The sequence below is a fragment of the Antennarius striatus genome, chromosome 3 (assembly GCF_040054535.1).
Source record: "Antennarius striatus isolate MH-2024 chromosome 3, ASM4005453v1, whole genome shotgun sequence".
In the NCBI taxonomy this organism is placed as follows: domain Eukaryota; kingdom Metazoa; phylum Chordata; class Actinopteri; order Lophiiformes; family Antennariidae; genus Antennarius; species Antennarius striatus.
In genome coordinates this window covers 23947367-24019111 of record NC_090778.1, presented here as the reverse complement: position 1 = coordinate 24019111, position 71745 = coordinate 23947367, and the positions used below count along the sequence as shown (strand labels likewise).

The 71745-nt window shown below is 41.8% G+C and overlaps 2 protein-coding genes across 2 annotated transcripts; one reads left to right on the top strand and one right to left on the bottom strand.

The window, feature by feature from the left end:
* The first annotated feature begins 33810 nt into the window (after positions 1-33810).
* Positions 33811-37966, top strand: ccnh (cyclin H). The gene is made up of 9 exons (XM_068310283.1): positions 33811-34198; positions 34288-34410; positions 34493-34566; positions 34710-34923; positions 35031-35194; positions 35372-35442; positions 35548-35653; positions 37644-37707; positions 37785-37966. The coding sequence occupies exons 1-9, from the start codon at positions 34082-34084 to the stop codon at positions 37809-37811; spliced, it is 960 nt and encodes a 319-aa protein (XP_068166384.1). The 5' UTR covers positions 33811-34081; the 3' UTR covers positions 37812-37966.
* Positions 37967-38003: 37 nt separating this feature from the next.
* Positions 38004-57802, bottom strand: LOC137592255 (ras GTPase-activating protein 1-like). Its single transcript, XM_068310281.1, has 25 exons — positions 56544-57802; positions 46849-47001; positions 45422-45557; positions 44007-44077; positions 43293-43410; positions 43173-43204; positions 42920-42972; positions 42676-42826; positions 42501-42579; positions 42261-42384; positions 42021-42177; positions 41832-41919; positions 41628-41708; positions 41378-41535; positions 41207-41283; positions 40952-41124; positions 40670-40829; positions 40383-40525; positions 40014-40129; positions 39804-39890; positions 39631-39698; positions 39458-39546; positions 39289-39366; positions 39072-39206; positions 38004-38977 (listed from the first exon to the last, which is right to left on the bottom strand). The coding sequence occupies exons 1-25, from the start codon at positions 57086-57088 to the stop codon at positions 38894-38896; spliced, it is 3156 nt and encodes a 1051-aa protein (XP_068166382.1). The 5' UTR covers positions 57089-57802; the 3' UTR covers positions 38004-38893.
* Between the last annotated feature and the right edge of the window lie 13943 nt (positions 57803-71745).

The following is a 71745-nucleotide window of genomic DNA, read 5'->3' as shown; positions in this document are numbered from 1 at the left end:
TTTGTGATTTCTCGTCAAATTAATACATAAAAAAAAAAAAAAGATTTTTTTTTTTTTTGATTGCTTCCTTTGCTCTTCTCTGTTGGAGCGAGTGCTCTTCCATCAACACACACTCACAGGTGAAACCTGCATCTTTTTTCCTTCTTCAGGGATTCTTTTGTTTTGCGTGCCTCAGGTTCAACAGACTCAATTTTCACCATTATAATATGTTAGGCTGATGATGCACGTTGCATTCAAGCAAGCAATTTAAACCTCGGGTCCTACCACAAATTGTTGTAAAGACATCCTATGTTCTTAATTAAGACAACATTACTCTGCCCTGCTTTCTAGAAATGCAAAACTGATTGGAATAAAGACGGTAAATTCAGGACATTACTCTGTGTAAAGGCGGAAATGTATTTTAAGCCTATCAGCTTGTATCTTAAATAACACAAATTCTGTCCTCATGTCTGTGCATATATTCCTCAAGGCTCAGATGAGATCATATTAATATACATTTAGCGTGGATGTCCTGATGCTTCATTTGAAAAACAGAGGGAAATAAATTTATACATTTCTCAATTGTGTTTGTGTTCCAACCAACAGCAGGTGGGACGGTGGGCAGTATTAGAAGTTAATTTCACAATAACATCCTATTTGACCATAGCTCGGGTTTGTTTGTTCATTGTAATTGTGTACACAGTGGTCTTTGTTCTGCTGGATTTGACTTGGTTAAAAGACAAATGCGTATAAATTCAAAATGTTCACCACTCCAGGTATCTAAAAGAATACCGAGTGAAAATGTGTGAATTTTCTGAGATCTTATATGAAATCTAAAATACACAACTGCTATTATGGTGTAATTGGAGGCCAAAATCAGAAACTTCAGCACTTCCGTCAGGCCTACAACCAACACACAACCCTCATTCAGAAAATTAATTTTCTGTTGGATGTTGTTTGACTGTGAAAGCGTCACATATTGACACCCTGTTGATTCAAACGACCCCCTGACCTCTCGCCGGAACCTTTCCAGAGCGCATGCCGGCTATTGAGGAGGGCAATGGGTCACCGGAGTCACTTTGAAGAGTCCCAAGGGGGGAAACTGGCCCCTGGACACTGGGGACCCCTCTCTCTCTCTCTCCCTCGCTCTCTCTCTTGCTCTCTCGGTGCAGAAACACGTGCATGCTGCAAGCTCGGGTCTCCTCCACGGCGCTGTCGGCTGGGGAGACGTACAACCGAACCTAAAAGGAGAAAACGCTGTTTGTGACTGAGACATGGAATACATATTTATGCCGTCTATGCATCAAGAGTGGATGCATTCCAGAAGATGTTTGCAAATTATTTGTGTGTGTGTGTGTGTGCGTGTGTGTGTGTGTGTGTGTGTGTGTGTGTGTGTGTGTGTGTGTGTGTGTGTGTGTGTGTGTGTGTGTGTGTGTGTGGTTGTGTTTCCCCACTTTTTCAAGTCAACTCCATATACACTCAGGAGATTATGGGGTGTGGATGGGTGGGGGTCTGAAAGCTAACTTTTTTTTTTTTCACCCTGCAATATTTTACTGAAGAATAGGAAAACTGAATTGCTATAGAAAAACATGCCACATTTTCATCATTATCAATTTTGTTTGGAATGAAAGGCTGAGAATTATATCACGTCGCCTCACTTTTAACACATTAGAAGGAGCGTATAACATAAAGATTTTTTTTTTTACAATTCTTTTGACGGTATTTATTTTATTCTTTTGTAAAAAAAAAAGAAGACTATTATCTGGTAGAGAATGCATGTTAAGATAGAAAAGGAGCTATCGTGCTTTCATCGTTCGTCTTCTACAAAGCATTGATTTAAATTATGGCATTATCTGCTGTGTGTAGAGAGAAGGAGTGGAGGAGGAAAAAAGGCCAGGAGTAGAGGCAAAGAAGGGTGAAAATGAAGAAAAGGATGTGGGGGGTGGGGGGGGAGATTATGCTTGGCCTTATCCAGTAGGGCCTGTCAGATTTATTTCCAACTTCAAGGGACTCTCTGCTGTCTCCAATCCCATCCGTCAGTCCTCTGTCTGGATCTCTGTGTGGTCAGAGACCTGGATGCAGGCTAGAGCTAAAGGACACTGGAGTAAGTGTGTGTATGTGTGTGTGCGTTGGAGAAGGGTATCTGAAACACGAGTGGTTGCCAGGGCACGCGGGTTCATGGTATTCTCCACTGTCTGGCATCCAAGGGTGCAATGGGAGCACTAGTCCTCAGTAAGTCACCAGCAGAGGTGAAAAGCACTGTCACGGAGATGAAAAGGGGGCTCCCTCCTCACCAACACCCCCACCCACACACACACACACACACACACACACACACCTTCTGATCTGTGAGAGAAAAATGAAAAAGGCAGACGATCATTGGGGGGGGGGGTGTAAAATCGCTCTCACTGTATTTCATGTCAATATGTCTCACATTTGAAATCCTTATTATAGATTGGGTGTGGAAAAAAAACGGGATGTGGTTTCATTGTTCAGGGACATGTCCCCCTCACACACACACACACACACACACACACACACACACACACACACACACACACACACACACACACACACACACACACACACACACACACACACACACACACACACACACACACACACACACACACACACACAGGCACCATACCACTCGCCCGGGTGCCTGTGCCACACCACCCACCCCTGTCGTTCTGCACTATGTAACCTAGCAACTATTTAATTAAAATAGCATCAGAAAGGATAGAGGCTTTTTTTTTTCTCCTCCCGTGCACGGATTTCCTCCAATCTCGGCGCTTTTGAGCACACCAAGAATCAAAACTGACGCTATGTGTGCCACCGTATCACCCCCACACACATACACATACATAAACACACACACACACACACACACACATTCCCCTCTTTGTTTCTGCACCTCCACCCAACATATAGCTCCACAACGCCGGCCCCTGATTGGTAGAATGTACCTAATGTCACACATCTGATGTACTGGCACTACATCTATGCTTTAACTGGCCAGAGATTTAATGTAGGACATTATTATGCCAGAGAGTTGTACAAGCAAGGCCATCACCTCTCTGTCCTTCAGAGGAGTCTATCAGGAATAATAGAATACCACCTCTTCAAGCCCTTTTACACCTCCTCCTGCTCCTCTTCCTCTCCCGCACCTCCTTTTTCTCTTTGTATATCAAATCACAGCACCCTTTGTTTTGACCTGAAAAGAGGCGCCTCTTACCATGCTCTACATATGTGCCAAGTTCGGGCAACGCGGAGCAATTAGAGGAAGTGTGAGGCAGCTCCACACGTCAGCGTACATCAGACTCACTGTCATTCAAACTGCATCCATGACTTCTCTACTCCGAGAAACAAACAATGGAGCAACACTCCAGTTCATCGCTGTCAAAACAGAAGGCTGATCTCAATTTCCTTCTCCTTTTCTCTCACTCTCTTCTTGCATTTTCTGCAGCTAATGGATACTCTGATGTGTCGAGCAGTGAAGGCATCTGTCCTTTAGTGATTTTTTTTTTTTTTTTGCAACGAAACGTTCTTTTTAGGACAGGTGCAGTAGCGGGATACACATAACTCCTTTCACTTGCCCTCAATACGAAGACCTCTGTCATTACTTAAGAGGCAGTGCAGTGAAAGTCGTAGTAAATGGCTTTAATGATCCTCCCTCCAAATGGTTACATTATAGGGCTGACCTCCACTTCAAGCACATTCATGCTTTCCACCAAAAATTACATATTTCTTCCTCTTATGTCCCTCTTTCCCTCTTTTTTCACACGCACCATTTCCATTTCTGCAGAGCCGCAAAACCACTCCAGACACCGCAATTCAAACACAGAGCAAAGAGTTTAGAAATGTAAAGGATAAAATAAGGTATGCACTTCTATCTAATACTCATGGAGAAAATCACTTAAACCCAATTTAAGACCGTGCTGACATTGGACCATTTAGTGGGACCTCAATATGAAATATCAATGGATAAAATTTCTTTTAACTTAAAGAACACGTTCAGTTTTGACAAAGCTTCTGACCAACTTGAAATCAAATGAAGGCCAAACACATTTCAAATTGTTTGTACATCTATTTGCGTTAAATTAGATTCAATTAAAAAAAAAAATTTTTTTCAAAAAAAATCTTTCCATATGTTTAGGTTTTTTTTTAGAAGAGTTTCACATCTGAAAAATCCTTCTTGCTCCTGAAAGAATGCTGCAAACCAACAAGGTGAATCTGGGTTTACACAGAGATGAAAAACAAAACAATTACGAAAATGGATTGCACTTATTGTGCTTTTTCTTCTTCAACCGACAAAGAGCTTCACAGTTATAAGTCACACACACAAACACACGCACCCGCATGCACACACATTTGACGATGGAGCTGCCACCAGAAAGGGGCTTGTCTCGCCCAGTGGGAGCAACCCTGAGACATTCAGCATGTGGCTGATCCTGAGGGGATCCGATCTTGACCCCCTGGCTGCCACATGCAATGATGATGTTTTAACCTGTGAGGACAGATGTATAATATTCCTTATGTTCAAAAATGTACATGCACAATGTGTTTCCCAGGGATTATTTCTGTAATCATCCAAATTCGGCGCTGCCTATAGGCCGTATAGCTTATGTAAATCTCAGAGAGTGTGTGTTCACACACTCATTTGCATAATGGCACATGATTTTGACAGGCAGAATGAGAGAGGGACCTCTTGACATTTTTATAATAGCACTTTACAGGGTGGACAAGGTCGGGGGGTAGGATGGGAACAAAATATAGGAACCTCCAATGTGAGTAGCACTCGTGAAGCCAGACAGTCACTGACAGCATGTTCTCTTTTTCAGAACACAGAAGCAAAGACGTTCAATATGGAAAATGATTGAAGGATGTATCTTAAACGTGAAGGATTTATATTCAGTCACTGTTAATGAAACACCACACATTTTTGCTTCATTTTTGCAGCTCTTGAACACATTTAAGGCCTCAAACCTGTTAATACGTCAAAATGTTTGTTTAAATTTTGTGAATTAAAAAAAAAAAAAAAAAAAAAAGGTAGAGTCTGTTGTGGGTGACATTCATGCAGAAGCACTAGATTATAATTTTTCAAAGATGACAATTTTTTACCTTCAGAGGGATTGTAGTAATTCTCTCACAGCCTCACAGCATTTAACCTAATTTATCCAAGCCCCCATTGTGGAAATGATATTTTTAAAAATGTGAGCATTCCTATCAGATCTCTACTTAAGGGGTTTCCTCCTGGGTGACATCAGTCAAATTGATCCTAACATGTCCCTTGTCAATACCAGTGAGATTGATAGACTCCCATATCGCAGAATAGAGCATGTAGGGCCGACACAGAGGTCTGTGGGAGAGGCCACCGGGCCACCAGCAAATTAAAAGGTCGCGGACTCTGGTGGTATTCCCTTCGCCTCGACACACGCCCCTACGTCTTGTCTGAGTGACACGTGCAACAATGCCTTTTTTCTGTCGTACCCAAACAGCTCAGACAATGCTGCTGCCTGGGGCCATATGCTGTGCCTATGGCCTACTACACGTCTACCCCCACCCCGCTCCATCCTTTCGTCCGTGGGAACGCTGGATTAAACAGAAAGGGGTCGTCTGGAGTAAGACGAGATCTCTAAGGATGACTTCTTCTTTTTTTTTTTTTTTGTCTTATAGTCTGGGACATGACAGACACCAGAGCGCTGACAAGCAGCAGTCAGTATGAGGCAGCTCATCGTGAGAAAGTAAATCAGACAGCATTGTTTCCAGAGCACAATGACTGGGACAGTGCAGGTTGCAGAACATCATTTAGGGGCTGACAAATAAATACATAATATTGGTAATAATAATTATGATTTATTGACGTTCTTGATCAGTCGTATTTCAAAATATTCACAATCGGCGCACTGTTATTTATAGCCCTGGTGGGGTTTTTACTTTATTTTCAAGGTGAAAAACGTCATTCTATAGAGCGACTCGGGTCTTAACTTCAGTTAATTCCCAACAAATTATTTCTACACGAGGTGCATCTGCAGCATTCTGCGCTCCTGATCCCCTATTTTTAAACCCAGTCGCACATCCGTCTCACTCTGCGCCTCAGATCCCAGCCGTCCTCACACGCATGCACACATTCACACATATACAGAAACCTCATTAAAATGCATAAAACCCTCACATACACACCCCTGCCGCATGCATTAATTAGCACGCTGGTAACAAGCAAGGCTCTCCATTCACACACCGAGCCTCTTTCATTAGCATGACAGTGGCTAGCAGCAGCCAGGGGCCCATAGGCTGCAAGGTTCTCTCCTTGGGGCCCCTGATTAAAGGGAGAACCCCTAGGACGCAAAGCTCTCGATCCCTTTCATCATCGCACCCGTGCGGCATCTCTCGGATGATCCCTGGACCGCAAACTGTCAAGTATACCTGTTTCTATGGCCAGAGCCCCTCTCCATCTCTTTGACTCTGTTCTCCGTCTCTCCACACTCCATCCTTCCTCAGCTCGCTCACTACTTTCTTCCACCTCAATCTAATTGTCGCCTCCTATCTCACTCCAGACCCTTATATGGGTTTCTTTTTTTCAGATATAGCTCCTTATGCATGCAAAAGGAGGGTGGGAAGGGTGGATGGTGTCGGTCTTCTCTTTGCACAGAGATGCAGATCACACAGGAGTACTATATCAGGTCAGCTCTTGGACTCACAATGGCAGCCCCAGGTGACCCAGAGAAGGGTGCTTATTCTATAAAGGTTTATCCTCATTTCTCACCCCTATAGAAACCGCCTTCCCCCCTTCTCAGCAGTGAGTGATCCAGACAGCCTTACACCTGATGTACAGGGTGGCTATCATCTCCACCCATCAGGGTCTCCCCCCCCACACCAACATTCAGCCTGGATTTCAAGGCAAAACGTCTCATTAGCTGTGGTCCTTGAAAGAAGGGCACTCAATTCCAAATTCAGTTACACATTCCCTTTGAATGGAATGAGAGGCAAAGGAGAAGAGAGAGGGAGAGGAAGGAGAGAAAGAAGGCATGGGAGATGGTCTCAGTTGAAGGCTGGGGCCTTGGACCCAGAGGGAGGGAGAGCTGAGAGGGGAATAAGGTCTGCTGAGGCAGCCATAATTTCACACCATCATTATGGGCTGGAGATTTATGCTAATGCTATTTCAAGGAAGAAGTACTTTACAAAACTGGTTTGGAGGGTCTACATTGAGTATGGCCATGGTACAGGCCGGACTTCTTTAGTGATGAACATGCATGTCAGTATCAGGCTTCCAATTTATATACATTACTTTTTACTCTAAACCACATTTGATTGGACACACATTTGTTTTGATCATTAGGCTGAGAATGCATGGATTTAAAAAAAAATTTTTTTGATTCAGCCAACCTCAACCATGTTCAAAAATACATTCCATGAAATACGGCATCTCAAACCGACCTGTGACATCAATTTTGTCAGCCTTCATGACATTGCATTTATCAAACCAGTCAAAACTCCATCATAGTTTCACACCAGCCTAGGCAAAGGTGAAAATCAGATTTGGTCCAGTTGGATGAGCTCATCCACTTCCCCCTGCAGATCTGATCTCCAGTGTCTGTCATGCTAAGCTCTACGGTTCTGTGTTAAAGATCCCTCTGAGCTGGGTGATGCATCCCTGACCCGGACCCCATGCAGCTCCAGGACAGCCTCCTAGAGCTCCAGAACGCTTCGCCTGTGAACCTTGTAATGCAGAAACAACACACACCACTGTCACTCAGTAATGATGGCTGCATCGTGGTGGCTGGATGCAGCAGGGGGCAAGTCGACTTTCTCCTAACGAGGAACCGTCTCATAGAGAGACAGGTCATAGGTGTAAGGGCCAGACAGACATCATAACGTAACACATCACACATAGAAGAAGGAAATGTCGTCGTCTGGCCCTCTAGCCAGAGAAGAACTAATAATTAGGATTAGTTGATGTTACTAAAAGCAGGCGGGGTGCTGGCCTCCTGCTGCGTTTCACGGTTAATGATCACCATGCAACAGCTGAGAGGTTGCATTCCAATAATTTGGGAACCGATTGGCGTTGACCTCTGGGCTGATCCCTCACTCTGACCTATCGATTATGACACCTATTGATCTGCCCTTTCTGCTGTGCTCAGTTGCAATTGTGGACATCAGAGGTGAGATCAGTGGTTGAGGCTGGCGCTGGAGTGCGATGGCGGAATAGCTATCATCGAGACCACCACCTGTCACTCCTTCAGCCTTCCTTGACAGCCTCATCAAAACCCTCAATAAAACCACAGGAGGTCAGGCCATGGTAATAATAAGCCAGTTGGAGGGATGAGGACACGGTCAGGGAAAGAAATCGACCATGACAGGTTTCACTGGTAAGAGGTAAAAGCATCGGCGACAATAACAAGTGTAAGAAATTCTCCCATTTTTATTAATTTGAGGGATCAGGAGCACCTTGATAGAACAGGATGATTATGTAATATTGATAATGCATGAGGTAACAGCCATAGAATCAATAGGGACGAATAGCACTTATTTTAGCTTCGAAAACTGAAAGGGTATTTTATACATTCCATCAAACTGCACTCACAAGCTGGTGTTTAGCCGTCCAATGGTGTTATGGCTTTTTACGTCACGCGGTTTAGAAAGGAAGAGAGGTCAAAGAGAGCTGAAAAAGTCTCAGATTGTGAGATCATGTATGAATCTTGTAGAGATTCCTACAACAGAAAGTATTTAGGGCCGACCTACAGAGCCTCGGTTAGAGGATTACTCCACTGGTGCAGCACGACTCAGAGATTTAGGTCTTGTTTAATGGTTGGAAAACCTGCTTAACTGTGTTTTAAGAACACAGAAAAAGGCGTCCATAATTTTATTCAATGTTTTATTCTAAGTGATATCATTTTTGGCTTCTACTGAATAAAGCTATTCACATCTCACTGTACCTAGAATTTATTTGTCAAATAAAATTTGATTGCCTGTCATGAAAACTGAATTAAGCAATGAAACAGAGTAAAAAAACAACACCCTTTTGCATCAATCCGTGACATTCAGCTTCACTACAAACACATTTTACTTTGAGTATTTCTCAGTTGTTGCACAAGTGCCAATCAAGATAATACTATACATTAAGTAGAAGATTTGATTTTCAGTTAAGGCAGCCTTCTTCGCCTCCAGACGCTAATACAAATTTGCGTGCGTACTTTCACGTAACGTCAATCCCTCACTCCTTAGGCCACGTCTCATCGCTGCAGATGGAACAGGGAACGCCGAAGCAGTCGCACGCTAATGGTGAGAGCTGGAAGTGAACTGTATTTGGAACTGTACCTGTCAGCTCCTGTCTGTTAGCGGTACAGGAGGGGGAGCACTTATGCCCTACGGCACACTGCAGGGGCTAAAACGTTCCTCCACATCTATGCAGGCAGCTAAGAGACTGGAGGAATACATGGGATTACATCCTGTGTTGTTGCCCTAGGCAGGCAGTGGGAGAGGCCCTCACACAAACCGCACACACCAACGCATGCAACATATTCGCAATGAGCTGCAACCGCATCCACGCTCATGAATACACACCCTATGCAAAATTGCCTGCTCATTATATATTCTATTTCTCTAAAACACACAAATTCACTAAGGCGGATCACGAGGAAATACCCAGACTCTGATTCCTTTTGGTCATTAATGAAAAACTTCACCTTTCTCTCTCTTTTTTCCTGAGGCAAGTCGACGGGTTACTAACTAAGACGCTTCTCAGAGGAAGCAATGAGTGTGTGATTTCAAAAGAGGCGCGTCTTTATCTGACGAGAGGCTTTTGCAAAGTTCAGATGTTTAAATATTGTTAAATCTAAATTATCAAGTGTCAAATTAGGACTAGTTCTTGTATCTGAGCACAAGGTGACATATCTCTTTCCTTTACCGTCCTGACATACTACACACACACACACCCAGAAGGATCTTTGTGATGAACAGATGAGAGTATCTTGCCTGCGATCTTCTTGGCATTGTGCGGCAGGACCCCAGGGGGGGTGTTCTTGACAGTGAGGCGTATTTACAGCACTCCACAGACAAAAACACACACTCACGTAGACACACAGCAAAGTGCGTTTTAAAATTCAAGTAAAACTCTTAAAGGTCACGTAAGGGCAAGAATTGACTCCAGCTGTTCAGAATGAAAGCGGGGAGAGAAATTTCAAGTCCGTCCTTTAAAAACAAAATTGTTTTTCATAAATTACTAATTCCAGCAAAGCGTGAGATTAAAATCTTCAGTGTATTTTAAAGTTTTTTTTTGACTGTAATATCAGGTACAGTTCGATGTTGCACATCTTTTAAATCAGTCCCCATTCAGTTTTAGGTTAGTTTACGCTTCACCTTACACCTTTTGATGTGTTCTCATCCCGACTCAAAGAGAGATATAAAAAGAAATGTCAGAAACATTTCTCTTACTCTTTCAACCTTTGTGCCCATTAGCAGGTAGTGCTTGGCGTAATTGTGATTTGAATGTAACCCCAAATCTTTTTAATGAGAGCAATGATCCATAGAGGGAGCACAGGTAAAGTGCTTTTAACGAGAGGGCCCTTATTTTACCAGCCGGAGAGGAGCAGAGAGGAGCGGAGCCACTATTTCACGTTCGGCTTCAAAGCAGCGCTTCAAATTGTGCAGATGAGACTTCATTCATTCCTCTTATCTGCTGGTGTATAGGTCCTCCAGAGTGAGAGTGCACAGAGTGAAAATGTGAGGGAATGGTGGGTGAAGATGTATGGAGCACGCGGCGCCGCGTGGAGAGACAGGAAGACTCAAATTAGCCAAATAAGAGACGGAGAAATGGAGGAAGTTGTTAGGCGTTACAGCGGCACGCTCTGGAGTTTGAGCTCTAGTTATGTCCTCCTCCAGACGGGCCTTGAAAGATACTTAATAGCGAAGGAAAGTCCACCAATTCATTTGTCAGGGACTCTGCAGCAGTACAGCACAGATTCTGTCATAACCACCTCGGCTCATGGTTCTGCTTTGAATGTTCCCCGTGCCGTGGGTTTCTAAAAGATGTTATATTTTGAGGTGAAAGGTCAAGAAGTAGGCGCTATCATCGAGGTGATGAGCGCCGCTTCCTTTGGAGTAAAGGTAAAAGTGAGAGGAAATTGAAAAAGAAATATAGAAAAGGTGTTCCTGCACTCACAACTTCAACAATATTAAATAACCTGAAGTAACCGTACGGAACTGATGCTTCAAACAAAGACGCTAAACCTGGTCTTTTACAGGTTATTGTATTGAATCAATCAGGTGCGATATTTGTTCAATATCCACAGACGCATTTAAATGAGAAAAGGGGTTAATTACAATTGCATGGTCAGTTTTATATATATATATATATATATACACATACACAGTATATAGATACCAAAGTTCGTGACTTCACCTCATCGCGGATTGTGGGTAGGCAGTCATGTGATACTGTACGCACATTTTATTGGCTGACGGCTTCCTGAAAAGCACTATGTTCCGTGAGTCTCGGACTTACGTGAGACACAAAAGTGCTTTAAACAGTCGATAATGGTGTGGGAAAAGGTAATACAGATAGAAGGTGGTTTAATATCAGCATAGGAAGGGTTAAAGACATTTAAATTAAATAATATGATAAATAGTTCGTAGCTCTATCGCGGAATTCATTAATCGCGTGTGGTTCCTGGAACGCATTAACCGCAAAGATCGAGGGCGTACTGTATTTTGTAGTTGCTAAGCAGCACGGGAAAAAAAAGAGGACCGTGAATTCAACGAGGAAAAAATAAATTAAATATGTACAGCATGTATTTACGTACTGTATGTACCTACATCTACTGAATTTATTTATGACAAAATAGGTGCAAAAATGATGTCAGCACAAACAGGAAACATGTCAACCTTTGGAAGACCAGCAGAAGAAACTTCAGATTAAACAGCTGTGACATCCCATGATGACTTTGAGTCAAAGGTGGTGCCACCTAAGGAGAAAATGACCTCTACCAATATCAGATGTGTCTTGGTGAGCTGTCAGTGATTTGTAATGCTGGAAAATATATAGTTTGTTAGACTGACCTTAAGGTGGTGCTACCTCCGACTAATTAGCTTTGTGTCACAGGTCAATAAAGCCGGATGAAGCCATAATGACTCATCTGTCATTTACGTAAGTGAAGATCTGCGATGGAGGCAGCAATCAGATTTTCTACACTACTCCCTATTCCTGGCATGAGGTGTTGTGCTAGAGTACAGTTGAGGTGAGTACACACGTCAAGTCATAAATACCGAGGTTCATGGACATGTTTGCGTTTTTTTTACATTTTGGAAAACTGTACTAAATTGGAGCAATCCAGACGCTGAGGCTCATGAAAAAATATAGAAATTTTGTCAGTAACACCCTTGCCTAAAATCTCCTGGTGTTCCATTACCTAGTGGGGGGAACTGCAGCCAACTTGAATGACACCCCCCACACACACACACACACACACACACACACACACATACACAACAAAGTATCTTGGACTAGAGAAATGCTGCTGGAAACCTTTGAGGTTGGATTGAATGAATAAAAAAAGAGAAAATGTCACCAATTCCATCATCGAAGATTTCAGATAGAGAGTCTGACAATGAAAGTACATCAAAGGGAAACGCAGACCCCCACAGTCTTCAAAAGGCACCGTGAGCAGCACATTCAGGGTTATTAAATAGTTGAATATTGACAAGGTTTTTCCTATTCCAGATGAACGGCACCTCCGCTATCTCCACGGATCCAAAGAGACCAGAGAGATGGCGAGCGCTCTTCACCTCCCAGCCATTCACTACAGCCTTAATTGACAGGCAAAGCCCCTCCACAACCCTTCTTCTCTCCCCCCCCCCCCCTCCACCCCCACCCAATCTCACCTCCTCGCTGCTAACTTTGCCCACTGGACCGAGCTGTTGCTGAGCCAGTCTGGGGAGGTTTTGTTTGCTGAACTCCAAAACGTCCTTCAGCATTTTGGCCCCATTCATCTCACCAAACAATCCCCCTAAGAATTTAACTGGTCGGCAAACACACAGCACACGGGTAATGACTGGGGCACCTTGGCTGTCTGTGCGAATATTTACCCTGTCATCAAAGGAGGGGCATTGCATATAAATCTATGCCTACGCTCCCAAGTTCAGGTTCAGGCTTTGGGAGTGCAGGAGGTGAAGAAAGAATGACAGCCTGCGAATATTCCTCAGGTCTAACAGTCTGCGGAACGTGATATCGCCTTAAACCTATGGAATATGATAGAAAATTAGTTTGCTTTGTAATGCTGCAAGGCACACAAGGGTTGTTTAAAATGTCAGATCCATGAATAAATACATTTGAAAATAAAATGACACCTTCCCACGCATCGGGGTTATTTGACGATGAGATGTGTGAAAATGGTGTAGCGAAACTTGAGCATCCAGATCTGAATTTTTTTTTTTTCTTTTTTCTTTTTTGCGCCCTCGTCGCACGATGAAATGGAAACGAAGTTTTGTGAAAAATTTGTGACCTTCTCCGCGATGGCCTATTCTGTTGTTTAACACCTGACAAACCATCCTCATTGCATTGTTCAACACCCGATCAACTTAAAACTAATACTGCCAGGAAACAATTCTGCTTTAAGGAGAGAAACAAGAAAATGGCTGCAATCAGCCACTAGATTGTAATGTTTGGGCTGCGAATTGCAAGAGTGGAGAGATTCTATCAGGCCAGTTCTTTTGGTTGATATGTTACTGGTATTACATCCAGTCCTGGATGAATACACCTTTTATTGAAACTTTTTACACACAGCACTCAGGAGCAACCACAGCCTGTTAGAGACAAATAAAGCTGCTTCAGTTTTCCGACACTTTCCCATTTTGTGTTGTTGTTTTCATCTTCCTTTTTTTCTTTTTTTTTTTACCCTTTCATTGTCAATCAGATGGTAGCTTCACACCCCCTCCAAGTGGAAATAAAATCTCTATTAATTGCAATTAATGACCAAGAAATTATTTTTGACTCAAGAGAAAAAGAGAACATGCGAATTGAAAAGGGAAAAGTACAAATGGTTTCATTTGCCATATTTTCCAGGGATAACCTGGGAAGAAAGACAGTCAATCTTTAATGCATAAAACAAAATGGCTGCCATTCGTCACCGCTGCTCCGAGAGGAGTGAAATGCCACAGATCCTCTCTGTGCACTGTACACCAGAGACCCTTTCTCCCTTTAGATACTCTGCATCTTCGCTCTCCATGGGAGCAGTGGCGGTGGAGGTGTATGTGTGTGTGTGTGTGTGTGTGTGTGTGTGTGTGTGTGTGTGTGTGTGTGTGTGTGTGTGTGTGTGTGTGGAAGTAGGAGCGAATGCCGGGGTGTAGGGCTTCTTTCCCTTACCGTCATCTCTCAAAGTCAGCCAGAGCGCAAACCTCTCACATCAACAAAGCTCAAGTCACACATTACTTTACACGTCGTTCCCACTGCAGAACCAGAATCCTGAATGCCTGTCAGGGCCCCGAAAGCACGATGAGGCTAACATGAAATAAGGATGACCTTTGTTACTAGCGGGAACGTCACTTATTTTTTCTGGCATGTAGATATAAAAAAATGGGTGATAATGGCAGGTTGATATGTTTTATTTATTCATTTTGCTGATGTCTATATATTATTCAAAAGCTCATGTGTGTTAGCTTCAAATCACACCCAAAGACTACAAGAGGGGGAAATGTAAATCTGCATCTATTTAGTGAGGAGAGTTGTCAGGACGAGGAGATTGGTGTCAATATGGGAAAATCACATGAAGTAAATAAACATATTACAAATTTATTAAATTTAAGAATGTGCATTTTAAAATTCTCAATATTTTATCCGAATTAAATTGTTTGAATCAGTTAATGATTCAATTTTTATTTTGAAGATCTCAAATGGTAATTCTATAAAAGTATTTTTCCCTTGACTTGAAATTGGTACCTGCATACAGACTAATAATTTTATTTATTGTTAAAACATATTACCTTTTTGGTTCTAATTTGAAAACTGATCTGAATTCATTTCATTAATCATTATTTGATTATTTGAAATCGAATAATGTCATCTTGATTTTTTTTTTTTAGAAATTATGATTCTTGTTCCTAATTTTGCCTCGTTGTGGTATTATTGAACTTCCTCACCAATAATTGTAATCGCTTGTTCACAAAAGTACAACAAAGAATTCATAACAAGCATGTAAAGTAATCATTTTGATATTCACAGAAACCTGCTGGAGTGTGCAGTCGAGGGCGTATCTCTCTCTCTCTCTGCCTCTCTCGCTCTCGCTCACGCACACGCACACGCACACGCACACACACACACACACTCACACACACACACACACACACACACACACACACACACACACACACACACACACACACACACACACACACAAAGCCTTTTGTACTGCCTTCCACACCGACACTCCTCCTGGGGTGAATACTGTGCTCCAAAGCCCTTTAGAGGGGCAGCAAGCCGGAAAATGACCCCATGCTGTCCCCGCTCGACTCAGCCCCGCCTGGTTACACCCGTTTCCCAGGGACCCGTTGAGGGTCCAATACCCGTAGGCCTCCCTCTCACGCCACACTCCCTCCCAGGGCCAAACGTTAACGGGGGCTCCTGGCTGTGGACAATGGGAGCCACGAAACGTGGGAAAGAAATGTCACAGGGCTCTCTGACAACCGAGGTTCGACCCCCTGACCTCCGGGGCTGGTCCCACAGGGCCACTTTATGTAAACATAGGGTGGCCAAACAAAAGGAAGCTCTATGTTAATGAGATTCATAACTCATGTGAGATGATGTTTAGGAGCCACGTTGTTGAATCTTTACTCTTGGACAGGTAGCTGCTCATTCTTTAGAGTGAACAACTTTTTTATGACTTTTTACGACTACATAGTTGTTAACAACAACTCGTCATGATCTTTGATCAATTTTTCTAGGATGTTCTTTTAATTCATAAAAATTCATTTAATAGCCCAGTAATGGTTCGAACCCTATTCTGGGCTTTAATGGACTCATTAAGTGGGTCAGGACAAAGACTGGACGAGTGCCTGATGTTTGAACTCCCCATCGCTTTGTAAACAGTCCCGGTCATTTAACCTCTGACCTCCGGGGCAGTGTCCCCTCTCATCTGTCCAGTCCATATGGAGGATGTGGGTCAAATGAGGAGATGGTCGGCGAGGGGGCGGAGGAGGTTGCAACACCGGACACAAGCTAGGTGAGTCCTGAGGGATGGCAGGGGGGCAATTTGTTTGGAAGCAGGAGGTTAACAAGGGAATGATTGTCACTACGAAAAAATAAAATAAAAATAAAAATCCTTTCATTATGTGTGATTGTTGAGTCTTGTTGTGCTTTGTTAGGCCAGAGAGATCAGTTTAGTTTAGCTATTTATATTTTCTTCTCTTTGTTTAAAATATTACAAACTGCTTAAACAGAAGAACAAAAAAATTACATTTGGCTGTTAAAAATACAAAACATTACATTTATTCTCTTTTGGTTTTTAAAACAGGGATGATTTTTTTTTTTTTTCAAATATAAAAAAAATAAAGAAAAGCAGAATAAATACGAGGAAAATGCATGAATGGATGGGTAAATACAAATATGGATCTGAAAGAGCGATTCAATGTCCCGTGTCATTGTTCTTCTTCACGGGTCACATGAATACAGCGATGGACAGCGAGACAGCTGGTACTCCTATTTACAAACAATGGGCCTAATCTGCTTGCTCAAGGCCCTCGACGTTGTTCCATTGATGACCCGTTGGGTGCAAGTGGACATGTGTGTTTCGGATCACTGTGGTCAATAGAGGTCAGCGTTCACCGCAACCTCAGTCCCAGGAGACTCCCGTTGATGGACTCCTGCTCTAGTTAGTGGACATCATTAAGGACGAGTGAAGGATTAATGACCCTTGACATGAGCATTGAAAGTTTTGAACAAAAAGCAAAACACTTGGTTAACAAGCGGCAATGATAGCAAACAGAATGCATGGCATTCACATGCGCTAATGCATCACGCCGGTTGTACATGGCCATTGTCAAAGTCAGCGGGAACCATCGTTGACCTTGATCTGCCGTGCTGTTGCAGTAAAGGCAAACACGCTGATGTTTAATGTAAAGGAAGAATAAGTCCACAGAGTAGTCAATGGATTCCCATAGTTCACCTGTCTCTGAAAGAACTGCTATAGAAAGCATTTCAGTTTGAAACGATGACGAAAATATACATGGAAATCATTAATAATGCAGAACTGTGAGTGGTGATTCATAATTAACACTAGATTGGTTCTTCACGGGGTCTTTCTTTGAGCATTTTATTTTCCAGAGTTGATCTCGAGGTTAACCGTTCTGCATGGAAATAAGGGGCCAGAGGTGCAAGCATTTCCTGACCACAAGCTACACCCTGGAATTAGCATCTTAATATCTGTTTTGAATCCTTATAAGCATTTGCGCTGCAGTTTTAATATGAATTATCGCTGAGTGGTTCGGATTCTATTGTCCGTCCAAACGGCAACCGAAGCTAGAGACTACACGCCGGGCCTCCTCCGTCTTCTGCTCCTCGTCATCTCCATCATCACCGTTACCATGGCCGCTTACGAGCCTCGAACTTACATGACTGCCCTATTTATGTGAATACGGATGAGATGCTGCATTGTCCCACGTCGCCTTGTAACCCCCTGACCATAAATCTGTCTGCATGGCCCATGATCACTTATGAACACTTTACATGAAGATCACTCCCACAAACACCGCCCTTCAGCCAGTCATGAGAGCCCAGCATCAAAGATGAAGATCGGTGTCAGGTTACGAGATTAGTGACGGTGACCGCTCACAAGTACGTGACCCCCACCTGTAAAGAGGCTCTGAAGGATGTTGAAGAGCGATGAAGAGCAATGTGGGACATTTTGCTCTGGGCAAGGTGTAATATCATGTGACATTAATGATTCTAGACAAGCACCTTTTTAGACCAAACTTTGTGGTTTTAAATAAAATAAAAACCTGACATTGCAATTTTGTTTCTAGGCAACTACTACTCAAAACATTACAGTGATACATGCTGACAATCTTTTTTGAGGCCACAGTCAAACTGAAATGGAAATCGCTAGACTAAGATACCCTTTCAACCAGCAGCTAAGGTCAAGGGTTAAATGACTTAGGTCAGAGAGTCTTGAACCTCTGTCTAGGGACCGCTCAGATCAGTGAAAGGATGTCCAACATGGGTTCTTGTGATGGGGGATTTATTAGGGGAGGGACAAGTGTCAGAGGTGTTGATTGCTTTTAGCATTGCAGAAAGTGTCAAAAAGAAAAGTGTCAATTAACTGCAATGCAAAACACAAAATCTGGATATTCTTGAGCTGAATGCTAAAAAGAAAGATTTACATAGGAAAAGGTGACAAAACTGGGGAGTCAAATTTCATTTCTGAATGTGGAACTTGGTCAGTTTTACCCTGCAATACATGGTTTTACTCAAACTCATGTTTGTCCTGTGCCTCTCTCACTCCAACACACTTGCAACACATTTGCATAAAGTAGCTGAAGAGCTCATAAAGCTGAGGTCAACAAATGGTTTGGTTTCTTGGTCTTAGATTCTGCTGTCTTAGATTTATATTTAACTTCTATGGGGGTTGCTATCTTTTAACTTTTAAAAGAGATAGAAAAAAGTTGCTGACGTTACTTTGCTTCTTAAAAATACTGGGCAAAGTGATGATTCTCTGAACAATCATGGTCTGTAGATCACCTTTAAGTGCACGCAGCTCACCACGTACTATCGTCGGTGGAAAAGGAAGAAAAGTACAGCAGATTTGAGAGAAGCTGTGCAATACAACAGATAAACAACTTTAAATGGCAAAATTTGTTGTTTGTAATTTGTCCTCCAGAACAACAATTACAATCATTTTCTAAACTGGCATCCCTGCCAGCAGGATACCGTTATTTGCTTACGTCCTTCAAAACATCACTATAACATTTTAGGCACAAAATAGCGTTGCCGGGTTGCAGAAGGATCATTGACTGGAATAAAATTACTATCCTGTAGAGGTTTGAGGACCTTTTTTTTATCGTGGCTAAGATCATCCTGAATCTGCACTGACCCTTTCATCCACCCTCAGCTTCCTCTCTATGGGCTTTGTCTGTAATAACTCTACCTGACATCCTACTTTGAGTCAAAGTTACTATAGCTGATAATGGAATTTCTCACGTAAATATCAGCAAATTTGTTTTTTTTTTGGGAGAAGTTTCTGAAGTTACTACATTTGTTTTTCTAAAGAAGGCATATAAAACATGTAATAATTATTACAGTTAAGCTCACCTCGCTTCTTCTGCATTCTCCTAACCTTGACTTCCTTGTTGGTGATTTTATGCTGTGATCAGTCCCACCCCTGGCTTTATCCAGGCAGGTACCAACTTAGTTCAGCTGGCCACGGCCACAGATTAAAGCTTGTCTACCTTTCGCCCACTTTCATCCGTGGCCAACTGTCACCCCTGCTGCCTCTTATCCTCTCCCTCCTCCTGCCTCTATTTTTTATTTAATGCAGAGAGAGTGGTGTGGATGGACAAACATCAAACCTGAGACCTTAAAAAAAAAAAACCAAGAAGAAAACAGGAAGGAAAAGACATCGAGGGGTGGGGAATGGTGAGGAATAAAGGAGGCTAGGAGAAAAAGAAAAACGCACATTGTACTTTTCAAATGGATGGGAAATGATTCGCTGGGATTTGCTGACAATTATACGGTAGGGTTTAATCAATTCGGACCATTCACAGCGTGGAGAGGGCTGATCCCCCTGTACAAAGGAACAGACCGCAGGAGGGCGGTACCTGAGAAAGCGCTGGCCTGGTGTAAGTAACATGAGGCAACACTCCCCTCCCCACACATTGCACCTCAGCATATGGCCCCTCTCTGAACTTATTAGCTGGTGGATTAAAGCCAATCGTAGAGACCCAATGGCCTGTGGCTGCCTCCATGGCACCCTTCCTCGCCCTTCCTCACCCCCAGGAATGAGGCTGACTGACAAGGGTCATTGTGTTGGGCACCTAGATCGCCACACCCCTCACTTACCCTGTCATGTGTTGCAGTTTGATGAGGTTATTTGGCAGGGTGAACAGGATCTGACCGTCCACCTTATGGCCACAAAGCACTATGCATAAAAATGACTGCCTTGCGATATATACTGTATCATAACAGCTACCTTCAAACATGTCTATGTCATAATAATTCACATGATAATTCTACCCTTTTCCCTTGATGACTATGGTAATACTACCTGAAAATTAGCAAGCGGCTTGGCGATGGAGTGGATTAAAAGCACCTGAATGTGAACACAAAGATTAGCCCTGTAGATATGAAGTCTAATTAGCATCTCATTGCAACCCGACATGCAAACTCAACGTGAGTGCAGACACGCTGAGAGAAAAAGCTCCATTGGACAGGGGTTGATTATAGGTCCATTATGCACACAGTACTTAGTGATGGGCTGAGAGTAGGAATTAAGAGCTTGATGGCTACTGCGAGGGGACCTGGGCTGAAGAACAGGGGTGTTAGCAGTCAACAGGGCCTCAGGTCTACAGGAGGCCAAGAATGGGGGAGGCTATAAAGTAGTCCATGGCTTCCCTGAGTATTCATGGTGAAAGATTTGACAACAGAGGAGCCCCTCTTTAAGACCTCATTTGATCTGGCAAGCGGCAGATGATCCTCTGCCTCTTTGTGTGTCAGACCACGGGGGTTTGTCAACCCTTCGTGGCCTGTCTTACCTGGCGTCCATCAGGACACCTCATTTAGAGAGGAGGAGGAGAGAAGCTAATGCCATCCCTGGCATACACAAATAATGAAGCTGCACCTGGCCACATGTTTTTGCACGGTTCAACTCCACGCTGAGATAGCAGGGGTGCCGGACACCTGCTCTGCTAATCTTCTCATACAAGGGGAGGACCCAAAGGCCAGAGAAGGAGCAGAGGAGCCATCTCCTAGGTTCTTTTATATGGGATTAGAGCCCCAGCAAGGGATGCGCTTCAGGAGATCATGAGGGCATTTCTAGGAAGACCAGAAAAAGAATCTGCTTTGGCCCACCTTTTCTGAGGGACCACCTGTTGTCAATGACCTTGCAGAGATCGCAGTAACAAGTTCACAATCTCAATGCCAATGTTGGAGGCCCCAAGCTGAAAAGAAGCAATTGTCTATTGTGGGCAGCCTTGCATCCGTTTTATGGTTTCCTACAAGTGAGCGCTTGTTTGTTTGTTTGCTTTCAAGAAGGAGTTCTCATTTGGCAAGAGCCAGCAGTTGATCTTTAATGAGAAAGGAAATCTTCTCCCCCTTCTCCCTGCAGGATGGTTTACTATACCTTATCTTGAACCCCCTTTGCTTGCTTTTATGCGTTGTTCATGAGTGACTGCTCCTCAGAGAAGCTGTGTCTTTGAAAACCAATGATTAATGCTGTTTGAGGATGGGGTTGATGCACCTCAGCCTCTTTACATAACAAGCAAAGGACTCTGCTTTTTCCTACACAAACAGCAATGCCACAGAAAAAGTGTCGGTTTGACAAAACACACACGGGCATCTAATAGTCCAATCTTTTTCTCCGTGATCTCCAAGATCCACCGACCTGTCCCCAATCGACACTTTTCTACTTTTTATCTCACAATTTATTACACCCTCTCACCTCCGGAATACCCTGGAGGCCCAGGTTCTCTAATCAGTAAGACTTCCTCACAGAAAACTTTGATAGAGCACGGGTAAGAAAACCTGCTTCAAGAGCAAGTACAACCAGTTTGAAACAAGTATGGCTACTGACATAAACACACAAACCACCTAAAACGCAAATAACGTACACTTGGATTGATGTCTGTCCTTTTTACTGAGAGCAAAGAAAGCTTACAAATGGTCGCCACGCTAATTACTTGCAGTGCTCAAGAGCATTGAAGAGAGGCTATTAGCTAGCCATAGGTTTAAAAACGAGGAAAGCATCAATGCAAAGGCAACTTCTAACGTTTCAGATTAGCACCATGCTGAACATTTTGATTCATTTGATTTGCATTTTCAACCATTATGGACCGAACAAGCAGATCGGGTTAGCGGAGATCCCCCCCCCCCCCCACACACACACACACACACACACACAGCGTGGCGCTATGTCTCTGTCTGAGCCCACAGAGATCATTCTAGCCATTCAAATCAGTTAAGCTCCATTTTAAATATGATAAAACACATTTTTAATTCAAAGCACCACTTCATCGACGCCAGACTTGTTGGCGCGCCAGTGTCGGAGTTGTCAGCGCCTCTGCACTGATCCACATCCACCGAGGTCAGACGGATAAGGATGCTGAGCCCGTGTGTTTGTGTGTTTGTGTCTGTGAATGTGTGTGTGGGGTGGGTGTTAGTGTATGAGATATTTTAGGCTTGGATGACAAGAGTTACTGACAACCTGGCAGTCCGTCACGCTGACATGTGTGTCTGATGGTACACACTACCCGTCATCGGCCTCTGTGACCCGGCGCTGATGCCGAGGGTGGAGTGTGTGACAACACGCCACTGTTTGTGCAGCAGAGGACTGCTGTTTGTTGAGGGTGGGTTGGTAGGGGCATGAATGTGGGTTGGAGGGTCGAAGCTGAGGACGGAGGTTGTATTGAGACTGTCAGTTTTTGCGGTTAACGTCGGGCACAGAGAGGAGGAAAAAGAAAAAAAGAAAATGCCAAATCTAGAAATGTCAATCAAATTTGACAGTTTTTGTCACTCATCATGTGCACATTGTGTTTCTTTTGGTCAATCCCAACTCGATGCAAATTCAGATGAAAAGCAGACTTGTAGACTGTGTGCTAGACACTGTGTGCTATCTATAATAAATCAGCAGGGTGAATGCAAAACAGCAGCTGTACACAGAAAGAGTATTTTATAGCTTTTCTCTCTGGGACCTCAGTGCAGACATTGTTAGGGTCTGACAACAACTAAGCTGGATTTATCAACAGACCCCTGCTCTTATCCCACTCGCTGCCTGCCAGGTCCGGTTAATGTCCATTCCTCGGAATAAAGGTTCCAGAGTATAATGTACAAAAGTGGAGAGATTGACTCTGTCAAAAGTTAAATGTTCTCCTTCTTTGTGCGCCTGAGGCCACACCTGCCTCGTACCTGACCGTGTATGAAATGGAAAAAAGAATTCAGAGGGTTTAGACTGAGCTGCAAAGGCTTTAAATGACATGACTGAAAGAAAAAACTGCTATATCTATATTTATACATAATGCCTTGTGTTTTTTACAAAAAAGTCCATAACAACCCCAACGACTTGAAGATTCAAAAAATATTTATTTGGAGAAAGGGTCTTTCTCCTTCACCGTTTCTTTGATTGTGCATTGGTGATGTGATGCCCAACATACACACAGAACAATTATGCTCTCAAAAAGAATCAAAAAAAAAAAAAAAAAAAAGACTGTGACTGCAGGTCATTGTGACTCACGCACACGCCGTGATGTGGAGTCGGGCGGTCTGATTGTCTGAGGCTAATAACAGTGGAGTGGGAGGAAGAGGTGCACAGAGCAGACGTTAAAAAGGCTATAAGGCTTGCAGTGGGCGTAGGCAGGTGTCTGAATGTGTGTGTGTGTGTGTGTGTGTGTGTGTGTGTGTGTGTGTGTGTGTGTGTGTGTGTGTGTGTGTGTGTGTGTGTGTGTGTGTGTGTGTGTGTGTGTGTGTGTGTGTGAGGGCACAATGTGAGTGTAGGCACAGTGTAGTACGGTTATGCCATTCTGATATACGTGTAGGATGTGAAGATCGTTGTGGAGCCCCAGAGCCAATCTGCCCAAGACCCTCACCGTAGCCCGAGGGCCTCCGCGGTGCTGTCCTCTACTAGTCTGCCTCTATTTTTCATTCTCCTGCTATTCAAACATTGCAGGATTGACAGAATAAAAAGGGATTTCTGTTCGTTTCCACCATGTAAATTTATTGTTTTTATACCTGGACAGCCACATTATTCTGGTAAATGATGGGACAATGTGATAACAAACATACAAGTATATAATTCTTGAAAATTAAATTTACACATAACTGTTCTTGTAAAGTTAAAGCAAGTCAACAATTATTTAAAATGTATATTATACGGACTTGTCCAAGCCATTAATGCCAGGATGTCCATGATTGAGGGCGGTACACTTTTAAATAAACGCACAATGCCCTCCATTGTTCAAAGTGTGAATTAACTGCTTTGTTGCAGTACGAGAGAGAGAGAGAGAGTGAGAGAGCAGCCTCATGACGATCACTCCGCAGCAACACTGTAATGACCGAGCAATGCATCAACAAACAGACATTACAAAATGGTTGAAAAATAGATGACACAAACACTTTGTAAATGTAATTTCTGCATTTGAACTGATGAGTGGTGCAATATAGAGAGTTGAAATCAAATAAAAAGACTGTTCCAGAAGAAGATGGGAGAGATGCAGAATCAGTGTGCGTGATGGAGCTGAGCAGCAGACAGAATAAGACGGTTTTGATCAGGAGTTTCTACGGGATAATTGTCAGGATCTGCTGTTTGGAGAATGACTGACAAAAGGAAAAATATGACAGTGGAATTTGTTGAGGAAACATGAAAATGTGTCATACATCCGTCAAACAAAGAGATGCAATATTTATGGGTTCTTGAAGAGCCTTACTCTCTTTCTCTCTTTCTTTCCACACACACACACACACACACACACACACACACACACACACACACACACTCATGGTCTACACATTTTTTCCCGTGTCGTCATGCATCTCCCTAACGTTTCCTCATAAAAGGATTAACATGCAAAAAAAGGTCTGTTTACATAACAATGACAAGATCGTTTAAAGAATCCTCATTTCAAAACTTTTGATTCCGTTACCACCGGTGCTGTCATTAATATTTTTATTATTATACTGTGATGTGGTCACGATTAAAGGATTAAGAGTCCTGTACAAAAAATACACTTCCTAAAAATGTTTTAATATTTTTGTTCTCACACTACATGATTCTTTGATTGTTCTTTTTTATTGTTCGTCTTTTTTAATTCTAATCAAATTTGAATAATCCACATTTGTTTTTTGACACAAATTAAAAAATGAGGCAGTTATTACTTGATGTAAGTTATAATTATTAGACAGTGTGTAATAAATGCCACTGACACACAACTCACAGGCAATTGAAGAAAAATGCAAAGAAAGAAAGAAAAAAAAAGAAAGAGAAATAGAAAGAGAAAGAGAGATAGAAAGTAAGAAAAAAGAAAAAACGAATAAGAGAGATAGAAAGAAAGAAAAAAGAACGAAAGAAAGAACGAAAGAATAAAATAGATGAAAGACAGATAGAAATAAAGAAAGAAGAAAATCTTGCTGATTAATTACAGCTATCTGTTTGAAGATCTACACACACACACGCACACACACACACACACACGCACATACACACACACACACACACACACACACACACACCTACTAAGAAAACAAAACCCCACTAATCATTTGAAGCCTGTGCTTTGTAGGTGGGGCCCAGCCATTATCAGATCTCAGGAGTGTGGGGTTTTGTTGGTTTTAGCTTTGCATCCTCAATCAATCGCCAACAGGAAGAAGTTTAATCAGGGTTTTAATGCAGCTGTACAAGAGGTGGGCCGGCCCATTGTCCAAGTTTGAAAAGGCTGATCAGAGGGGAGTCCTCTCGCGTTTCTTTACATTCACCTGCTGGGCCCTATTGGGTCTTTTTCTGAAAGAGAAGGACAAGGGAAATGAATAAAGAACACAGTGTGTCTGCCCAACTAGCCCATGGGTTAATCAAGGAGCTACTTGTCATCTCCACAGAGCCTCACAGTTCTGGCAGCTAAGCTCTCTTCTTCTCTTTCCCATGCCAATTCAGACAAGCTAAGGAGTCGGAACGGAACGAACAACAGCCGGCCATAACACAACCATGAGATAATGATACGCCACCCTGAAATGAATGTATGAAGGTACACTGTCCTTGTGGTGTGTGTGTGTGTGTGTGGGGGGGGGTCCTTGGAAAAAAGAGTGAATAAAACTTTGTGAAACAGAGAGAATTGGAGTTGTAAGGATTTAAATGGATGCTAAAATTAATGTCTGAAATTGCTTAAACAACAAAATGTTTGTTTGCTTTTTCATGCAGGTCTTATCACCCTGCAAGTATGGTTCCTCATCAAGCTCAAGACAAATGCAAAGCAACACACACACACACACACACACACACACACACACACACACACACACACACACACACACACACACACACACACAAACACACACACACACACACACAAACACACACACACACACACACAAACAATAACATATACAGTTCTTCTTACATATACTTTTTCTCATTCAGGCACTTTGATTTCATTTCTTCCTCCTCAGGCATGCATAGAATGTATTTGAAGGAGGACTGAAATTCCCTCCCCTTCTTCAGAGATTTAACACGTGCACAACTTGCTGAGGTGATGTAAGTGAAGACCTCACAAAGAACCAGAGCTTCTAGAAAAAGTCAAGAATGAAAGTGCGTTTTTATCAACAAAGTGCTTGCAGCAGGTGCGGGATGTTTGCTCCGTTTCAGAGGCCTTTAACTGATGCTCTTACCCCATCTAGTGAGAAGACCAAGAAATTCCCCTTCAAGTGTGTGTGTGTGTGTGTGTGTGTGTGTGTGTGTGTGTGTGTGTGTGTGTGTGTGTGTGTGTGTGTGTGTGTGTGTTTTAATGAACCTCTCAAGATTCTCAGTAGTGTGTAATTCAAAACAGCAGAAAATTTATTGTAATGATTATCATGACATTAATTATATACAGTATAGCGTTTATTTAATAGTCATCACATTGATAAAGCACTATTTATTTATTTATTTATTTGGTTATTAGTTAGTTAGTTAGTTAGCTAGTTAGTTAGTTAGTTAGTTAGTTAGTTAGTTAGTTAGTTAGTTAGTTAGTTAGTTAGTTAGTTAGTTAGTTAGTTAGTTAGTTAGTTAGTTAGTTAGTTAGTTCATCAGGGGATTTTCGCAAAATTGTTACAAATGACACAACGTTTGAAAAAAACAAACACAAAAAGTTATTTTTATGACAACCTCTTATTAATAATTATTCATATTTACTAACAGTGAAAAATGATTCTATAATAGTAATAATAATAATAATTATTATTATTATTCTTGTTATTATTATGTGTAGATATTTTTTCAGAGTTCTAACAAATTGTGTAAAAAATTAGAACATTTTGAGCTCTTCTGCTATGTGTGATATTAATTCTATTCTTTAAATGTATTCATTTAGACTTTTGCTATATTTTATTGCATCATGCATTTGATGCAATAAAATATATCAACCCAACCTGTGTGATATTTCCACCATCAAGCATCTGCAATTTGTGCAGCATGCAGGGTAGTTTGAAATTAATTATGCACGCACTCTATGCATCAGATTTGTAGACTGGTGACTAATGGCGGATCTTCCTGACAGGGCTTTTTGTTGAGGACCACAGGAAGCCTTCAGTGCTCTCCAGTGGGGGCTCGTCCTCTTATAAGGTGCTCCCAAACAAAAGGCCAGGTGGAAATTAAGGAAACAAAAGACAGGAGGGTGCCAGTGATTATTAGCAGCAGGACTTCCGCTTCCAAAAACCAGCTTCGAAGCTTGTAAATTAACGATGCAGCAGAAGAGCATCAGAAAATTTGTCTTGTGACGAATGTGTTTTGATAAGTGCTGTGTGATTATAGAGAAAGAAAAGAGAAATAGGCTCTGAATGAAACATCATTTGTCCAGAACGTGTTTCTGTATGATCGCTGGATCAAAATGACTGTTATTTTCATATAAGAAACATATATTTGCTTTCTTTTCCTCTCTGGGTCTGATTTTATTTCCTAGAATGAGGAAACATGCCAGCTATGATCCCATCCATGGAAAAATTGAAAACAAACACTGTATTTAATTCATCATGATTGCGATTGGACCTCCTTGATTTGGATCAATTAGACCTGAAGTAAGAAACGTTCGCATGATGAATGAAAAGTATTCACCTACATTTTTTAAAGCTGCAGCTATGAGGTTATTTTGACTGTTTTACAGTGTTTCTTCTGAGAGGCCCTCGCTGCAGAAGGTCAGCAATTCACCTGTAAATCGAGAAATTACCCCGCCTAATTTCTGCTGTCCTTCAGGTACAGCCTGATAGCCTGCTTTGCATTTTAATGCAGACGACCTGATTATTAAATCTAAAGACAGCTTCTTCTTTTTTTTGTGGGGGAAAAAAAAAAAGGCCTGGGGTTGCTTGGTAACGCTGATCAAACACTGTTCCCCTCCCCCGTTTTTAACTCATAATTCTTCATCTATATTCAGGCATCAGTTCTTAATTAGATTAAGATGCAAACCCCCCTCCCCACCCCCACTGCAAACAGTCACACTTATGCACAAATCTCTCTCTCATTCACACATACACACACACACACACACACACACACACACACACACACATGCAGCCACTTAAAAATACTGCGATGAGGATCTGCGTGTCAAAAAAAATATAAAATATATTAGCATTAACACATAATGTTTGATCCATTGTGACAAAGCATTCAGTTGCAATCCATTCATCTCTGATTCAAAATATAAAATCGAAATAGATCAAAACGTTTTTCAAAAGGAAAATCCGTGCCACACAACAACAAATATACAAATACATTCAAATAGCACAGTCCCAGCTGGCACTGCACTCAACACATGCACCCATTTCGGCCAAATGGCCTGGGTATGCGGGCGGTGTGGACGTGGCACGCTGAACCAAAGGGTCATTTGTAGGACATGGGAAACAATGGATTTACCACCAAGATGAGCTGCATTACAGCATCGCTGTCTGTCTTCTATGCAGGTCACTCAGAACTGAGGTGTCAGGAATGAGGAAGCAGGATGTGTGTTTGTGCGTGTGTGTGTGTGTGTGTGTGTGTGTGTGTGTGTGTGTGTGTGTGTGTGTGTGTGTGTGTGTTTTCATCCACTGTTGCTTTCCAATAAATGTGCTTGATTTACTTTGTTTACTAAATGAAACATTTCCGACTAAACTCACTGAGGGGGGAAAAAAATCAGAAATATTTTTGCACTCTGCATTTGTCTTCAAGGTAGACGTTAAATAGGTCATTAAATTTCACTCAATTCTCACTGACTGTGGAGGAGGAAGTTGTATGCATATGGTGAACCAAGGACAGTTGAATTTGCCATAAAAAGCACACCATTTTTTATTTTTTTTGCCTTCCCTAGAGTTACGGCTTTGATTGAATCCTGAAATGAGTCGAAATGTCACAAATCCCTGCCAATACCCCAGGAATGAAAATTGGCCTTGGGGGTTTTAAGGTTCCCATTAAGGTTGTGCTTATCACATTCTGTTAAGTGTAGTTTGAGTGCATCAAAAATACAACATAATCACGTGCACTCAAGCGAAATGTTTCTAAAATATATTAATTCAGAGTCTTGCTGGTGAAGCCCAAGAGAGGTTAGGATCAGGCCTCGACAGTGGGGCCAGAGGGCAGGATCGAATTAAACCAGGAAAAAATTTGAGCAAAACAGGAGAGATGATGGAGTCAAACCAGTACCGGCCGGGTGAATCCTCTCCTTCCCTGCATTACATTTCTCATATGAACTTAAAGTAGAGTAGAAAATGAAACAGCATTCAAAAATGGAGCATGAAAGCAGAAAGAAGTCTGAATGCTAACATGCATGTAAACCCCCACCCCCCACCCCATCATCGACTTCCTTTAGAAATTGCAATACAAGTGGCTCCATTTGATGACAAATCACAGTTATGATTCCCTCTGCGGTGTCTTGTTTTATTTAAAATAACAAACTCTGCCTCCGCCTCAGCGTGTCCTTTCAGACCGGTAATGCCCCTCTTGCTCTGAATGCACTGATTCGATACAAGCATCCTCCTTCTTCGCTACCCCTCATCTCTCAGGTAGTTGTATTTTCAGGAGACAGGAAAATGACTCTCCTCGCTGATTAGTATTCATGCCACGCAAAGTGGGTCTGTGTTCCTCATTTAGTTCTGAACTGTACAGCTGGGGAGCAGTCCGGCATGCAGCGGCAGTATGCAAATGGCTCCGGATTTGAATGGAGATGGAGGTAGACACAAAGCTCAATTAGAGACACACAGAAAGAGAGAGGGGGGGGGGGGTGAGAGAGAGAAAGAGAGAGAGATGGTGGGGGAGCATTGAGTGTCTGTATGGGAGGGGAAGAAAACTGTGGCTGCTTAATGCCAACCTGAGGGAAAGCAATGTACAGCCATATTCAAACACAAAGATGCACAGAGAGGTGAAGCCAGGCGGGGGTTCTTCCAAACACGCAGCTGACCTACAAGGGGCTCAGCAACACATTTCAGTCACAACATCTCAAAAAACATCCCAAATCGTCTCGTATTTGATCAAAACAAAGAAGGTGTCATCAGAATCCAACTTGAAGTAAAAAGGCGGGGGGGGGGGGGTCGACGACCATTTAGTACATGGGTGTTAGTCGAGGCCAAGAGGCAGCACCCACTATCTGACCCGGTGCCTGTATCAGTGTCCTTGGAGGACATTTTTGACATCAGTGCTGCCACCCTGGGTTGCCACGGCAACCACAGCGCAAGAGCAATTTTCTTTTTCTGGGATGGCAATGGAAAGGCTCGCCCTATGCTTCCTCCGATTGGCTCGTGGTCGCTGACTTCTTTTCGTGGTTTGGTCCGGTCTAGGTAAGAGGAGCAGCCATTGGCTGTGGGTGTGGGCAGGAAATCGGGAAGCCAATCAGAGACAGAGCAGGCCGTGCCTTTTGTTTCCCATTCTAGGAGAAGAAATGTCACCAATGGGGTGCAGAGGGCAGGGTAATTAACATGCACACAAGGGGAGTGCGAACGAGGATTTAATTGCTTTTTGTTGGTGAGTGAAGCTGAAATGGATTGAAAGCCATGATGAAAATATGGAATATCAGAGAAAGGGATGAGAAAGGCAACCGCGTTCATTGGTTAGAAAAAAACATTTGCGTTGTTGTCAAGGTTATTTCCTATTCATTTCCAGTGATATAAGGAGGTAACTTTATCAGTGAGACAGGTGAGACAGACGGAGGAAATGGTTCTCCCACTCCAAAACATTATCATCGTCTTGAATGGTTTACAAAGCTGCGCTCATCCACAACTATATGTCACACAGCATCAACCCATCAATCAACAGATGACTTTGTGTCGCTGAATAGCAATAACTTAACCATGCCAGGAAAGAAAAATAATATGCAGCCAGGCTATAGCAGACTTGACAATGAGGAGTGAGTCAAACTTGATCAGGGAGGCTGGAGGATCATCCAGCTGATCTCGTGCTGCTACAAAATTGTCCTTGTCTAACTTTTCCATAAAATGCTACCTGTTGGGCACAGCCTGCAGTCACATGCCACAACATTTTCTGTTCTCCCATGTCTCAAGATTTCACTTAATGCTTCAGGCTCCAAAGCTTTAATTGATCCATTTCAAATGGGGCATTCATCCCAATGCTTTGCACTCAGTTTTATTTAAATCAATAATAATGATAATTGATATTGAAATGCAGCTTTTCCCTATATAGAAGGTCCACAGTGCACAAATGATTTTTCAAATCCAAACACCACAGCACACATGGTCGTACACTAATAACAGAACAAACTTATTAGTGCTTTTCGACTGCATCACGTCATGGTTGACCCAATTCTTGAGGTGAATGTTTTCTTCAAATATTTTTTGATTCATATTGAATGCAGAAAAAGAAAAGCTAATTTGTAAACGTGTTTTATTAATGTTTCCATATGAAGCATATGGCATTTTAATCCATTTTAATCGGCAGCGGCTCAGTGGTAAAGCGGGCGGTAGAGTGGGTCGTCCAATGTTCTGAGACCGGCGGTTTGATTCCCACTCCCACCCAAAAAAAACAAAAAACACCCGAAGGTGAGCTGACAGTTGGAGGTGTCAGCTCACCTTTGGAGGACTGCCGAGGCGCCCTTGGGCAAGGCGCAATCCCCCTTACAAGTTGCTCATGTGGGGCGCACCGCAAAGGAGCTCCCCTCCACTCTACCTCCCTCTGCATGCGTACAGGCCCCCTGTGTGTGTTTGTTTGTTCAGGGCCTGTACACACTAACATATGCATGTGATTGATTTAATTAAAAAGAGCCACTAATTTCCCTTCAGGGATTAATCAAGTATATAAAATTAAATTAAATTGGAAAAAAAATAAAACATGTTAACAATTATTATTATTATTATTATTATTATTATTATTAATAATAATAATACTAATAATAATAATAATAATAATAATGGATTTTTGCATTATTATTATTAATAATAATAATAATAATAATAATAATAATAATAATAATGATGATAATAATAATAATAATAATAATAATAATAATAATGATAATAATAATAATAATAATAATAATAATAATAATAATAATAATAATAATAATAATAATAATAATAATAAAAAACATTGTCTGACTAAAGGGGACTTGGGCCCCAGTGGAGTCTTCTGTCTAGGAGCGCCCCTGTTGCACACAGTCTGCTAAATAGGAACCCGCGGGATGCGGTAACTGAGCTCAAGGTTCAATCTCATCCCGACCACAAGATTTTGGAGCATCCGTTAAAAACAAACGCACATGTTGAAATGCAATATAAAATAACAATAAATATAATAACTGAATAGGCTGCACCCAGACATGAAGCGACACAGCAGAAACCACGGTGCTGCGGTTAAACGGACACAGACGCACGCACTCCGTCCTGCACGCACGCTGCTGCGCCCCTGTCAGTCTACGCGCACACATGGGCGCAGTCCAGTCGCTAAACGTTGCAACGGTCTCATCAATAATGCATCGGCACTTCATGTTTATGCAATGTACAGCGCGACGGATGCTGTAGGTGTAAGCCAGCAGCGCAATAAGCCTATAGCGTTCTACAAGCCTATCAAAAGACAGAGCTCAGGAGTTCAAATCTTTTCTGCCTGCAAAGGAAGAGATTAAGATATTAAAACAGTCCTCAGCACATACCTGTTAAAGCATTATATCTCTGATTCTGGGTTATGCGTGCTTGAAGGGCTTCATGACAACACCGGACTAAAGACATAAAACTGTGGCTGCGGTGATATGCAAATTAACGGCGCCTCCTGAACGCAATGTCATTTATTATTCATAAATTACTCATGTTTATGCAAATCACGGTATACGGAAAACGCCGAAGCGCTTGAGTGGATGCGTCTAAACACACTGTGTGATTCCGTTCATCTGACGTTCTTCTATCGACACAGCGATCCGAAACCGAGGCATTTGAGAAACGTGGTCGTGAGCCGGCACAATAATTCTGAAGCTTCGTTTAAAGTGAGCTGGAACCAAGAACGGTGGAGAGAGAAAGAGGAGGAGGAATCATACACGGGGAAATTGGTCATTTATTGGAAATCCCTTCCCATACAACTTAATGTGGACGTAGAGCCTTTTAAAAGTATTTATTGATTTTTATTTTTATTTGTATTCACACCTGTAGGAAATCGTATTGGACCTGCATTGCGGATATATTTGAGGTGAAAAATAAACGAATAAACAAATAAGATAAACATTAAGTAGGCCGAACTTTATAATACGGTCCGAAATTGACAGTGTTCCGGAATAATAGTTACTAATTACATTTAATGAAATGGGTCTGTGTCCTGAAAAAGTAAAGAAGAGAAGAGGAGAGGAGAAGAGAAGAGGAGTGGTTTGTCCATTTCAAATACAGCAAATACAGCACAAGTAGTAATGAGAGATTGGACGGAAGCCTCTCAGGTACATTTGTATTGCACACTGCGACCTACATTACGGTAAAACGTCATCAAAATGGGACCAAATGTAGCAAATATTTTGGCGCAGACGTACTTGCTGCGGGTGTTTGTACGTTTCGACAGTGATTTCTCTTTAGTTAAATGATGTTTAATCCGTATTATATGACCTACGTGGACAACTTAAAGCGGTTCTTAACGGAATAGCGTATATTTATTATAATTAGTAATTGAATTCATGCTAGCTCAAGCCTTTGACGCTGTGAGCAGCACGCTAACAGTAGACGCCTGTGTTGGGGGCTTTATTGGATATTTTTGCTGTAATTACTTTTCCAGTAGCAGCTATGTTCCACAACAGTTCTCACAGAAAGTATTGGATCTTTAAAAGCGAAGACGAAGTCGAGCATATGAGAATCAAAGCGAATCAGAAATTCCGGAATAAGATCGTCGAAAGCGGGAAAGTGAGTAGCAAAGTGACGTAAATACATGAGAAATAACAGCAGACGTCCGTCTGACGGCTTGTTTTCGTGTTTTCCGTCTGTGTAATCAGCCCGGGGTTAGTGGGTCCGTGTTCCTGGAGCGCCATGAAGAAGACGTTTTATTTAGACATTACGAGAAGAGGATGTTGGAATTTTGCAATGCTTTCAAACCTGCGATGCCCAAGTCTGTTGTGGTAAGTGTAATATAATGTGCTGCAGTAAAAGTTGTCCTCGTTGCACGTAGATATCTGAGGCATGTTTGACTCCTCTGTGCAGGGTACAGCCGTCATGTACTTCAGAAGATTCTACCTAAACAACTCCATCATGGAGTACCACCCCCGGATTATCATGTGAGTAGCATTAATGGTGGTGAGAAATGACTTGAGTAGTGATGTACCCTATTTAATAGGAAACTGTAATCTGTTATAGTTCTTGATAAGTTTTCAGTATTGTAGATCTATAGATTGAATTCAAATCTGCCTTCCTGTTTCAGGTTGACATGTGCCTACCTGGCCTGTAAAGTGGATGAGTTCAACGTGTCCTGCAGTCAGTTTGTCGGCAACCTCGTGCAGGAGAGCCCGGCTGGGCAGGAGAGAGTCCTGGAGCAGATCCTGGAATATGAACTGTTGCTGATCCAGCAACTAAACTTTCATCTGGTGGTCCACAACCCCTACAGACCCATGGAGGGCTTGCTTATTGACATCAAGGTAAGCACACCCCTGACGTTTTGGATGTTATCATTTTATTCATCAATATTCTGAGTAGAGTAAATATTGTAGCTCAATGAAGTATTGTCATATTTGTCATCACACAGACAAGATACCCCATGCTGGAGAACCCAGAGTCACTGAGAAAGAATGCTGATGACTTTTTGACACAGGCGGCCATGACAGATGCAGGTCTCCTGTTCCCACCCTCTCAGATCGCGCTGACAGCAATCCTGAACAGCACCGTAAGAGCTGGTCTCAAAATTGAAAGGTAAGCCAAAGAATGCTGCTGAATTGTAATTCCTAAAAAATAAGCAGCAGAAAATGTCAGTAATCCTATGGAATCAATGATGTTACTCAGGTTTATGTGGCTGAAATAAATCACACTAATTAGTAAATATTTGTTATGATAAACTGAAAACCTCTGTTCATTGTTGGAATCGCTCAGCTACCTGACTGAATGTCTGGGACTGAAAGGGGACAAAGAAACTCTGTCCAAGATGTACGACTCGATGAAACGTGAGTAAACAGCACCTTCCATTTGCCGCCACAAGGGGGAGGCATCGATCCGCTCTGGAAACAAACCAGACTTCCAATTTCATTCAATGTTTTTTGTTCATTCAGGGATGAAAACGCTGTTAAAGAAGTATGAACTCCCCAAACTGGAGGAGGCGAACCTTTACAAACAGAAGTTGGAGAGGATTCATGCAGACTTTTCCACATCAACCAAGTAAGATGCAGTGATTTGCCTTTGAAAGTACACACTTAAGATTTATAATTATTGATATATTGTTCATCTTAAGTCAGCATAAGTGACTTTCATGTGGAATCAAGAGGCCAAAAATATATTTTGTCCCTAGAATATGACTGATGATGGTGTCTAATTGTGGAACATTTAGCTTATTGTTGTGCATTTGTCCTGCTCTGTTGTTGTAAAAGTGGATGTAGGTTCAATCCCACATCCAAAAAAGCAACTTAGATTTTCCATTGCCATACGTAGTAAGTTTTTATTTTTTGCCAGGTTGCAGTATCTAAGATGCAAAAACGTTCAAGGTTCAGTATCAGGTAGAAAAATAAAAAGGAACACATTAGCTGTATGAAATACAGAAAGGAAGTACAACAGCACGCCACATTCCTACCTACAGCATTCACACCATGTAGCACAGCTGATGTTGGTATTGCTGATGAGGAGACTTCAGTCTCGTTTGTCTGTCGCCAGTCTGTCTAACACTTGGTGAGGTCGGTGAGGTCTGTGGTATCATAAGTGCATCTACAGTAAACAGTTTGGTAAACTCTTGAGCTCCGACAGGCACAGATCCAGACCCAGTAGCTGCTTGATCATCGGGAGGCACACAAGGCCAATCTTTTTACGACCATGAAATAGATAAATCTGTGCATGACATGACCTCTCGGGATGAAGCTGCATGTAAACGGCTGATGCAGAGGCGCACTGAGACACCGCTGAGACACCGCCTGCAGTGGGAGACGAGGGGAGACTGCAGATGCATGAATGCTTTTGTTCACAGCACAAGGCTCAGAGGGAGTTCAGGCAATGTTTGTTAGAGCAGCATATATGTATGTAGGCCCACACACTTCATCAGAATCCATCCAGGGTTAACAAATGCACAGGGCTGGTTACAAATACCTCCTACAAACTATCTTGGCTCTGCTTAGCTATAATCATACACTAACACCTTATACCGCTACACAAGCCTAAGTATCTAACATCAACGAACAAAGCAGCATATAAACAAATGGAACAAGTGGTTCTGGTGCTGCGTGATAGTTCATACAGAGAAAGTGGAGAATGGTGATGGTCTGAAGGAAGAGCCCGTCATAGAAGCAGGTGACGGAAGGCGAACAGTGCGTAGAATGGGAGTTAAGGCTCATGTAATCTTGGAGAGAGGTGCTATGTTTAAGATTTCCCGACGACAGCAGAAAACAGGATTTTAATGCGCTGGATGGGCTCCCCTGAAAGCTTTTGCAACATATTTTCCAGGAACAGGAGCATTCAGAGAACCCCGTTTGTCTGGTTCCAAGTCAGTCACTCCTCAGAGGATCACTGGGCGTAACGGGAGTCGACTGTGAGTCAGGTCCATTATCATAGAAAGCGTCTCTTCATGGTCTGATATGACAAGGCATATTTGTCAGATTTCAGCCGGCTCAAACGGACAGCTGGCATCTGAAGCGTTTTTTTTTTTGGGGGGGGTTCTGAAGGACAGTGCTCAGATATGCAGCAAGTGGTTTCCCGTGGAGAACAGCCATATTGCATTTGAACTGCCTGGAATCTAGGCCACATGCTTGTAAATACAAACTGACTTAAACCTTCAGTCATGCATCACGCATCGGATGAGGCCTCGCGTCCGGCTGACGAGTCGCGTGGTCCGATCAGCGCGCTTTGATCCTGGGGTGGAAATCTGCAAAAGTCACATTACCTGGATGGCAGCAGCCAGTGACATGATGGTACACTCTGTCCTGGAAGATAAAGTGGACACGTTTGTAGAATCAGATGTTACCTTTATAGTAAAATCCTTCTGGCAGTAGGGATGTCGGCGTATGGCGTGAACTAGACTAAATGAAGAGACGTGAGAAACAGCTAATGATCATGAAGGTGTAGTGGAAACCACAGTAGATGTCTCATTCTTCAGGATCAGCCACCAACAGTTAGAGCTTGCAGGATTTATGATCATCAAGTAATTCAGTTTTTATGTGCACTGAAGCAAGAGAAAGAGAGGCTACGAAGATGACAACCACGTCGCAAAAGAACCCCGTTTGGCAGAAGAGGTAGGACCATGTTTCATATTCAGTCAAACTGAGTTAAGCTACACGTTCCTCCTGAACTGAATGTCTTTTCTTTGCAGGAATGGACAGATGAAGACCTGATGTGAGCACTGACTTCTAAAGTTATGGATAAAAACATGTTATGCAACTTCTTTCCACTGTTGACCCATTGAGATGAGATGGCCGACCATTTTATGGAAAACACAAGGATGTCTGAAACCTGGTTTGCCTCAAATAAAGGTATTTTTGTACATTTTGTGTCTTGGTTTTTGCAGAGAAAAATGAATGACTCCATAATCTACTTTACAAAAACTGTTTAATAAGTGCATGCATGTCTGATACAGTCTGTACTATTCAAAAGATTTACTGTTGTAAACACTTTCTTACTTGGTTTCTCTGATTATGTGTCTTGTCTGGCATTGAGAAGTAACAAAAAAGAAAGACTGAACCAAATAATCAAAGTAGCTGATACAATCTGAACAAAACAAAATCTGCTCATCTCACGTATATACTCATGATTCCAGCAAGAGAATTTATTCTTAATATAAAATAACCATCAAGACTTTGTTCCGATCTAGAACACAAAGAAAGGAAAAAAAATAAAAACAAATACTAAATTTCTTTTGCGGATACTGTCATAAAATAAGTCAGTCAATTACAGTATAAAAAGCATTATCGCTCATAATCCAGTTATAAGAAGGGGGGGGGGTGTCTGAATTAGCTTCTTCGTGTCAGTTTCCTCACTGAGGAGGAGTGGGCGGGACTAAGCTTTGGCAAACCGTGCTATCAAAACACAACGTTGGGTACAAAGAAACCTTTACAAATCTTACCATTTGGCCCTCTGTTGGGAATGAAATGTACCCAAATCGGACTCGTAAACACAGTCTGAGGGGGAAATCTGTTTTGGTGTGCGTACTGTCAGTCTCTGCTGCTCGGTGGATTTTCTACCGGGTGTCGTTTTTCAGCTCATGTTGATGCATAGCTCTTGTGGCGAACGAGACAAAATGGCACATGGTTGAGATGGGCAACGACTACTGGAGGACGACATGATGGAGGAAGGTGGTGGTGGTGAGGTTGCCATGGTGATGGAGGGTAGGAGAGGCATGCTATGTCTCCACCGTGCTGCACACTCTGTCGGAGGAGACTTGGCAGGAGGATGGGAGGAGGAGGAGGAAGAGGGCGTGCAGTACTACCTGTTGCTGTTGGACATGGCGTACTGAGCCTGCTTCTGCTGGAGGAGCTCTGTGATGGCCAGCAGCTTTTTCAACACGTGCTGTGGGGAAGAAATGGCAATCAGATCGATCCGAAATGGGACGGTGTGAATTTGTGTACCTGACGCATACAGACGTGCCGTCTTCCGTTCTGACCTGCTGCGCTCCCCTCTCGTTGCTAAGTGTCCGCAGCTCATCTGAATGAGTGGCACAGATCTCATGCAGCGCCGCCAGGTCCCGGGACAGGTCTGTCCTAAAGTGCTCAGTGGCTTCGGGGAGGTCGGGAACGTTCTGCGAGCACGGAGGACAATTTTAGCCAAAGAAACAACACTTTGGATGATCTGATCAAAAGGAAAATGATGTTTCATCTTACCCCCAACTTATCCAGAAACATGATCATCCTATGTTTGTTGTTTTTGATGAAAGGGTTAACCCCCTCCATGTAGGGCTCCTGATTGATATAAAACAATTTTTTTTTAAAATGGTCACAACTCACAAATGACACAACATGGCAAACATCTCCGGTGATGCATTGTCCAAACCTTAGCACCGAATTCAACCAGGTTGGCGAGGTTCTGGACAGACTTGGCCACTAGTGTGAGGGTTCTGCCTGCTGCCGAAGATGGAGGGTCTGAAAGAAGAGATGCCAATGTCCAGTCAGACATGTCACATGCCACGTGACAAGGAGGGGGGGGGGGCCCTACATAACACTCACCGGCAATAATGTTAAACATTCTGGGGTTGAGGATGGCGGGACAGATCAGTCTGAGAAAGACGAAGCCGCTGGGAAGAGAACAGATTAGGGGAATTATGAGAAAAGAAATGATACCTCTCTAAAAATAAAGTTGTATTTGAGTTATCACACTCTGTTCACTGTTTTTTGTTTACCTTACAACTCTCGTCCGCATGGTTGTGTTGGTTTGCCACTTCTGCTGCACAGACTTCTGCAGACAGCCGTAGATGAACCTCAACGTCCTGGATGAGTCGTCACAAAGAAAAAATCATTGATTATTCGGGTTTTTATTTGACCTTCAGTTCTGTGGTTTGTTTTGAATAAACAACAGAGTGTGATGTTGTGACATGTGTTTATGGTCTTACGGCGGTAGGATCTCAGCGGCCATGAAGATCTTCTCCACCAGCTCGGACAGGATGTTGAGGAGATGAGCCAGGTTGAGGCTTACGTCCTCATTCTTTTCCAGTTTGGAAGGGTTCAGCTTAAAACAAAGATATAGAGAGACAAACAAATGAAGACAACATAGTTTTTTAAGGCCGCTCTGATAACCTAGCTGCAATATTTGTTTAAAATAGTTTATAGTTTAAATAATTTATAGTTAATAGGTAAACTCCATCATAGGCTTCTGTTGCATAAATGTGCACAACAGATTCAGATACTTGTCTCCGTATCAAAGGTAAATGCTGGAAAAAGCAAAAGAGGCCTTGATTCCACACCCCTCTGCAAGTCTTTACCTCACAGGACTGTTTGCTCTCCATGATCTTGAGGATGGTGTCTTTGAGTGCGTGGTGGACAAAAGGTGTGGCCGTTGCCTTCATGTACTGCTCCATCAGTGTGCTGGCCAACGTGGTCGCCCTGAACAACGTCGTGGCCTCATCTGAAGGTGGTGCACAAAGCAAGGAGGGAAACGTGAGTGGAAATATTCATTTCTAAGCTGAGGCAACTCAACAAACAAATAACAAAAATTGGGAATGTTAAGCAAAACTAAAACCTGCATTTATTCATTGCTGCTGGATCTTACCCTCCATGCTGATCTCCCTGTCGTTGAGTGTCCTGAGTAGGGGGGCTTCGGCCTTCTCATGCCGGAAGATCCGCAGGAGAAGACTTGCTAGTAAGGTGCGGTCCTGACCACACACATGGGCCAGAGCGTAGATGACGTGAAACTCTTTCTGCAAGATCATCTGCAAAGAACAACAACAACAATAATTATAATCATGATAACAGTTGTGAATTTAAGTAAATGACAGAACATAGGGCAGGTAATGGACGCTGCAAACAAAAGTACTTCCTGGTAAGGACCGACCTCTTTGAACTCACTGTACTCCTCTTCAGGCATGATCTTCTCCATTGAGTACCGGGCCCGAACACGCAGGGAGCCCGGCTCGATGCCCTTCAAGGGCACGTGGGAGCTCAGAGGAAACCATTCATCGATCATCTGGCCCTTCTGCAGACGGTTCAACTGGCAGCGCATGAACACTAGAAGGTGTCACCAAAAGTAACGTCAACGGAAAGATCCGCGGGGATTGCGTCTGTCAAGAGATCTTATAGCTGCACTTACAGATGTCACTTTCTTTGCTCTTTTTTGTTTTGTTGCTCAGGCTGATTTCAAATCTGTTAATTTCACTTGACAAGTCACTGAAACGACAAATCTGAACATTTAGTAATGCTGTCCTTGAGCAGAGGGCGTGTATGTGAGGAGGATTTTTGCAAAAATGTCTCGCGGACTCACTCAAAGATGAACTCCTCGGTGAACACGGGGTTCTGCCCCTCCCTGGGGTGCGTCTTGGCCACCTGGACGCTGTTCAGGTAAATGTTACAGTAGGGGTTGGTGAAATACTTCACCGGCAGCTTGTGGGCCTCCTCCACATAGAGTACCAAGCTGCTCACCTGACAGACGGAAAAAATGGTTGAGCACATTATGTATCCTCCAGTGGGCATGGGTGTAAGTTCATACTCAACAACCGCATCCCCCCACACACCTGTCTTAGCCTCTTGTTAGAGGTCGGCTGAGTGGTTTTCCTTAAGTTACTGCAGAATGTTTGCAGGCATTTCATCCAATCCTGCAAAGACAGAACATTTATCAAAGACAGCTTTCATTCATCAATGAGATCTTAAATCAAACTGATACCACTGTCTCTATTTGTGTACTGAAGGATTGTGTGCGTGACAAATTCTCTTCATACCTGTGCATGTTCTGGAACCTCCCCCGCAAAGTAGAATATGTACTGTTCCTCGCTGAAGTGCTGGACAACAATCTGGAAACAATTTGGCCTGAAAAAGTCAAACAGAAGAGAAGGATCTGAATTCCTTTCTTCTTTTTTCTACATAATTAACACATTAACTCAAAAATATATATATATTCCACATCTCACCTGCCAAACAGACTATCATGCACACCGTACACAGAGCACACGCTCAGGTCGATCAGACCTTTGGGTTTGGTGGCTCTTTTCTCGCTCTCAAAGTAAATGAGCTGTGCATCATTGCCCTCCAGGATAAAGTAAAGGTTCTTCCATCGTTTGCCTTTACCTGAGTTGAGAGAAACCACATGACAGATCCTGACCAGTGTAGGACAATCTGTGAGGTTTACCAGTGCTGGAGTTTTACGCTACCTTTGTTGAACAGGAGGTAGCCTTTCTTGACAATGTTTTTGTAGAAAGCATCTTTTGTTTTCCGCCTGATAGTGTTGTATATTTCTCTTCCATCCACTGTGTCAGTAAGAACTTGTTCCTGGTGCTGTGAATACAACCACAAATCAACACATTGATTTATCTTCACAAAGTCCTGAAACAGTGAAATATCGTCCAAATAAGTCAGAAGTGACAGTGACGCAAACAAATATCTGCACCTACCTGAACTGAAACTGGCTCCTTCAGGTTGTACCCCTCCACAATCTGCTCTTTCTTGTAATGGTCGATGATGTCATCAACGCTGCCGCAAGGTTGAGAGCAGGAAAAAGATGCAGGAAATCACATGCGTGCACAGCAACACAGGCCACCTACAATCAACATGATTTTCTTGTCATACCTGTTGTAGTACCTCCCCCCCATCATGTACTGATTGTTGGGGGTGGGGGAGATCTTAAACCTTTGGATATTTTCACTGGTGCGAAAAAAGAGGGAGTAGTCCCCCGGTGTATTGTCCGATGGCCGGACGAGAAAACTGCACACTTGGCCAACTATAAAATTATAAGGAGAGAAACAAAGCATTCATTCACACTCACGCTACAATTTCAGATGACTTTGATTTGACATTAGGAGGAACGAAATACCTGTCATCAGGAGATTGTAGGCCTCCTGCTTGGTGATCTTTCCGTGGTACCAGCTGTTCAGGAATTCAGATGAGGGCCACAGAAAGAGAAACAGACCAATAAAATTAACTCCCATCAGCCAAACGCACAACAATTTAGAATTTCGTCATGATTTTCTGATGTTTCCCCTCAATCTAACAAGGTTTTTCCCCATTGATCCGATACTGGCAGTTCAGAAAAGCTGGTTCAGTGCAAATGAAATTTAAATTCTTACATTTTTCCCTCATGTGGATCCTCCTCCCGGCCCTGAAAAAATATCCCAAACACAAATTTGTCAAGACGATGCTCTTTTCATTTGACTCTTTAAGCATTCAATATATATTCTAAATCATACCACTTCCTCCACCAGATCCTCCACAATGAGGCCCTGCTCCTCAGTGCGAACATTGGACACCCACATCCAGCCATCATCCAGTTCATTGTGAACAATAAACATGTCCCCTTTCAGGAAGCTGAAAACATAAAGAGTGAGGCAAAAAAATACATCAAGACAAATGATATTAAAACACTGTGAAACTGTAAAGTAAAACTGAGGAAGACATGATCAAACTGAAATTGAAACTACTTAATATCTATCAGTTTTAGGTGAAGGTTTATCAGTGAAGGTTGTCATGCCACCGCATCACCAGCAGGGGGCCCTAGCTCCTAACATCTGAGGTGAATCCGGCACCTCTTATCCGTTCTGTTGAGCTTGTCGGAATCGGGCTTGAGGTTGACTGCAGACAGATGTTGATCAGATTAAGGAACTCAGGGATAGTTGGGATCATCAGTAAGTGTGCCTACTGCAGCTTAATGACACGAACAAGACTGTTTTTACATTAACAAGTCTGATGATGTGCTTTCCAGGCCTGTAAAGTACCAAAAATAGAAAAAAGAAAAAGACAACCTGAACAAAAGCGGGACACTCGTCTGCTTTTGGGAAGCCACACAGTCCTGATTTACATCTAATGGATTATGTATAATTTGAACAATAATACTTTGATTAAGAAAACTGTTGGACTTCACTCTTTTCAAATCCAAAAGAAAGGCTCGTTTTTGACAGGCTTACCTGATCTCATCGGTATCTGGCACTTTGGTGTATGGAAGTATGGCCCGGACTCTCCTCCTGTCTTCTACAGGCTGTGGAAACATGCACACAAAGCTCTTAGTCTTAGCCTTGACCATACAAAACCCACATCCATGCTACTACAGCTCCCCGTGGGAGATATCACACTCGACTGTGAAGGTGATTAACATTAGCTTCAACTGCGCCTTAATGAATTCTGACTACCTTCTGAAGTAAAAACACAGGAAAGGGAGGACATGAAAAATACTCGTCATTGAACAAGTGACTGAATAAAGCAATCAAGGCTGACTTTGACTCAACTCACGAAGGTGTGTTTTTCCATTCATCTTTCAACCCTGACACATTTAATCATGTGGGAGTATTTTCACTGGACAACCCTTCAAAAGGTAAGGTTACATTTTGCATGCTGCACTGTTGATTGTCACCATATTTTAACAAGTTTGCTTTTGGTTTTGTGAGCTCTCTGGGAAAATTTCTTACCTATTCCATTTCTCACAGCACAAAAGATCCAAGGTGATCCATTACTTAAAACAAGTGCCCTCAAAATATAAGGCTGCTGCATATTTTCCTTTGCAAAAATTTTAGACTTTTCCAGGCTATCATTTCCACAGCTCTCAACTGGAAAAGTTGATAATCTCTGTTATAAATAGGATAGAACACAAGGTGAAAAAAGTTAATTTAATTATCATAGAGGCTGCGTGGCTTTATTCATTTTGTATCCGTGGAAACAATGATGAATGCGGCCATTAAATACATGTTCCCTCGGTCAATTTGCTTCTATTCAACGCATAACTCATTCACTTTGTCGTAAATGTAATATTTGGTTATTTATAAAGTCTTGTTAACATTTTTTCCTCAAAGCTACTTTGGTAATGGATGTCCAGAGTTCATTTATTTATAAGGCAGAGCTGTGATGTACCACTGATGTGAGGATGATAGTGTGAATATGTTCTGCTCCCGATCAGTAGGTGACATCAGCCTTTTGTGCGTGGAGTTTGGTCTCTAAATTGACTGTAGGTATAAATTTGACAAGTGAATGTTTCCCTTTTTGTACATTCCTGAGATGGCGATTCATGGGTAACTTGTGTACAAGCTGGCGGTAATTTTGAGTGTGCATTGAGTTGTACATCATGCTTTTGGCCACTGCTCTGACACAGCGATGGACATTTTGGGTTCACTCCAAATGCCGTGGAAAATACTGTCTGTATGAACAGTTCCTTTCCTCGAAATTCTGAATTACAGATTTTTTGAAGACATAATACAGGTGATAATCTGGAACACAAATGTTTTCCCATACATTTTCTTTTTTTTCATGGGCTTCCTTATCCAGACCTTGCCTAAAAACAAATGCTTTCATCTTGCATCCTAAATGATCCCAGCCATGCAGTCAGACTCACTTCTGGGGGCGCCACCGGCGATAGCAGTTTCTCTCCTTTTAGCAGGCAAGACACATAGCTGTAGTAACCAATCAGGTCCGACAGAGAAGAGAACCGCCGCCCACCAATGTAATAGTCCCCACACATGGCGATTATCCTGCAGAGAGAAGATAAAGGTAAAAGATGAGGTAAGACTAAACGTCTTTCCCCACTGTGACAATTTGTGACTCAGATTAAAGCCAACAAATCACCACACTGATTACAAAGTATGATAAAAGTACAGGTCTGGATTCCACCTAATATAGAAGTACCAATCCCAATTCTCTTCTCATCAACTGAATGGATCTATAATTGATGGTTTTTGTGCTATCACTTAATTCCTGCGGTCACGATCAACCTTTTTGCAGAGAGGGTGTCACAATCATCCACGGGTCTATAATTCCCTTAAAGAACGACCGTCATTCTGCAGCACCAATGACATCATGGGTGCACACTAAACCAATATGAGAGGGAGATGATGTCATTGTTTCCTAATTAGGAAAGTGCATTTCCTGGAGAAACAAACCATTTATGTTCTGAAGGGGACTGGTGTAGTGGTCCCATGGAACACTGTAGAAGATGCAGATTCTATATTCTAGCATCTAAAAGCATGTTAAAAAGTAAAAAAACAAACTTAAAGCACGGGAAGTTGCCTTGTTTGACTGTAATATGTGAGAGCATCTTTTGTCTTCTATTTAAAATAAACAACATAAATGCAGAAGATCCATCGAGAGCGAAGATTGTAAAGTCTTATCTTTTGTGTTTTATTGAATTTAAGATTGAAAAATAGCCCCCAAAGTATTGCTTTTGTTTGTGGTCTGATTTTTTTTTTTTTACTTCAGCTCCACTCAGATGCGTTTCAAAGAAATGCCTCACACACACAAACCCACAACCACACATAGTGTGACGGAGCAGTAGAGACTGCTTGACTTTCAGTAAACAAGTGTACAGCATTACATGCATTATAAATTAGAATTTGAAAAAAAGAGCAACATTATAAATGTTTATTTTGTCAGTTTGCATGGAACAAATACATTAAATTAGCCCTGAAGGAAGCATAATTGTGTGAAGCAACTAGGAAATAGAGACAAAGAACATCTGAGGTTCATCTTTCACTGCTTGTCCATGATTTGCTGTCCAACACATGACGAATCACTTCTGTTGTCAGTTTTCAATTTAAATGTGAGCTTAGCAAGGGTATGCTATATGCTACAAAGCACAGTTAATCCTACATAGCCTGACGATACATCGTGCCCGACTCACGAACGCAGTAAGTTCCAAAAGGCTATTCGTAAGATGAATTGTTCAGAATCTGTTATATACTGTATGTAGTTCCCCTTTTGGCGGGACCAGGTTTAACTCATCAATGATTACAATCATTTCTGCTTGCTGTGTGTTCTCAGTTGTACCTGAAATGGTTGACCACGTTAGTCATACTGAGAAAAGACAGGACAAAGGAACCGGGCCGGCGGTCGCTCTCCCTGATGAGGTAGCTGCCAGGGTTCCGGGCCTGGCGAAGCCGCTCTTCTGCAATGGTTCTGTCTAGCTTGCCATGGTACCACCTGAGACAAGACAGAAGGAGGAAATGATAAGGAGGGAGAAACACATGAATGTTACATTACATCATGACATTAGATCCTGGTTTCTGATGGATAACTATAAACACTTGACACAGATATCCATATCAACAGTCATTTCTGACCTATTAAATACTGAATTTAATTGCAAGAGAAGTCCTGCTTACCAAGCTTCTATGTATAAAATAAAATTGAGAGGAAAGATAAATCAACTTAAAAAGTGAACACAAATAAAAAAAGTTTTCTTCATGTTCCAGCACACTGTTACCAGTAACGCTGCTTTGTGAACTAAATGTTTAATATTTCAGCGAGTTGATCTTAACATGAATGTGCCTTGCCTACTGGGGTGGAAAAAAAAATAAAGTTTTTTAAAATAATTTTTTATTTAGGCCACTGGTGCCTCTCAGAATGGAGGACAGGGGTTGAAAAACATCCAGTGGTGAGAAGATGAAGGAGGTGCTGCTGCAGATCTGTGCTCTTATCTAGTCTGCGAAAGGAGAACTCAATTTATCCATGAAGATTCTATGGGTCTATGGGTTATAGAAAAGTTGAAGCCGTGTACCCAACTAAATATGGCACGAATCAATCTAGTTTCAACAATTATGACATAAACAAAAGACACCCTAAGTACATATTCCTACTTTGTCTCATCCAGAACCAAGACATCCACACGCCAACAAGACAAACATGGTGAGGTTTAAGACATTGAAAAACAAAAGAGAAAGAAAGTAAGTGACTTCAGGGCAGCATCTGACAGCAAGGATCACAATGGATGGGAAGATGCATATGTATAAAGGTCTCTCTTATCCCTTCGCGACAGGAGACTCAGTTCCCAATTCAAACAACAAACTATGCACTCCAGACATTTTACCTTAACTTAATAATAGTGAAGATTCAAAAGGATATTTGCACAGTATTCTAAGCCAGGGTTCAACGCTAAACACTGCTTTGTTTTGGTGCACGAAGCTGCAGAACTTCACCACAGATGTTATGAGGCGCTCCGCAACAGGTGTGTCTTCTAGTGCTAATCCCTAGCATTAAAAATGTAAACATCTGTTTGTCAACGACCATATTTAACCTTTAATTTTGGCTTTAGGCGAACAATAAACAACTTGTTGGCTGTGTTTAATTACTGAATCCCACAGTTACTTGATACATAAATTATTGTTGCTCAGGTTCTGGAGTTAATCCATTATAATACATATCCAGCGCAGGCAAACGATCTACCGGGTTGCAGGCTGATGGAGGCTATGTTGACGCCGCTCACCCCACTAAAATATATATTTGACGAATACAGCGTGCCTCTATTATTTCAAAGCCATAAATTATAGTTTGCCGTATGCTAATTTGTCTCTCTATAGTGCTTTTAAGTCATTTGAATTATTTATGTAAACTTGTTGACATGATTGACTCTGCATGCAACCTGGAACTACCAGTCGTCCAGTTGTAAAATATGCTCCATCAAAAAGATTCAGCCCATAATGTGGTGTTATTTTACATGACAAATCTTCATATGTATAAAACAAATATTTAGAGGTAGTTTACGATAGATGTGAGAAGGTAGAATCAGGCAGGAAGAGTGTAATGCTAAACAGGCGGCGCACAAACAATGACAACGGTCATAGGGTACAGTGCTGCCAGCAGCTTGAGGAATGCCCGATCAAGTCAGGACACGAACGCCAGGCAACACGGTGACGTAGTCACCCCGTCCTCTGATGACGGCCGACTCAGGATAAAGCATTTATCTCCCTGCATACAGCCGTCTGAGTTAGGCACAGCGACAGATATTAATAGAGGACAGTGTCTGCGCAGCTGCATGTCAAGTCGCAACAAGCAGAGAAGAACACCACACCAAAGTAAGTCTCGATTCTCGTCCTCATTGCCCTTAACACCCACATCCTGAACCTCACTTTCACACAGGATGGTTCAGGAACCCCATCATGGGACAAAAGGCGACTCTGATCCTTTCAGCTCTGCAAGCGCAGAAGTTACCAGTTTAAGTTACATGCATAGTAAAAGCTAATTGTGTCACACTGTCAAGAACAATATTGCTGCATGATGGTGAAATCAAACATGCCCAAGCGCAGTCAGGTCGGGCCTCATGCCAGAACGTAGGGCTTAGGCTCCAGAAAGCATAGCAGCGTGATTTATTGTGTATACAATCCTTCTGGCTATGTTTTTTTTTTAATGGTGAATGCCTTTAATATATTGAATTGCAATAACTCCAATAAGATTCAGGTAATTTACCGTGTATAGATTTTGCCTGTAGGTTGGACCGCATGAATCCTCGCCAAGGCTTCTCACAACAACATATGCCGCTTGCATAGTTCGGTGACTAATGTCCACTTGGTTCATGATTAGTGTGTTTAAAGCAGCACCTGAAGACAGGAATAAGCCTGCTGTGTGCTAGCCATGGGTGAAATTAGGCAATGACTTAATTAGGACTATGGAACAAATCATGTTATAATTCTGTAGGGAAAATTAAAGGATATTTTCTGAAGTGTGTCATCTTTTCACTAAAATAGTGCAGAAGCTAAAGCCATGAAAAGGACACAAGACTTCGGAAAAATTGTGTGCTCAAATTGAGGACATTGCATACCCTGCTGACCAAAATCGTTCCAGTCTAACCATTTCTAAAAAAAAATAATTATACCCAAACATGACGGGTCAGACTTATACATTTAATAAAGCCTCAGTTAATGGAGTGCTGTAGCAGTAGGAGGTTTGTCTACCATTCTAATACACCCATATCTATTTAAATAATTGACAAAAAGATTTTTTGTACTTCTAAAATATAAACTTTCCCTTTTGCTGGAGCTGAGCTGAGGCAATAAGATGAACAGAACCGACTGGAGAGTCAAATCTCAGCTTTCCGTCTCTTTGGCTTTCTGAGTTCTCGCTCTAGCATCTGTCCCTTTTCTTCATCGTCTTCCGTCTTGAGGAATGCAGCTGCACTCAAACATCTCCACAGATGTACCGTCAGTCCTCATCACAATCACAAAGTAATGAAAGTAAGGCATTACTATCCACCGTGGGAAATGCACCACAGGGGAGGCTGAGGTGCAATTTGGCGTCCACTAAAGCAGACCTTAGAAAAAGCCAATATACGCCATTCAGTCATTCATCTCTGACGTATTATTGCCATATAGTTAAAAATCCTCTTTCTTCACTCATGTATGAATTCTAAGGATAGACAGAATTAATACCTTATGCCAGTAAATCGTCCTAATAAGTCTGAATATCCAATAACCAAGTATCCGAAGAAGAAAATAAAAGACATTCTGTCCATCTCTTGTGATTGTTAGATTTAAAAGTCAGATGAGCACAGTAATATTTAATAGCTAAACTTAAAATCAACAAAATATTAAACAACAGGTGACAAGCAGAAGTTGTCAGGTTTTCTAGACCATTTTTGGGGGAGGCAAGGTTAAAAGCCACAGGGTGACTTGATGGCCCACTTACGCTAAGTTTGTCTTCTGCTGCATCTCCTGCCCGTGTCCCGGGGTTTCACAAGGTGCACCCACTCCACCGATACAACCGCTGGCTAGGTGAAAATAGTGTGCACCGATGTGGAAAGTAGAGCAAAAGGAACCCTAAATCCATACAAGGCACGATGATACGACCATGTCGCCACCCTGATACGGTCATCTCCCGTCGTAGGGGTCAATAACCAACATCCATGGAAGAACGAAGAGCAGAAGGACACGCAGATGCAGGTTGACAGCACACATGCATTTAGTTGTGTTAAGTTGAGGAAAATTGGAATCTCATATCTTATCCTTTAGATGCCAATGTGAAGAAGTTATCTGCGGCAAACTGCAGCCGTTATCTTTGCATCTACATCTTGCTATGACTTTCTCCTCTCCCCTTCCCTCTTTCTCTCATAAAACCAAGCATCATGAGCATGCTGCCTATTGGTTTTTTTGAAACGGTGAGACAGCTAGGGTAGGGAGTGGCATCCCTGCTCACGTAGATGACTGTATGAATACACATCTATATGATGCACTCAAATAAAGAGGTGCATAAAACTATGTGACCTGCAGAATCTTTATAGAGTACTTATCCTGTACATGGCTTCAAGCTGATTAAATCATTTCACTTTCAGAGCAATATAATCCAATCGTAGTTTTTAAATATTTAGTTAAATTTCATCATTCAATGCCTTTACAGCTTTGCTCATCCTGGATAACCAACCATCATCAATTCAAGACCCGGCCAGACAAGCAGGGACCAAAGTCAGCATGGCTGCTTTCCTGCTGTGAATCACCCACCCTGAAATAACATCATGATATCAGTGATAATAAGCTTCGCTGTCATCGCCCCAATAATATTTCTCCAGCACTTTTGATTTTGACATGTTGGTTTACAGCATTATTCTCTTCCATTCAGACCAATAATTTCATGTAGGGATAATAACTAACACTATCGTCCATGAAACAGAATGAACAGCTCAATAAAAACATGCCTTTAGTTCAGCGGCTGCTTTTCAATGAAGGTAAAATGCACTGACAATACTGTTAAAACACCTTTATAATACTTTCTATGCAGAAAGTCATGTACATAGTACTTACACTTTATAGGCAAAGTGCCTGATTCATTATCCAGCACACCTAACTAATGTCTAACTAACTCACTCCAAGTTCAAAGATTTGGTTACTGTCAAATAAAGCCGAGATCCTTCCGAGGATCCTTTTAAGGCCACAATGAGTGCCTCAGAAGTCTTCAAAACAGGATGCAGGAGAGAAAAAGCAGGGCAGTGTGGGTATTGGAAGGGCAAGACAGGACATTGTGTAACATACTTAAAATGCATGTAAGCCATAGGGTTTTCCTTATCAATTCAAAGCACAGAGCTTACACTAATAAAAGGTCAGACTGGTATTTCAATCGATGGCACCAATAAACCAACCAGCATGAGTTTTCTAAGGGAATTTAAAATATTGTATCAATATTTTTTGACAAAAAACAAATTTTATTTCCAATAAAACAAGATACAGGTATATGACATGATCTTTATATAATCTCACAAATCCATTGTGTCTCATAACCTACACATGAGGCAAGGATAGCAATGGGTCCTCAAATAACTTTGCAGTTAAATTTGTGTTTCCAGAGCAAACAATTAAATGTGTGAAATTTATTCACACATAAGTCCTATGTTTCCTTAATTCTACCAAGTCCTCTGGGAAATCCTTTGACTTAAAATCCTTACTAATCTTCGTGGAAACTCAATATCAACGACTCGCTTTCCAACGTGCTACTTGTTTAAGCTCAGGCACTCGGCCGAGGGTTTCTAATCGCAGAAGAAACGTGCACTGTCCGGGCGACAAGATTATTTTAACCCTGGTTTCTTCCTTAAGCTATTGCCAGTGTAATATTCTTGCTGCCATGCTGCTTCCTACATTTTTTACTCTCCGCACGGTGTAAATGTGCCAAATTTAGCTTTCATGGTCACTGTTCAAAACGCAGTGGGACCACTTCCAACAATGCAGAGGTTTTCCACCATCCCTCTTCCAACACACTTTACAGGCCACTGACATTACTAAAAAGGAATAGGAGATTAGTATCTGAACCCGATTAGAGAAGACCTCCTGGTCGAGCTGCACAGCTGATGGGGCAGGGTGAGATTTGGAGTCATTCAGGTTACTCAGCTGTTAGTGCAACACTCGTATTGGCCAGCGTTATATCCAATACTGCCATGTGCTTCTACAGGCACAGTGAAAAACACAGATATGGAATTTTAACATATATAATAACATAGACGTTTAGTTGATTTTATGCCATAAAATGTGAGCATTACTTTCAGCCTATTGCCTCCAGGACAGAATTTGAGCCATATCCATGACACATTTTGCCTGAATTACTGTGCATCAGATTATGCATCATCAACAGCACAGTAAAATACCCCTCGAATGGGTCCTCATATCAGCTTGGTCTATCACAGTGGATCAGCGGCTCATCCTGGAAGCAGAACAGACTCACCTAATTTGGCTCATCATTACAAGGCAGTTTCTCTTAAAAAGGCTGCCCAAGTGTAGCTTCCACTGCCAAATGAGTATGTTGTTTCATGTAAGCCTTAAAAAGAACAGTACTGTACATTAGAACAGAAAGCTTGCTGTTATGCATCCAGGGTGTGCCCCACCTCTCACCTGTAGTCAGCTAGGATAGGCTGCATACCCCATGACCCATATGTCAAGAAGATGGATAGACAGATGAAAGAATAAATGAACAAATTCATGAATGAGCGAGTAAGTGAGTGAGTGAAAGAATGAATGAATGTTTCGTTGTCTTTCTGCAGATCTGCCTCATTCAACTCGAAGTGGGCAAAGTTCAACATCAATAAAGGTTAGAGGGGAAGGTGTCATTTTGATAAGCACACTTCATAGCACCTATTGGGAAATTGTGTGTTAATAATAACCATAAAATTTAGATGAGGCCCAACGTACTAGCGGATTCATCCCACACACAAGCCATTCCCAGAAAAAACAAACTCAGAATAGAGAAAAAGGTTGTGTTGCATATGTGCCTTGCACAAGTCAATTGAGTCAATCATCTCCGAGTAGGCAGAGTGAGGACACTCAGTTATGTGTTAGTGATTCATGCTGTGAAACATACGACTATGTGGTTAGTCTGTCATTGTGAAATAAGCAAGATGCCATTCATTCACAAATGACAACTGTCCTTGTGCCTCTCTGACAACCCTGCAAGCTGATAAAAGTGAAATCCAAATTCAAACCCACAAATAAGTCCCCATGGCAAGACTACAATTTCCACAGCACTGCGGTATGTAAGAACTATGATTCAAGTGCACGTAATTCCATTTAGTGCTGTTCATTAACAGCACAGGCTACATCGATGAAATGATGGCCTTCCCCTTCCTCTGTAATCTGACAGGGAGATATAGGGTGGCTCCTAAAATAAGAGCTGAATCCACACTCCAAGCAGTCACCAGTACCATATCTTACAGTATGAGGGCCAGAAATGACAAAGCTCAGCAGTTCTCTAATGAGACTGTAACAAATGGGAGAGCCGTATTTAGGTTATTACAACACCAGTACACACGGGTTTGAACATGTGCCTCGGTTGATAAATTCGTAGAAATGACTAGACTTGGAGATGCAGTTCATAGAAATACCATGCTAATCATCAAATTTACTTAACATTTTTTAAATAAAGGAGTTACTAATATCCCCTTTATGCATATTTTACTTCATTAGTAGATTAAATATTGTATTTCTAACAAGCACCGTCCATGAAGTCAGAGGACTGAAACCGGCCATGAGCAGACAAATTGCACAGATAAGCAGTAAAGACTATTCTAATTGATTTCTTCTTTGCATGAATCACCACGAGAGAGCACAAATGTTCATTGAAAATACACTGCCCAGCCAAAAAAAGTCACACACTCTAAAATTTCGTGGCACTGCCTGTAGCTTTGATTGTGGTGCACATTTGCCGCGGCATTGTTTCGACAACCTCGTACAACGTCACAGCATTTATTTCTGTCCAGAATTCCATTAATTTTTGGCCAAGTTCTTGTATTGACGATAGGAGTCAAACCACTCTGCAAGGTCTTCTCCAGCACATCCAATAGACTTTGAATGGGGTTAAGCTCAGGACTGTGGGGGCCAATTGATGTGTCAAAATGATTCCTCACGCTCCCTGGACCACTCTTTCACAATTAGAGTCCGATAAATTTTGGCATTGTTGTACTTGAATATGATCGTGCCATCTGAGAGAAAAAATCCATTTATGGGATACCTGGTCATTCAGTACATTCAGATACTCAGCTGACTTAATTTTTTTGCTGAATAATATTGCTGAGCCTAGACTTGACCAACCGAAGCAACCCCTGATGATAACGATGCAATTTGCTTATTGAAACCCAGTGACTTTTTTTTTGGCCGGGCAGTGTAATTACGCTGCTACTGCAGTGACATCTGAACAGATACATTACAGGACTACAGCATGAGGACCAAACCAATCATCCGTTAGTCAAAGAAGAACTGATTAATTTAGTTCACCAGAAGTTCTGACCAATTCATCCAAATAGAGCATTTGATTTTCTTTTAAGAATACATCACTCTAAAAGAGTTTGGACTGGGTCATGTTTACCAAGGTGTGGCATTGCCTCTTTTTTAAACAACATTCTGCTACTTTCAAAGTGTAGTATCTCCCCATTCTACCCTGGTGTAGGATTTAATCAGCTCAAGAGGTTGTGATTGTCCTTTGTCATATTTTACATTTAATAATGTGTCTAACATTCCCAATGAGTGAAAAGTCAGTACTACAGGGAAATTGGTTTGACACACAGGGTCTTTCACTAGTCACGTTGATGTAATATGCATAGAATGCGGTTTGACATTGTCTCACTGAAATAAACAAGGCCATCCCTGATATGCTGCCATTTACTTTTTAGCAACATTTTTTGCTCCAAAACCTTTATCCACGTCAGCATTATCAATGTCTTCACATATGAGCAGATCACCCATGCAATCACGGATGTTGGCTTCTGACCTGCGAAAGGCTAACAAGTACAAATGGTCCTTTTTCTCCGTGGTTTTCCAAAATTTTAAAATTTTGTTCAGTACACAATATTTTTTTCCTCTGTGAAAGCTGCAGCCTTTCTAGATCTGGTTTATATACACATTATTTACCAGTGCAGTATTTCTCAGATGGGGAACCCTCAGGATTTTCTTGTTTTAAACATATTACGTATTGTCTTTGTGCCATTTTCAAGTAGTTATGAGGTTTCAGTGTTTTGCACATTATTAAATCCTGTTTTTGTTTACTGTATACTTTACAGTCTCTCGAGTTTTTTTTTCAAAACAAGATTGCAAAAAGATGAATATTTGAGAAGACATGCAAGAATAACATAAACTTTAATTTCTCTACTGTTTAAGACATTTGTTCACTATATACTGTATATATCTGATTTTATGAAATAATTTTAAAAGTATGTGTGTTTACTATTGACATACTGACATACATTATGTACTGAAAATATTGCATGTCCGCTATTTGGATGCATATATCATAACAGAACGTGGGAGGATTCACTCAATGCACCGTTCATATTTGATAAATTTCAAGTTGATTACTGACACTTTCATTGTCACTGCTTCATAACATCAAGTTGTTCATGTTGGTTAGCAGTCTGATATTGACTTTATTGACTGTGTAAACAAGGACTGAACCGCATTATTGCATTGCACATCCTGGCACCACTTGTAATGAGTCTTACTAGTTTAAATTCTTCAAAAACAAGAACAAATTTGCAGATTTGACCATGATTATTTCATGGGAGCAACTATGTTGGTTATAATATGTCCTCGTTCAGGACCGTGAAGCCTTAAATGCAGATCACAGCTGATATCATGAGAGCAGCACAAGTCACATACTGAGTCTGAGTCTGTCAAATTCATGCCTCAAATCTAAACAGGAAGAAACTCAACAAAAAATACAGGTTGTTGTTAAAAATTGATTTCTATTTGTCAACGAGGTCTTTATTTTTGTGGTATTATACTTACTGGTTTGTGGGAGGTGCGGAGAGGGGGAACACCACCTCTTCTTCTTCGTATTCCGGTCCATCCTGCATGTCGCTTTCATCCAGAGTGGCGCCGAGCCCCCCACAGCCTGGAGGGGGAAGAGGTGGCGGCGGTAGTGGGGGGAATACAGTGGGCCCATCAGGGCCTGTCGATGTGGGTGATATTCGACTAGCCGGACCCTCCGAAGTGGGAGAGCAGCAAATGCCGCCCACGATCCCTGAGCTTGTTCCTTGGAAAACTGAATGTCCACCTCCTGGTCCGCCACTCCCTGTTGCGGACAGAACTGGTCCGGGCATATCCCCACTTGGAATAGGATAGATTAAACTCGTGTCGGAAAGCGAGTCCGGAGAGGTGTTTGAATGTTGGCGGACGGTTGGCGCTGGTCCTTGTCCCAAATCGGACACTCGCACTCTGCCCGACTTGGGATAGTAGGGGAAAGGGGCCGTCTCCGGGCCTCCTCCGTCTGCCACCCCTGTCCCTGACGCGACCGAGCCCGTATCCTCAGTGCTGACCTCCGCAGCCATCATATTGGAGATATTTGTAGAGGGGGGAAAGTCCAGAAGGGAACCCGCCCTTCCCCTCTGTTCTTACAACACTCCGTCAGTGTTTGGGCTTCGTCGAAACAACACCAAAAGTTTCTCTACAACGCGTTTAGCTAGCCAGCTAGCGCTAGCCGACAAGCTAACTTAGCTTCCTCCACTAGCGGGCGTTAGCTTTAGCTCGCATTCGCTAGCAGCGAGAGCACCAAGCTAACGTTAACGGCTTGGCTAGCAGCCTCGAGACACTTGATGAGTTCTTGCTCGCTATGTCTTCATTGTTTCCTGAGTTTTGAGATCACGGAGAAACGCTGTCCGAAAACAAATGCCAGTAGCGTCCCAAAGAGAATAAATATTCACCAAAAATTTCCTTTTTTTCCTGCTGGGACTTCACGCTCGGAACCGGGCAGACCACTTGTCGCGGAGTGTTGTTTTATTGTCAGTTACCCCCGTCTTTTTTGCAGTGTTGTTGTTTTCTCTCCTTCTGAGTTTCCAGCTTTCTCGTGTAAAAAAAAAAGTCCACGAACGACCTAGCGCTATCGCCTAAATCTCCGTGACGGTGCACTGCTCAATGCGAACCACTATATTATAAACCAGCTATAAAATACTCTTGCGCGTAAACCTAAGTTCACCTTTATTTCTGGCTTTCGGGCTGGTGGCTTGCCCGCTGCTGCGCTTCTCGTTCTCCCCTCCCTCCCCCGTCCTCTCCAGTCACCGGGCAGACACGGCCAAGCGAACCCAGAGCAGCCGCGGGTCCAATCTACCGCATCTTCTATCTGGGTACTGAATTTACAGTATATTGGAATAATTGTAATTTCACAGAGATGGGTTTTGCATATTTTGTAAAATTACACATTTATCCGATGTGTAATTACAATGTAATCACGACTTATTCTCAACAAGAACCTTAAGAGGTTTTCCATCTTTTTTGGATAGCTGCATATGTTGGCAAATACTGTATCTATTCAAGGGATGTTAGACATAATGGTCTTCTGGGAAACCAGTCCCCCCATTACTTTAAGCACATTTTCTTTCTCAAAATGCCTGCAATCCACCATTACAGTAATTAATAGAAACAGTTTTGGTGCCAGTAACGCATAAACCAAACCATTATTTCTTGCTTGAGTCAACATCGTCAAATAAAGTATAAATAATATACAGTATGATCTAGTTGTGAACAAATTATTCAAGCATAGTGACTCAAAAAATGTGCTGCAGTTTTAACATAAGTGAGAAAAATCATAGTAAATATCAGCGTTGTGATGATCTTTTAATGCTATATATTCTGCGTTCTACATACATCTCATTTGAACATTCACATGGCATCTGAGGTTGGAAATTGATTTGCAAGCTACGATAAATCAGTCATAGGTTAACCTTGACCTGGTAGCTTAGTGCTGAGCAGTTACTGCACTGGGACACTTGTACTCTCCACATCACTTGCAGCTGGCTTTTGTGCAGCTGCCATTTCCCATTGTACCTACACACAGATCCATTTTAGAGCAACTGGCACTGCAAAAAAAAAAAAAAAGAGGATGTCTGGACCACTCTTACATTGCTTGCTAGGGTTTTATTTTCACCCTCTTAATGCATGAGCCCCCGACTCTTTTTTAATGCCATGATTTGACAGTTCTTCCAAAATAGACACTAACTACATCGATGGAGACTTTAAAGCAAAACTGGATGACAGCTGCTGTCAGCTTTTTGTGTTCAAGTCTGTGCTGATTTGCAATGTTCTCTCACCTAACGTGGGTACCAGCCCACCAGTAAAGCCCCTTGTCCTTCTTTCTCCCTGCTTTTCTCCCTGAAAGGTCCTCTCACGACAAACAGCTTCTGACATCCACCGTGATGGAAGTGGACAGGCCAGTGGGTTAAAAAACCAAACTGTCACTCATAAGAAAGCACACCTTGCATTCCCTTGGGTCACTGGGGGGGTTGAGGCCTATGTTAGCCTCAAAAGCACAGGCTTCCTTGAAGTCTTACGACACAAAAAGTTAGTGAACTGTGAAATCATCAAACTGACATTGGCTTGGCGTACAACTGTAAGAGCCACTCCATTTATAATGCACAAGTACTCAGTTGTAAACACACATACAAGCATGCACCACTAGACATAGTCACACACTCAAGCATGCTCATTATGCATACAGTACACTCCATAGAAAGTGACCACAGCCTCACTGTATGGCGATGCCTTCGGCTTCGTTGCTCCTGGGTCCAGTGGTCCCGAGTTGTCAAGTGGCCTTATATGGCATGCAGTTCAGTGCGCAGGGGTCATCGTCTGCGTGTGTGTCAGTGCGATTGTATCTTGTTGATCCTCCCCGTGCTGAGTATAATGAGAAAGCAAACCAGATTGCTTTTCCCTGGCAGAGAAACAATATGAAATCCCAGTTCACATATCTTGGAAGGTGCTAAACAGCTGACTCTGCATATGTGTGACAGAGAGACAAAAGGATTTTACACCAGCAGGGATGAAACAATTCAATCTGCAAGTTTGACCTCAAAATATAGCCCATATTTGTATGGGTAATTTTTTTTTACTCGTACCTGAGTAGACACACATTCATGTCTTTCTCTTCATCTCTGATGGAAACAGACCTTAAATGAGGGCCCTCATCCATATTAATTGTTATATTATCACAACACTTTATTGCTAGCAATTATAGTGTTTAGGAAGAGACAGCCATCAGTTCTTGTAACTCATTTTTGTTGTTCTGATTTAGGCTCTAGTCTTCATGTCATTCAAAAATAAATACCTTCTCAGAAGTGTCCTTAATGCCATTTCCAGGTGTAACTGAGTGAAGTGGTCAGACTGAAGACAGTCAGAGTGTGTGTCAGTCATCCTTGTATTTGTCATCCTGTGTGGTAATAACATGGAGCGCAATAGTCACACGTTAGATATAAAACGTGACACAGCAGTAAGTGTGACAGGCTGTCATCAGTCTCATATACACACAGACATACTGCACTTTTTATAACAACAAAAACAACAACAATAATAATGATAATAATAATAGCAATAATAATATATGATTGGCAGCATGGCCCTTGACATTAATTGAGGTTCCTTTTGCATTTTTTTCCTCAACTTATTGATTTCATTAATTTTGCACTTTTAAATTCTTTTATTCATGTTCTATTAATATTTCCTCAGTTAAGGCACTCCTGTGACCATGTACATTAAGGATTATTTTGAATAAATAACTAGTTTTAAAATACAAGTTTCAAACAGCAAGTGAAACATGGATTGTTAGCGTGTGAACAGATCCTTGGGAGTAGTCGGCTTGGTTTTCCAACATTCATGGGATTTGTCAAAATTTTCTTATGCCGTGTCTCATGTCAAAATGCTGAAAATTTAATGACACGTCTGAATTGCCAAAGTGAATGTCAAGATGTGACATTAAACATTGAACTTGACATTAAAAAGTTGTTGCCTGAAAACATCTTTTCCTGAGAATGTTTCTTATTTCGTGCTGAAGTGTGCTGCATTTTTGGCCCTTAATGCATGTGAATGAACTCAAATCTCTTATGGGCATTAAATCTGCATTGAATCACCCATGTAAATTCATGCAAGAGATTGCAGAGATTATAATATAAGTTTTCTTTTGTCTGAGCTTTGTTTTATTGGTATTTTCTAAGAATCCTTTGGGTAATGTGATTCTTCTGTTGTTGATCAGAAGGGGTGTGTTTGTGTGAGTGTATGTGTCTGTGTGTGTGTGTGTGTGTGTGAGTGTGTGTGTATGTGACATTTCGTCCAGGGTTGTGCTGTATGTGTAAGAGACAGTGAAAGAGACAGAAGTCTGAGGCTCGCTGCATATTTGTGCCTGTTTATAACACTCGCATTTGTTTACCCTCTTTGTCTTGTGATATTCTAATTGGTACTGGATGACACTTTCAATGGTGGTGTCCTGATGGGTGCAGTATGTGCGCATCCGGCCTGTGTGTGCGTGTTACTGAGTCAGAAATGAGAGGGAATTAAAACAGGAATGAGAATGCTACACCACTCACAGTCTTCTGTTTTACCCCTTCTCTTATCCCCAAAAGGAGCTGGAGAAGACTGATGGTGAGACTGCTGTAGCGCTTTGTGGATAACTAAATGTATGGCTCTGTGAGCACACATGGACACAACTGACATCATTAAAAAACACTTTTTAATGACCAAAAGATAGTTTCCTCCTTTAAAGATCGACACTGCAGATGACTGGTTGACCTTTTTTACTAGAAGTAGAGACAACAGAATCTTTCAGTTTGTGTTTCTGGCTGCCAGGCATAACCCGTCCAGCAAAGCTGCCTACATTTAATGCAGTATGAGGGGCTGGATTTCTCTTCTTTTTTTTTTTTTTTGAAAGGGTGAGCGGGGGAGTTTGCAGCTGTCAGTCGAATGCACTTATGGGGAGAGCGCTGGCCGAGATAGAGCTGGGGGGACGGAGCACATGGCCCCCTCACTCACAATTCTAGAGAGAGACAATGTACAATGAGCAGCTCTCTGCTTGCACAACTTTTTGACTCTGAGAGCAGAATTTGCAAAAAAGAATACCATGGAAATGATGACAACACTATTTCACTATGATGGTAACACTACTTCTAGACAAGCTAGCGTTTCTTTGTGCAGGTTTTCATCATTTAGCATATAATTGCTGACACAGCAACATGAGCAAAGAGCTCTTAATGTCATTTGTATGGTTTCCTCTAATAAAAGTATTTTAACTAATCACCAGGGAGCTCTGTTGCCCCAAGGTTTGATGTTAAATATTATGTAACACGTTTCTTTCTTGCTGAAATGAACATTAATACTTTTGCAGACATGCAAAAAAAAGGTCCAAATTAAATTTTATCTTCTAGACACACAGACATACAGTTGCATGTATATATATATATATATATATATATATATATATATATATATATATATATATATATATATATATATATATATATATATATATATATATGCTTTATAGTATACAATTCTAGCTTTTGTGATGCCAACAGACAAATGTTTAGGTCTTTATGTTTTTCTTTCTTAAAGACAAATGTCCAGATGGGATCTGGAGGGAATAAAGGGCACTCAAGCACAAGACGAATGACAACTGATACTCCACAGACAGACTACTATCAGAACTAATGGACTGTCTCAACAAGATGAGCTACATCCAGCTTGCGGTTTTAAAATATAGATTTTACAGATTAAAGTTAATAAGTCTAATTCACTTGGCACCCATTCAAATAACTTCTGATGCTTTATATGACGAGTCGGGTTTTACTCCTTTCGGAGGGATTTATGTGAGCAGAAATAAAAGCGGAGAGTGAAGGATGAAAACTTTCCACTACATGAAAATGCATTATGTGGCTCAGCGCCCATGTTTGAGGTTGATGATCAGATGATATCACCCAGGCACCAGTGGTCTGGGTGGTTCCTTTTCCCGTCAGGGGTTGCCAGGAGAGATGGACAGCAGCTCCCCAGGGGCCAATGAAAGAACTTGTCATTAGACGTGCTTCCTGTAAAAAGTTACTTACAAAAATCAGATTGTGAAAATGTGTATGTTTGTGTGAGTGTGTGTGTGTGTTTGTGTGTGTGTGTGAGAGAGAGAGAGAGAGAGAGAGAGAGAGAGAGAGGGAGAGAGAGAGGGAGAGAGAGAATGAGACAGAGACAGAGACAGGCATAACAGGATTGCCTTAACCAACAGATTGTATGTGAGATGCAACGGAAATAAGTTCATGCTGGGTTGGATGCTACAATCTGCACAATAAACTGTAAAAGTGTGATGCATGAATATGCAGGAAATTCTGCATCAAAATTCAACATCCATATTCGTGACCTCAATATCCGTGAGTCAGATGTTATCCCTTTACGAAAAGAACAAGTGCCTTTTATTGACCGCAGCCACTGCGTTGGTTTTGCTGCATCAGGTGACGTCACAGTCCGTCTGAGGTTATCTCATCCGTTAACACATGCAGGCTGACACTCAACCTATCTCAACAACAACTGACATCACACACCACACGAAATGTCCACTGAATATATGACATCATCCTCATCCCTGTGTTTTACATCCCTCAGCATTATCTGCTGTTTCTCTGTTGTATTAGAGGATTTCTCTTATACCTGTCTGCAGCTCTTGTTTCTTTCTCAGTTGCTTCGTCTTTCTGCTTTCTACTCTGCCGTCTCTTTCTTCCACAGTCCCCGCATGTCCCTTCCTCCCACCCTTCCTGCCTCACATCCCTCCAAGCCCCCCTTGGGCATGCGTTGACATGTGCGTTGCAATCTGCATCCTAGTGTCTCCGCGGGCCCCTCCATCACCCTCTACCCGCCCCTTGTGCTTTTAGGCCCCTCTCTTTAATTCATGAGCTTCCTGTGGCTCCTGTCATGTCTCATCTGGGCCACAGGAAGGCACAGTGTAAATAATGGAGCATCTCCAAAGACATGTTCAGCTCTGACTGTCACAGCGGCGCACCATGTGCTCCCATGGAGACGACAGGACAACAGTCTGTGGTTCTGTGCTTTTCTAACACATGTCATGCTCATAACATTATTTCTGCGCATATGGTGAACAGGATGTGTCCTAACAGCAGAGCAACTGGCATGCATAGGAGCATATTACATTGATGTGTCAGATTTCACAAACATTTTTTTTACATTGTTCAAAATAGACACAAATATTGAAACGACTTTTTTTTGCCTCTAATTCATCCACAAAGAAAGTTGAGGGTCAGTTATCGAAAACACATAAATTCTCCTACTTCTATGGTCTCCAGCTTTGACCACCTCCAGGAGTTTTATCGGCATTATGACAAAAGAGGTGGATTCAAAAGCAACCTTATGATGGGATGCTTGGATCAATATTGTTGTGAGACAAAATCATGGTAGCATTAATGAGGCAAGAGCAAAACATAATTTTCACAGGGCAATGTTTAGAGGCAAAGCCTTTAAATTTATCATCTTGTTAAGTAGAGCAAACCAATTCCTCAAATGCAACAAAGATCCTTTTGACCTACCCAGACAATATATCTTAAGGATATTTGTTCTGTGTGCATCAATTAAAGATGGATCAGGTTTGGGAACTGGGACTGGATAATAGGCTCCAGGAGCCAAGCATAGTGTTTTGGTAATTTGCTTTCTTTTCTATGCGACCTTATCGCTAACCCTGCAGGATTGCTTCATTATCATTTTCAGGGAATCAAGCATGTTTACGATATAGAAACTGGACAAACAATACAGAGATTTAAAGGGGACTCGACCGAGTCAGCTGTAGAATAGAAAGAAGACTGAATCTGCCTTTGCATTTTAGCTGGAATATTGTAACGGAGCAAAACCACAAACAATTTTACCACCTTTCATATCTGCAAGGGCTGAATGTTGATACCTGAAGGGCACATTTGGAGAGACGTATGTGTACGTTGCTGCTTTCCAGACGTATACGGCAATATTCAACTAGTGATGCTGTTATTTTTACATGTTGCTCTTGTAGATAAATGAGATACAATAACAGCTTCATTATTGTCTCCCCACAAAGTTGGAATGAGCACACATCAGAAATAAGTTCCATGCTTACCCCTGCATGTACTTGTTTGCACACATGTCAGTTAGAGAGAGACGTGGAGGCAGAGATCAAAATGTTGATCACAAACAAAGGAAATCTCATTGGTGTAACAACCTGGCAACACATTGTTTCCTTATTGATCCGTCCTACGTGCAGCTAACCATCACAGCCCCCCCATGTTTAATTCTGCTTGATCTGACTGCCCTAGTCTGCAAGAGATCCTATTAAGTATGTACATACTGTATCGTTTGTGTGTGTGTGTTCTCTTTTCTTCAAATATGATCCTACCCATGATGCACTACTTCTTAACATAAGAAAAGAAGAATAGAAAAGAATTTGTCTATTTGGATCATTTGGTAACATTTTATAAAAATCTATGTCTTTGTATAGCAAATCTGGCAATTATGGAGACTGACAGTGAGACGTGACCTAATGCAGGTATAGATGAAGGCAACTGGCCATTTTCAAATACCACAGCTGAACTTGCTCTGCTATCCCGACACTTCACTCAGTTAGAGATCCTTTGCCTATAGTTTACCAGATGGCCAGAGAAACAATTTCACCTTGTGAATGGCCAGAAAGCTCTTTCAGAATGAATAATTTCCATAAAAGAGGATTTCAGTCACCAAAATAAGCAAACACATGGTTCACATTTTTAAAAATATAGGAATTTCACTCTAATTTCTTTCTTGGCAAAGTACTGTATCTGTATTCATAAATCAATTCCCTATTTGTTTTTATATTTAGTTTTCATCAGTTACTTGAGTCCAAGATATGACAAGAGTTTTCAACATTGTGTTTAAAGAAAGGAAAAATATTTTGCAATGATTAGTGATATGTCTACGCATATAGAAATGGTGTCTGTGTATATGTATGTAGAGATGACCCTTTTTTCCTATGAAACATGGTCCAGTCTTCTCATGCTACCTGTTATTTATCATAGCTGCAATGGCAGGAAATAGGAGGAGGGCACTGTGTGATCAAGAGACCCCTGCATGCCAAGAAATGCTGTTTCCACAGCTGCTTGTAACATTATGACAGTAGCTCTTAATAAACTCGCTGACTTTCCAATCTGGCTGCTGTAGTTTGTTTGATACCCCCAGCTGTGGTGGCCTACATCAAAAAATACATCAGCTGCATCCTCATGATGCTCATTGTGTTGTTCAGCTTCTCAAGCCAACAAATTATAACGCTGATGAAAATGCATAAGTGATGCGTTGAGTTATAAATCAGCAGAAGGTCTGCTTTGAGTTTGACATGATCCTAAAGTGGGTGTCATAAAAAGTGTGTTACTATACAAGTAATGGAGGGGAGCCTCAGTAGATCAGTTCCCTTGGGTTGCCTTGGAGCCTTATTTTTTGTTAAGCGGAAGAGCGATGGCTGATTAAACATCACAGTGAAAAAAAAAAAGGCCACTGCAGGTGGGAAAAAATCTGGGCCAAGCCATGAAATGAGGAGGGATATTCATCTTCAGCCCTTAACCTGTGCGTTCTGGGAGAAACAGTCCAGAAATATCAGATTTATTTAATATAATCAGCTTCTTCCACTATTCTGCTCATACTCCTGATTGCCTTTTTGACCCAAATAAATGAGCATTACTTAGGCTAGTTTAATCCAGTGTTGGATAACACACATTAAACGCACTCCTCTGATCTCTTAGAGCAATGCATGTCAAGTAGGAGCTGCTAAATGTCAAATGTGAAGGAAAACAAGTCATACTAATGATCCTAATGTTAAGAAATACGTCATTCACTGGATAAGGTCTCCAGCAGCTGCAGTCTTCTCAGAGTTTGATCAGTTAATGTTCTCACCACCCCTCACACGGACCCCCCCCCCTCTACACACACACATACTGCAGACACACTCTTTCAGCATCTGAGCTCCAGCTGCAGATCTGCCGTGCCTCCTCAGCAAATTTAATCAGAGAATAGAATTTATTCCAGCCAACTTGATTTAAGTTTTGCAGTGTTGCATTGAAAAATATTGGTTATGGATTAAAAAAAAAAATCTAACTTATGGGTTCAAGACAATGAGACGAGCTGCTCCCTGTGGGCTTTAGTAATGTGTTTTGTGCATGGCTGAGTAGGCTACTAAGCTCTTGATGCTGGGCTTGGCTTTTTTTCTCTTCAAAGGGGATGGAGGTTAGCTTCCAGATCAGTAGGTATGGTTTTATCATTACTGGCTAGACAGGAACTATTTTTATCTTTCCTTCACTTCCAAACACTGGAAAAAACTAAATGAGACAGTAGCTGCAGCAGCACAGTGAATGAAGCTGGGGTTTATTTGTCTTTTCTTTTTTTGCTGTTCATCCTTTTTCACTTTTCAAGACAACGGTACTTTACAAATTCATAACCCAGGGATGTGTGAGATGAAAATGTACTCTTCTCACAGAGTTGTGCTACAATTATGATGTTGTTTTGAAAAATGGAAACTTTTTTTGAACTATTGTCAAAGTATGTAAAGTTTAAATAATTTCATCAGTGTCTGTACACCCCTAATGAGATTGGAATGAAAGTGGATGATGCCCAACCATCACAAAAAAACCACATCATTGTCAGAGGAGATTTTGTTCTGAGCAGATAAATAGCTTTATCTGCTATGAATTTATGTCAAAATCAGGCCTTTCTCTCTGTGCCATGCTTGCCTTCTGACTGGCAAAAAGCTGACTTGCTAGCCTTGCTTCTTCTTTCTTCTATCTGGACCTCTGCAGGCCTGCGGCATCCGAAAGCCTCTTTATAAGGACCATAATGAGAAGAAAAGCTTTGCATTCAGTCTCAGTGCCTTGAGGGCCTGTTGCATTTCTGAGATTAGCTTCATGTCCCCATCCCATTCAGAGAGGTCAATGAAAGCAAGCAAGCAAGCAAGCAAGCAAGCAAGCAAGCAAGCAAGCAAGCAAGCAAGCAAACAAACAAACAAACAAACAAACAAACAAACAAACAAACAAACAAACAAATAAAACACACAAACAGCAGGCACTTGTTTGAGGGATTAGCTACTTGTCTGGTGAGGAGAGAAATACCACAGATTATGCTGTATACCAACATTATTATTACAAGTATATGTTTTCGATGCTAAAATAGTATAATCATAAATATATTTTTCAAAAAAAGCTTCAAACAGTTTTACAATATCATTTGGTATGGAAGCACTTTCCCTTTTTAAATAGTTAAATGTTGAGTCTTGGTCATTTTAAATTCATAAAAAAGTGTAAAAATCACAAGGGCAGCAGAGTTCCTGTTTAAGAGCAAAGGAAAAGTGAGGCTACAGCCCCCTCGAGTGGTTGTAGACGTCAACAAGAGACGTTTTGTTTGTGTGCAATTGGGGACAGCCTAAAATTGATCAGCAATCTTGCTTAAAAACATTCCTAACGTAAAAGTAGCTGATAAATAATTAATACACATAATTGCAAAAATCCACATTTAATTATATTATGTACATCTTATATTAGCTCCAATGTGATGCATTTTAAAAGGAATATTCATAGCTGGTCTCAGAATAATTATGTTGATATGACTCAGGTCTTCCCGGTGTGACGTCACTGTTGGAGGTCACGGTGAGTCTGTGTTTGTCTAGCAGGTGGCAGAATGCCAGTGCTGTGTGTTACGATGGTTTGACAAAGAGACGGGAGGGGTACAAAGAAAAGATCTCTCCTTCATTCTGAGCAGAGAGGCATGATGTTCAGCATCACGTTTTGATGGATTATCTGCATCAGGAAGCAGAAATATTAAGATCAAAATCAAGGAAGATATTTAGAGGAGCCAGTAGGTGGCACTGTAACATCAAAGTGTACAGTAGGTCTGCGTCCTTGCAGGAGTAACCGCTCTAAGACTTAAATCAGACCTTTCCTCTCCAATTACTGCAAAGATTGATGAATGGACCCCGTATATTAATAGGAGTTTACAACAGAAGCAAATGCACAATCTGATGACTATAGATTGTAAGTAACATATTTAAAATGTGCCACTACTTTAACAACAAAGGTAGTGGCTGACAAAGTCACTGAACAATGTCTATGGAACAGTCAAACACATGGATTAGAAATCATTGCAAAGGAAAAACTGATTTATTACTGAGGTAAACATGCTGCTCTAACAAGTAAAACATGTCGCCTACATACTCAGGAGGGTTTGCTCTCATATCTTGGGAACAGCGAGGAGTAAAGAACAGGAATTATGGTCTCTGTATTTGGCTCGCACTGCCATGAGTTCCCCATCGCCTGCTTCATGCAGCTGTAAATAAAGGTAATTGTACAAAAGCTTAATTAAATGACATAAATCCTGTTTACGAGGTTAGGGCTTTAGTGAGCCACTGAATCGTAGAGGGGGTTGCATTGTGTGTGTGCATATATTGTTTTTGCTCTTTTCCTAACCCTTACTCCATCCTACTATGCCCTTCTACATTAAGACATAAAATATAAAACACATGCACCACAATTCATGCAGATTACGAAACTACAGTGGATCCACACTGGCTCCGCACTTCAAGCAAAAATGAGGTTCAAATTGGATAATTATTACTTCATTTTCTGACTCCGATATGTTTTCAGGATAGTGCAAACAGCACAAATCACATTGAATCGGATTGTTTCAGTGAGGATTAGAGCTGCTGTCATAAGTTACTTCTATCTGATCAACATACATTTGATTTCTGCAGATGTGGAAACAGTGTGAACAGTCACACTAGATGTCATGTGGCTTTTCCGACTAATTTCTTGTGAGCAATCGTGAAAGAAGCAAAATATGGAGAACCACAAGGATGTCTTGGGATATTGGATATTGCGATTGAAAGGGTCAAATCCTGGGTTTTTTGCCTTCTTACTCTCATGCAGACTGTAACCATTCAAGATTACCGCATCACACAATGTGAGTGATGAATGCTATTCTACAAATTTTCATGAGTGACCATAAACTTGCAAAAAAACGGCATTTTATGTGATTCATCTGAGTTTTCAGATGGTTCATTTTCCATGACCCTGTGACCCAATGGGAGGATATTCAGTGAGCGGAGGCAGCAAATGCTGCAGACGGACGCAGAAAGCATAAAGAACAAGCTGATACATTTCACACAGGTCAAATTGAAATTCAAAGAGGTGTGCTCATTCTTGTGGTTAAAAATAAAAATAGAGAGGTGCATTACAGAGGACATTAACAATGCTTTGATCCTTTTATATTAGTGTCAGGGCAGAGGTCATGTACAATCCTCCAACCAAACGCGCCTCCAATTCTCTGTTTCAGCAGCTTCATCCAGTGTGCACAATCTGCTGCAAGTGATTGATGTGAGATTGAACCGGCCTGCTGTTGTTTCAACCCCACCAAGAGCTGCAGCTGAAGATTGCTAGAGTGACCGCATTTCCATTTTTAATGAAAAGCACCCGGGTATCCAGAGTTCTTTCTGGTGAGTTCACAGAGTGTTTTGATCCATTAGCAACTCTCAGAAAGACAAATCGATTGCATTATCAGCTGCCTAATGATCATTTATTATATGTAATAATAAAGTGGCATGGATTTTGCTTTCATGTAATTGATTATTTTGTCCAACTCACCGTTCTTGTAGGATGATTTTTTTTTCTTTCTGTAAAACCTCGTAAGTCATTAGAATGTTTGTGACAGTTATTAATGTGTATGTGTGGTAGCCTGCCTGCTACTGTTAGAGCATTCAGTGGAACATTATCCCACTGTATGCACCCCTAATGGCACGCTACCTCCTGTTTAGTCAACTGTGGACCATTAGACCCCGAGTGCGCAAAATGATAGGGATTCCCCATGTATTGATTGGATGTGCTCAGTAGGAATGATGATTTGATGGGCTGCATTAGGAGCAAACAGGTGAAAGGCTGCAACGTCTGGCTGAAATAGATGAACTGATTCAACTCGACTTCATCCATCAATCAAGCTTATACAAGCTAGGGGGAGAGCCAGAGTGAAAATGAGTGAAAATCAAAACAGATGGCACGGTGCCAGTACTTTAAATAAAAATTATCTTGTGCGAATGGTTGAGAAAGAACAAATATGAAAGTCTGAAAACGTTGCATACAGCAATAAATACTGCACACAAGGAGAAAATAAGAGTTCTATTAAAAGCACACACTAGAGAAGTTACAGGTGAAAGTGAATCTAGTAAAGCAGGGAACAATCTGTAATGTGGCAGATGAATAATTCACTATCAGAAATGGAACTGTTCCCGCCAATACATCCACAGCTTTGGCAGGCTGTGGCAAAGTAGCCCGGAATTGCTTAGGGCGTGAAATAGTACTTAAAGTCCAGAATGATGTAGACCAGAGTGCAGTGCACACTACAGTGACAGCCTCCATTGGTAACTAGTCCATCATTCTAACCTTTTTGCTGCAGCAAAGGAAAGTTAAGGGCTCATAATGCTGCGATACCACTCGCACTTCACTGCCGGCTACATTCTGTAATCACTCTATGGGAAAAAAAAAGTGCAGAGAAAAGCTTTTGAATCAAAGGGAGGGGAAATTATAGCACTAGTTAGAATTTAATGAAGACACACAAAGTGGAAATCTCAGTGTTCAAGGTCTCGATGAACTACTAGCTGGGTGGAGGCTGCAGCTAAAGGCACTGGAAGGAATATTTTTGATGCATTTGGAGAAAAATTGATTTCATCTTTCGCAGCAAAATGTGGCCTGGTTTGTTGTAAAGTGCAAGATGAATGTATTCCAACAGAATAGCCAGAGTTTTAAAATCAAGGGATCAAACACTGACAAACATGCATGAATGCAGAACTCCAAACTCCATCCTTCCACGCTAATCCTCCCCCAGTAGTGTGGAGGAAAAGTACAAACCTCCAATATTGTGGTCAGTTCAACACACTTGCCAGTAGATTATTACTGTATGTAGTTATTCTCTCAAAGGTCACGAGAAGCGATTCATCTCTCCGATGCGCTATACTGTCTCTCACACTAAATCCCAGTGGCGTCTGGGAGCAGATGATAGAGCGGTCTGTTCTTTTTTCTCTCATGAACTCACTGAACCACTCCTCTCCTCCTTCCATTGGTCATCTTCCTCACTCTGCCACTCGATCAATCATTCATCCCTCTTATTTTTGAACACAAAACTATTGTTGCTTAAGTAAGGAAACATATGGCATTGT

Bases quoted from the DNA above. Each gene is read 5' to 3' on its own strand.
- ccnh (XM_068310283.1), top strand. From the start codon at position 34,082: ATGTTCCACAACAGTTCTCACAGAAAGTATTGGATCTTTAAAAGCGAA. The intron at 34,411-34,492 runs GTAAGTGTAATA...TCCTCTGTGCAG, and splicing joins CGATGCCCAAGTCTGTTGTG to GGTACAGCCGTCATGTACTT. The intron at 35,654-37,643 runs GTAAGATGCAGT...TGTGCACTGAAG, and splicing joins GACTTTTCCACATCAACCAA to CAAGAGAAAGAGAGGCTACG.
- LOC137592255 (XM_068310281.1), bottom strand. From the start codon at position 57,088: ATGATGGCTGCGGAGGTCAGCACTGAGGATACGGGCTCGGTCGCGTCA. The intron at 41,920-42,020 runs GTGAGATGTGGA...TGACTTTTTCAG, and splicing joins CATGATAGTCTGTTTGGCAG to GCCAAATTGTTTCCAGATTG. The intron at 39,367-39,457 runs GTTTGGACAATG...TATATCAATCAG, and splicing joins TGGTTGAATTCGGTGCTAAG to GAGCCCTACATGGAGGGGGT.